This window comes from Vigna umbellata, chromosome 5 (genome assembly GCF_029865625.1).
Source record: "Vigna umbellata cultivar VRB3 chromosome 5, Vumbellata_1.0, whole genome shotgun sequence".
In the NCBI taxonomy this organism is placed as follows: domain Eukaryota; kingdom Viridiplantae; phylum Streptophyta; class Magnoliopsida; order Fabales; family Fabaceae; genus Vigna; species Vigna umbellata.
Window position 1 is genome coordinate 1,702,925 of NC_142169.1, and position 72,089 is coordinate 1,775,013.

The window sequence follows — 72,089 nt, forward strand, 5'->3', positions numbered from 1 at the left end:
CCATATAATTCATTTCTTCATGCACTACAAGAAATAATGGAATTACATACGGAGAATTATATACGGATTTAAATTCGTATATAAGTCAAACATTATATATGGAAGTTATGTACGGATATCAGAAAAGGCTTTATATACGGATATTTATATACGGAAAAATCCGTATATAAATTTCGTATTAAAAGTTTGCGCGTGGTGGCGGGAAAATTATCCAAGGATATATCCGTATACAACCCGTATTATCCGTATGTAGTTAGAACAAAGTTGTTCACTGCGGATATTATATACAGATGTGGGAAATAATTTTTTTTAAAAAATGTTTTTCTGATTAATTGGATGCTCGAGCTGCGTATCACTCTCTGAAGCATTTTCCCCTCTTTCTCGAACCGTAGAACTCTCTTCTCTCTCTCGAACTCTCTTGCTCTCGAACCCTCTTCTTTGTCGAGTCCTGTTCATCAATCCTTCATTAACCACTGTCACCTCTCCTCTCCAACCTTCAGTCAGCTCTCGTCTCGAACCTTCAGTCACCTCTCCTCTCGAACCTCTCTTCTCTGCAGCTGTCGGTGGACTCCACCCCTCTTCTGTCGAACCCTATCGTGTTGTAAATCATTCTTCTCTCGAGCCCTAAATCATTCTTCTATCGAGCCCTAAATCTGGTAAGTGATTCTTCTCTTCCTTCATGTTTCACTACAGGAAAAACAATTATTACCGGCGGAGTATTACCCAAGGCCTTTTGGCCTTCGGTAAATGTAGTTTACCGAAGGCTTTTCCGAAGGCTTGTGTAGTATGACTTTACCGAGGGTAATGGCCGTCTGTAATGGACAGGAGTGATTACCGAAGGCAAACGACCGTCGGTAAGTGAATGATCTATATGAAATTAGAAAGTGACATATTTCCCTCCCCTCATTTCGCGAAAACTCCTTCTTCCCCAATATTCAGATTATGTACCCTAACTCCCTCGACGAACTCACTCTGTGGCTTGTGCATACTGCTTCCCACCCTAACCACAATTGGGATACGCTTCTTCCCCACTCCTCCATTATAGGTGAAGTCTCCCATTCTCCCATCTCATTTTCTTTTCCTGTTACTGTTTTCGATTACGCATCAGTGGTGGAACCTTTTTTCTTGTAGCGTTTTGCAGTGTTCTGAGCTGAGGACGGTGGTGGGTGGTTGAGTTGAAGGCTACCATTGTCGAGGGAGGATATTCGACGAGGCGGCGTAACCAGGGGAGTGTCGTTGCGTGACAAGGTCTTCCACTACCGCTTCAGAGGCTATTGAAGGGGCTACCGTCGAGGTAAGTTGTTATTTTGATTGATGAACTATAAAAGCTAAGAAGAATTTGTTCTGACTTTGTTCAATGTATGCTCTGAATTAGTTTGTGCAATATGATTTTTTATAGAAAATATTGTTCAAAGTTGTCATTTTGATTGCTAATGCAATTTTTAGAAATAGCCATTTTAAAACTAAAGCAAGCTAATATCACTAGATTATGAAAAGTGATAACAATTACTGAATCAGAGTAAAAAGCTACTAGTACACCTAAAAAGCTAATTTCAATAAGCATAACTAGCAAAATACTCAAGATAACATTAAAATAAGTGCAAAGAAGGACTTTATCAACTTTCTTCAAATATTATTTTAATGTATCTTACATTTGAATTGCTACTGGTTTTGTATAATAGGTCTGTCGTGGCTACATGGTTACTGTTCTTTTGTCTTATTTTAATCACTTTTGAATATGAGTAGGCATTGAGAGCTTTACTTTATGGGCTGATAGTTACATATTTTGAATACAAATGCCCATGTGCACACACTATGAGAGATACACAAAGGTGAAAATGATAACAATGTGAGATACTGAACTAATATTATGTGATAGAAAGGTTACATAAGAAAAGATGAGAATGTGATATTGATAACTTAATAAATGTGTCATAAAGAAAGATATAAAAGATATATATACACACACATACCTGTAATCCAGTGGTGTCTTCACACTCTTTGTCATCAAGGCAATACTCATGCATTACCCAATCAGTTCTGATTCCTTTTGGAGCTCTGCCTCTATAGTACACCTTCGTATCTTTTCCAGTGGACTTCCAGTACCCTGCACGAGTTGCTCTATTTGTTCTAAACTCATTCTAGTATTTCCTATCCCGAGGTCCAAAAAAGTACCACTCTAGATCTCTACTGGGTAAAAATGATTTCTCTAACCATGCAAAAACAACAAAAAATGTTCCAAAATCAGTCTATCAGTTGAACAACTATAATTTCTTCCTTTGTGCTGTCCAACATGGTATATAATTCAATTTCAAGTTCCTAACATGTGGAAAATAATGTTTGGAGAACAAGTTCCTGGAACAAATTCAGTGACTACAACATTGTATCTGATGTTAACATCAGCATGATTATCCAAGTGGGGTTGTTACAAAGAAATTGAGCTTTCCATGACTCCAATTTGTATATATATATATATATATATATATATATATATATATATATATATATATGATAAAAAAAATGTTGCAATCATGCTAAACCTATTATTTCAGCACTCAACACTTAAGCCTAAAGATATGGTCATAATGGAGTTTATGTTCTATATGCTACTGATAAATTTCACTACCTTCTGTTAACTTCAAATCTTACACAACAGTGGGAGTTCCTTATTTTAATGGAACAATTCCTTTTCTCATATTTGGGTTGTTAGATGTCACGCTTTGGTGTATAATTGGCCATATCATTAATGTTATTATTGTTAATTTATTTCTTTGTTTAATATTAAAGGTAAAGGGTTGGCACAGTCATAAATTTTCAGTAACAAACATTATCATACACTTAATTTAAGGCCAAAATTGGAGGCATATATATATATATATATATATATATATATATATATATATATATATATATATATATATACTGATTTAAATTCTAAAGGTGTTATATTCCTGTCGAGGTTAATGTATAGACATATAGAAGGTAAGCCTGTCCTACATGGACACTGATATCTCTGTCCTATACCTAATACCCATAACCTTATAAGTAAGTTGCACTGAATATAGTGCATTCAAACTTCATTTCACTCACAACCTTTTTTTTACTCTTAGTTAATTAAAATGTAGATCAATCAAAATAACGATTGATGCTAGACATATTCTCCATCCTTGATGGAGGACTTATTCTCTCTAAAAAATAGTACATTCAGGATATCCTCCATCGAGCAAAGATGGATAATTCTAAGCCTCAACCCACTCGTATGATTTCTGGTTTAAAGCTCGCTACCAAAGGTTTTTGCATCTGTTTTTGATCCTTCGTTTTATAAATCTAATATTGGTTCTTTACAATATATTAGTATTACCAAACCACAATTATCCTTTTCAATTAACAAAATTTGCCAATTTATGCATGATCCTCAAAATCATCCCTGGAAAGTTATAAAAAGGATTTTGAGATATCTTGAAGGAACTATCACTCATGATGGGCTGTACTTTCGAAAACCACCAGATCTCAACCTATTTGCCTTCTGTGATTCTGATTGGGCGTCTGACTTGGATTATAGGAAGTCCATAATTGGGTATTGTGTATATTTTGGGAACAATCTTGTCTCTTGGTCTTCACAGAAACAAAAAGCTATTTATCGGAGCAGTATCGAGGCAAAGTACAAGGGTTTAATTGTTGTTACTACTGACATTCATTGGATTCAATCTTTTCTCAGTGAACTTACCATTCATCCCTCTACACCTACTATATATATTGTGATAATCTCCGAATACTATTTTGGTTGCTTCTAATCCAGTTTTGCAATCTAGATCAAAGCATTTTGAACTTGATCTTTATTTTGTTTGTGACAATAATGTTACTAGTGGTTTTATTAAAGTTGTTCATCTACCAACTGAACATGAAGTTGCTGATTCTCGCACCAAACAAATCAATGGTTTTTCTTTTGTTCAATCTCGAACCAAACTGATGGTCCTTACTCTTGGGGACATCGGCTTGAGAGGGATGTAAAGGAATAAGTAATGTACAACTGTGTGTATAACACTCTTTCATAAATATAGCTTAGTGTGCTAGTGACTTGAATCATATAGGTATTTTTTGTTTTATAAAGCTTTCATCTTTTCTCTCTTTTATACTTTAAACTTTTCAAAATAATATTTTCTTATTATTTGTCTTTGTTTTCTAAGTGTTTAGAGTTTTTCTTCTTTTTTTATGTTTACGTTTCAAGTTACAAATACAAATAGAAACTTTAGTATACAAATCTCAATGATGAAACCAATTGGGTAGAAATACTTCCCATCCATCAGTAAACGAGAAGACTTGTTCAAAAGATACCATCAAATCACCACCATTCACCAAAGATGAAGTCCTAAGTTGGAAGAGCATTTCAACATGTTTTTTCACAAATGAAAATAAGGAGAGAACATGTGGATATGTAATTGAACAATTTGACCTAAATTATCTTGTTTATGTTAGTCCATAAATGATATGATGTAAAATCGTTTTACTTATTTACAAAAGTATCATTACACATTTTTTATGTTTATTGTTTTTATTTATAGATCATTTGATGTCAAAGACAATTTTTTGTGTTAGTGTACGGATAATTCAATTACAAAATATAATTATATATACATCTAAGCTAAAGACTACACACTGTAACTTCTCACACTCAAGGACTTTGTTTTCTTATTTGGATTTAGTGAAACTAGACATATGTATTCGTAAGTAAAAATCTATGCAACCAGAGGAAGAGAAGTGATAACAACTTGTCTGGTTTCATTGCTTTGGCAGAGATTAATTGATGCTTTCTTCATTCTCAAAGAAAGAATGTGACAATCCTTGGTGAAGTGGAGAGTTGGAGCAGAGGAAGAAGAGCTTAAGTTACTCTCTCTACACCAAAGAAATCTGTTTCAACACATTCTTTGGGTAACTGATAATAGATTCTGATTTTTAATTGTCATTAATTATTTGAATTGTATGGTTGTAGAGCTTATGTTATTTTTAATTATTTAAAAGTGTTTATTAGAAATGAAGTTTGATATTGATTGAATGGTTTAAAAGTGTTGTTGAAGTTAACCCAACACCTCACTCTCTTGATACTTCTGATCTGTTAGTAGCACTCTTCAATCTTCCCATTTGAACTTTGTTCACACTTTAGAAAAGTTTAAAAAAGGAAGAAAGAATTAAAAGTAAAGTCTTATGCACCTTATTGGGTCATAGTTTGGTTTATATGAAGATTTTCTTTCTAAACCATCACTTTTTGAGTTAAAATGGAAGTGGAGTAGTGATTTTGAGTTGCAAGTTGTTTATAACTCATTTTAGAGTTTAAACACAAATAAAATCATCAAACAAAGTTGCTTGAACATTGAGGTGTGTGTTTAAATCTCTTCCATACGTGTTTTAGTATCAAACCACCCAACTAGGGACTTTCTCTAGTGCATAATTTTTGTTCAAGCTACTGTTTGATTAATTTCTTTGGCCAAAAGTTGTCAAAATTCAAAGAATTTGGTTTGTTGAATTCTGGTGCAGTATGATAAATTTGTTTGGTGATGTTTTAGTTGGTTATTGTTATTCCTTTTTGGATACTATTAGTTAATGCTTAAACTGTTGCTATGCTTATTAAATTAATGGAACAAAATCTAATGAATAACCTTAAATACACTTGTATTTGATGTCTTAGGTGAGTTTTTAAAGGAATTGTGGCCAGAAGGGGAGGAAGAGAGTCTACAAAGAAGACTTGATCAAGAAAGGATAACAAAGGCGAAGGTATGATCACCTAAACTGAAATTGCATGATTATATGTGATATGTTATTTTCATTCTTGTTTCATGAATTTTATGTTGTTATAAAATGTTGTGAATGTCCAGTTTCAATGTTAAGTTATGTTGAATGGAGTTTATGATACTGTATACATTGAGTTTTGTCAAACTTTGTTTTGAATTGTTTGAATTTAATTGTCAAATATGTAAGAGTTTTTAGACTTAGAACCTAGAACCTAGCTAATTAAAAACTCAAACTACGAAAAGAACCTAGAACTCAAAAATTGACTATAGGAGTTGCCAATTTTGACATTTTTGCTTGATGGACAACCCCTTTGAATTCACTAAGACAATATAGTTATACATAATCCAAATCATACGACATACCTAATTTATATATAAAATCATGATATAGTTATACACTATATAGATTAAAGAAGTTAGTAAAGAAAAAAGAGTTCTCTTTATGTTTACATACAACCAAAATTATTATTTAAAAATAAAAGAATCAACCTTGTTGACTTAACATAATTCATTCTGGTTAGGAAAACAAGATACTAAATTAAACATGTTGCTCACTGTTGAGAGGGTCGCACCTCACACAAAAGTTGATTGCAAAATTAATGCAGTATAAGCTAGGAAGTGACTCCTAGGTCGTCTCTCAAGGACCAAATGTGGTTCGAGTCTTAGGTCAAACACGAAGTGGGGGGGGGGTTTGAAAGTGTTTGTGAATGCAATTGAACTAAATTAAAACTTGAAATTAAACACAACTGAATACAATTGAAGGCATTAAAATGCATGAACAAAGCATTAAACTGATCACTGTAGTAGATAAATACCCAAACACAATTGAAGCTATTAAAAGGCAATGTTGAGCTAACAAATTAAATGCACATTAGAATAAAGCTAGGAAATTGTAAAATAAAAATCACCACCGAATCATTCAATGACTAATGATAACGGTTGAAAAACCGTTATTTTTATGCTTAAATTTGATACCAAAAGCAACCTTTAAGACTTAGAAACTAGCTTGAACTCATATTTTTGCTTTAGTTTTGAGAATAAGAGAGTTGAAAGTGAATTTAATGGTTTTGTGCAAGATTCCCTTGATTTTGTAGGCTAATTGAATGATTTGAAAGAAGAATTGAAATACCGAATGATTGGAGTGCTGAAAAGTCAACCAGAAACCAGAAAAGTCAACCAGTCAACCAGAAAAGTCAACCAGTCAACCAGAAAAGTCAACCAGTCAACTAGAATGCTGAAAAACCAACCAGAACGAAAAAAAGTCTGACCGAGTGGCGCTGAGCGGAAAAATACCGGTGAGCGGCACTTTTCCGGTGCCGAAATCACCGCTGAGGGGCAAAACAGCAGCTAGGGGGCAAAATGGATCATACGCTAGTACCGCTCAACGGTAAAATACCGCTGAGCGCCATTCTAAGTGGGCTTGGACCGGTTTTCTTTTGTTTTTATGGGCTTGGACTTGTTTTATGTTATTTTTATGCCCTATTTAAGGACTTGCACGTCCTAGGGTTTGTATCTTTGGCAGAAACGAAGCAAACACTCTCTCTTCCACTCCTTTGAAGGAGGGTCTTGGATGCTCAGGCTACCTCTTCACCTGTCTAGGGTTTTATCCTTCATTCTTTCATTATTGTTCATCTAGGTTCACCATGAATATGGTGAACTAAACCTTGTATGTTTGTTGGGGAATCAATGTAATCTTTTGAAGCTCTCATATATGGAATTTGTGCTTGCATCTTAATCTAAGATTTATGTTTTCTTTCATCATTAGTTAGGGTTTTTCCTCTTTGCTTAATGCTTGCTTTGTTTAACTCATTCAATGCATGATTATTGATTTTGTCGATACGGGAACGTACGGGGAAGTCTAGATCCGGGGAATCTCTCCCAATATTATATTGGTTGTCGTTAAGCTCCTGCACTTGATGAACTAATTATTAGGAATGCTAGGAATTGTATGAACTCGTAATTAGGGAGAAGCCTTCTTGAAAGGTACTTTAGAGAGTGGCATTAACAATGATGATTTGAATGTTGAATTCCTAAAATATATGAGAGTGGATAAGATGAAATTGACCCCCAACAACATATTCATATATATATTTCATTGAAAGTGTTTGTCTTTTGCTTTTGCCATTGATCAAAACCTCATGCATACATGTTTCTTTTCTGTTTTGCATATTAAACTTCAAATATTTCGTTCTTAAGTCTTAGCTAATCAACGAACCACACAACTAAACTAGGCCGTGAGTCCTTTGGGAGAACGATACTTGGTCTTATCGAGTTTATTACTTGAAACGATTCAGTCATACTTGCCGATTGTTCAACAAGTTTGTGACATCATATTTTGGTGATCATAAATTTGTCCATCAACTAACTAAAAAAATAAAACTTTCTAGCCTTTAACGTGTCACATCACCGTGCACACTATGCTCCACGTTCACGTGCACACACTTTTCTTCTCCAAAGAGTTAATTCTCTTCTTCCAACATTAACCACCTTACATGTATGTATTCATCAAAGAAAAAGCACAAAAGGCAATTCAAGGTACTGGACGGGATAGTGCACTCCATTCTCCAAGAAAACAATTGATGAGCCTTCTCTGTGTGTACCGAATAAAAAATTCATTCAACTCCTGGTCTCCAAAAATAAAAAAATTCTTCCAATATATATATATCTATATGTTATAAAGAAATTCATGAGTGAAGAAAAGAAACCAAAACCCATGAATGCATCTCCAGCTGGCCATTTATTAACGTGTGTTGCTTCCAAAAATCAAAACCCAAGAAATTAAATGCAACCACCGTGTAGCACTCCAATAATGAAGTATGTGCTTTACTTTCTAAAAGAAATAGTGTAATGAAAGATTCCATCTAGACCATAACATTGTGCACGGCTTCCAACTAAATTAAAATGCACTTTTCATTCAATGCAAAATTAAACAAGCATTCATCACCGAACAACACTAAAAAGAATAAATGCTTGGACAGTAGAATAAAAATAAAATGAGTCAATTTGCTTCAACCTCTAACAGCAAAATAAAGTGATTTCAAAAGGTGGGGGAGGGGGGCGTGTGCGCTTTCTTTCAAGCCATGACAATGTGCTTCCTCAGTGTGCTTTCAATTCAGCCTACATGTGTCTTCCAGCTAGCCGTAGCCCTCCATGAATTGATGTTTGTGTCTTCTTTCTCCAGGTCTCTTCCCCCCTTCCGCGTGCTCTCTCGACGTGCTGCTCCCCTCCGTTTCAGCTACTAGGTCAATAAAAAAAAACTCTCTTCTGTGTGGTAGCTCTCCCTGCTATCCCGTGACAACCTCCCAACTCAACTGGTCTCTACCCGTTTCTTTGCTGGCAGCTGGACCGTGCTGAAGTTGGGCTGTCCGTGAGCTCCTCAAGCTTCTGCTGGAACGCCCCTGCAAGCTTGCGGATGAAAGCTGGACTGCTTGCTGGACACACCCCTACGATGGCAGCTGGACTTCTCCGTGTTGTTGCTGCTCTTATGGGCTGCGGTGAAGCTGTCTGGACGAACATCTCCCTCCAAGTTTCTGGACGCGTCAGCTGCTGGACTTCTTCCACTCATGAAAGCATCGTGTGCTTTTTCCCAAGTGGCAGCTGGATCTCCAAAAGTTGTTGGACCGTGAGCTCCTCAAGCTGATGTGTGCACCTCTTCATTAATAGCTTCCCATTCACGTGCTTTTTCTTTGCTTGCTGCCCTCTTTCATTCACGTGTTGTTGCTGCCTCTACTGTCCAAAGTTTCTTCTCATGGGCCCTATGGATGAAGAATGGAATGAGTGTAGGCCTTGTGTTGATGTCTGGACGCTGCTGTTCGCGTGAAGCCCCAGGACGTGCGAATGCCTGCTGTATTCGTGCACCAGCGTGGCAGCCATTCTCCAATACTCACACCACTTCCAAGACCCGTGTGTTGTCCAATTGCTGCTGGACCGTGGCCGTGGACGTGTTGCTTCATTCTTTAAAGCTGCTACTACTTGAAGGCAATAAAGAAACCAAAAACTCTTTCAATTTGTGGGCCGTGACATGCTGTTCCAGCCCTAAAAAAAAACGTGGCAGCCCACTTCTTCCAATTGCACCCCCAAATATGATATTCACACCTCCTCACTCATTTTAGCTTAAAATATAATTGATGTGGCATTTATTTTGACCTCCAAATGTCCCAAATATTATCCAACAATTTTCCCTGCAATTAATAATGCAAATAATAAGCTCAAATAATTCAAATTAATTAAAATAAGAATTTTTGGTCAAATTAAGCACAATTAGCAAAAATGGGAAAATACTAGACAATTAAGCACATTTCCCCGATTAATTCTAGCACAATAAACTAAGTGAAGTGAACAAAATATTGACTCATCACTCACTATGAAACAATTCATTTTCTTGTAAGTTGAAAGTAATACTCACATGAACAATAGTCTTAGAATCTTTCAGTTGTGTCTGTCAATTTAAACTGGTACTTGTTCCAGTGCATTTATTTGGTTTGGAAAGTGATGCCTAATCTTTGTTTAGGGGAAGTAATTTCTGAAAAATATGTTCTAGAAATGAAATGATTGTTTGGAGTTGCATGTTGGTGCTCTTCAGTCCAGCAAACATGTCATAATTATGGATGATTTGGTGGCCACAGGTGGAACTCTATTAACAGCAATTAGACTTGTAGGTGATTTCCTCTTGCAGCCTTTTATGATTGAAATAACTCTTTTGTTCTAAATTCTCTTTTGCAAGAATAAATGTGTTATTAAGTCAATGTATTTCTATGGTGAGTAAGTAAAGATGCATTCATCTTTGATTTCTCATGATTGTAGACCATGGTTCACTTTAAATTAAGGTTTCATACATGTAACTGTCTTGTCACACTCCTAGGTAACTACTAGAAATAAAAAGCATGTTTAAATATATATAAAAAAAGCTTTATGAATTAACCCCCATTTTTTGTTGTTGTTCCTAAAATGGTTAAGTTTGCTTTCAATTGTAGAACTTGCTGGTGCTAAAGTAGTGGACTGTGCTTGTGTGATTGGTCTCTCTGATCTCAAGGTAATGGCTCAACTGAATCAATGTTTTTGTAACGGCACCATTTTGATGAGAGGGTCGCACCTCTCACAAAAGTTGATTGCAAAATTAATGCAGTATAGTTACTAGGAAGTGACTCCTAGGTCGTCTCTCAAGGACCAAATGTGGTTCGGGTCTTAGGACAAACACGTAGTGGGGGGTTTTGAAAGTGTTTTTGTGATTCAAAATTAACTAAATTAAAAACTGGAAATTAAAGACAACCGAAAATAATTGAAAGCATTGAAGTAAATATTAAAATTAAATAAAGGAAAAAAATAAAAAAACTAAAAAATCTAACGGCCGCATTCCTGCTAAAGCAATTGGAGCAGTGAAATAAATCGTTGAAGAAAAGGACATCCATAAACCATCGATTGCAAAGCATTAAATCACGTGCAGCAAGAATGAAAATTCAATGCACGTTTTCATGAACCAATTGAATATGAACTTTTAACTTAACATTAAATGCATTTCATCACAAAATTCAATGAATTAAAAATACGTAAGCAATAAAGTGATTTAAATAAACAAGCTGCTTCTTGAATGCATATATAGAATCTAATTTATACTTGTTGAATTCAAACGTGAAAGTGAAAAAGATGAGAATGAAATGAGCTAGCTGCTTCAACCTAAATCCACTTTAATATATAAGATATGAAAATAAAATTTGGCTCAAGCATGAAAAAATAAAAACCGAACACCTCTTCCTTGCTCCACATCACGGACAACACTCCGTTTCTTCATTCATTCTCGGACACCGTGCACACCAACTCTGGACCATCCATTTGTTGTCCGTGTGCTTCCAAAAATCCTAGACTCTTCTCCTCTAAACGTAACAAGCCTTCCACCGTCTCAAAATTCCAGGCCGAGACACACCCAACACTCTGGAGCCCCAGCAGCAAGTGATAAGAGGGTCGCACCTCCCACAAAAATTGTGCATAAAAGAATGCAGTATAGTGCTAGGAAGTGACTCCTAGGTCGTCTCTCAAGGACCAATTTGGGTTCAGTTTCAGATCAAACACGCAGTGGGGGGGGTTTGTGAGAATGTTTTTGCGATTAGAAATTAACAACATTAAAACTGGAAAGTAAATACAACCAAACATAATTTAAAACACTGAAATAAATAAGCAAACCATGAGGACCGAACTGTCCAACAGATGACCGGACGGTTTTACATTGAGACTAAACTGTTTCTAAAACAAGATGTGTGAACTACTTAAAATTCAGCCGATAATAAAGAAACACTTGGCAAAAAATGAAATGCATATATGAATCTAACTAAATGAAATAAATAATTCAGAAAACTCATGTGCCAATTGAATTGCAATTAGTAAGCTGGAAAGTGAAGTAATGAAATGGGTATAAAAGTAGCACGTGCTGGATGAAGCAAACTTTGCTAAAATGAAATAAAATGAAATGTTCACAAGACCGTCTGCTTGTATCTTTCTCCAATCAATCACCATCTCTCCCTCATTAAAACCACATCCTAATCTCTAAAAACAATGAAAACCAAAAGTTAATTCCCGTGAGCACACCAAACTCCACACGGTCAATCATCTTTTTCTAAAAGAACCCATCAATCACCGTGAGTGCATTTCTCAATGAAAGAAAATAAAGTGTATCCTAAAGCTAATAAATGAAGTGCTAAGTTGGTCTTCTTTCAAGACACCTACATCACGTGAAAAGTATAAATAAAAGGGCACATGAACAGTAATGGAATGGATTAGAATAATGGAAAGTTAATGATGAACAGTAAAAAAAACGTGAATGATGATTCATAGCAAACAACTTTAAAACCGGTCAATGCTTTTGGTATTTCAACCATTGGAATATAAAATTCATTCTCAAGCATAACTACAATAAACCCAAACCCTTTCGGGGCTACTCCCCTCCTGATGTGCCAACTCCACTTTCTTCAAAACTAATAAAATGAACTCCTCTGGCAGCTGGACAACCCACTCTAGCACAGTTGCACCATGACACCACTACTTTCTCTCTCAATCTGCAACACACTTCAGCCCAAAAAAAAGAAAATCTCCCTTGCTCTCCATCCCTGAAAACTTCCAGGCACAAGTCTAAAAGAAAAACAAAGAAGACCGAGAGGGAGAGAGCGAGTGGCGGCTCCCCGTTCCACCCTCCTCCGTTTTCTCTGAATATTATATATATGATGATGGCTGCCACGCACATCCCCTCACTTGCTGCCCTACTCCTGGACCAATTTCCGTGTGCCCTTGTGCCAAGCTGGACCGTGGAGTGATTCTGGACCAGGGACGTTGCTTTGCTGGACGCTTCCAAGTGCACCTCCAAAAGTGCTTACAGCTGCCACTGCACCGTGATGCTTGGATGAAAGCTGGACTGCTGGACTATCGTTGTACTGTTGGGCCGTGTGTACCCCTGTGTGGCTGCTTCTTCCGTGTGTGCTTCCAGATGTGGGCCGTGCTGGACGTAGCTGCTTCGTGTGCACCCCCTCTCCTAGCTGGTTGCTGGTACTGGACGTGGCAGTGTGCGTGATGACTTGGGCGCTGGATTTCTTCCAAAAATTGCTGGACCGTGCGCTTCTGTAGCTGGGCCTTGGAGCTAGTTGGATGCGTGAATGAAGCCAATTGGTATTTGAAGCTCTGTCACGTGGACGTGGCTTCCACTTTCCTTGCTGGACACCACTTTATTCCATCCAGCTTCATGGCTCACTCTTCCAAAGTGAATTGAATCCTTCATATTTTTTTTTTTCTTCACCCATTTAAAAACGTCCCAGCTTCAAGCAAAGCCACGGGTTTTTCTTCACAATCAGCGTGCTCCGAAATCAATTTCCCATGGGCCGTAACATATTGCTTTTTGAAGCTCCTTTTTTGAATGCCAAATGCTTTTCTTGATGTCACTCTCATTTTTCTTCTCCACACTTCTTTTGTGGAGAGCTTGAATTATGTGACAACCCTCCAAATGTTCCAAAATTTATCCAACAATTTCCCTACAATTAATAATGCAAATAATTAGCTCAAATAATTCAAATTAATTAAAATTTGAATTTTCGATCAAATTAAGCACAATTAAGAAAAATGGGAAAATACTGGACATTTAAGCACAATTCCCCGACTAATTCTAGCACATTAAACTAAGTGAACTGAGGAAAATATTGGTTCATCAGCAAGCGTCCGTGGCGGCTCCCACACACGTCCCCCAAAATTTATGGGTCAAATCACGACTCTTATTTCCAGCTTCCAAGACCTATTCCGCGTGTGGGCCGCGGTATGCTTCACTTCCTCAATTTGCTGCCAGCACGTCCTTCACGTCGCTGGATTTGCTCTGTGCTGCCATGGGCCGTGACTCTCTCCAAGCAGCTTTCATTTTGTTGGGTGCATATACAAAGTTGGGCCGAGAACTTTCTTCAAAGCTGCTGGGTGCACCCTACTTGTGTGAAGGCCGTCAGCCTCTTTTTCTTCCAGCACCACTTCTTAGCTTCTCCAACCAAGCCCATCTCCATGTGCACTCCCATAATTTAAATCCACACCTCCTCAGTTTACTTTAAAGTATAATTGATGTGGCATTTTCTTTTGACCTCCAAATGTCCCAAATATTATCCAACAATTTCCCTACAATTAATAATGCAAATAATTAGCTCAAATAATTCAAATTAATTAAAATAAGAATTTTTGGTCAAATTAAACACAATTGGTGAAAACGGGAAAATACCGGACATTTAAGCACAATTCCCTGATTAATTCTAGCACAATAAACTAAGTGAAGTGAATAAAATATCGACTCATCAACATGCTAAAGTAAAGTTTCATTTCCAAATTCATTACCTTTTTGTCATACTTTGAGTGATCCCATAATGGTTAGAAAGAAGTGTTGGAAATCCCATGTATGAACAAATTCTAGTGTATGACTGTGAGTGAAATCTCACATTACTGAACTTAGGATTGATTTAGCGTTAATCTTACTACTTGATGTAGAAGGATAAAAGTATTGATGTAGAAGGATAAAAGTACCTTAAACTATTTATGGTACTACACACATTCTCAATGGTGCATGATGTCTATTGCTACCAAGCAAGAAATTCTTAATCTTCAGCTAATCCAGAGTTTCAACATAGTTTTGAACTCTTTTTAACTTCAAAATTAATTTTTCACTAACATTAGAACTACAAGTGCTTAAACAAATGTAATTTGAGATATAGTGATAAACAAAATTCACTAAAATGCATCTCAGTATTTGGCATGACCTGAATTTTCCTCTTTAATTTCACATCCTTCAACCATTATACCATCTAGTTTAAGCAATTGATTAAGCAATAACTCAATCAGATTAAGCACATCTGTTTGTGCAAATCTTCTATCTTTGTTGATAATTCACTCAAATGTTGATACCTAACCAAATCCAATCACCGATCATTAGCAACCACAACACTATTTTTTCCCTACAAGCCTATCTACTTCCAAGCTGATTTCTGAGATTGATTTTGCAACTTTCTCCATCTTAGCATTCTTCCTTCTCTCTAACAACCTCTTCTCTTGACTAATAGGGTCTTCAACTAGCACTATCTTGGATTTATCCTTCACCCCAAACTTGTGAAGAAAGGCCTTTGAATCCCTTTCCAGCTATTGTTTGATTATTTTGTTTGCCCAAATTCAATTCTGGATTATTAAATTAATGGAATGAAATTTAATGAACAAACCTAACTACAAAAACAATTTAGAACTCAAAATTTGGCTATCGGAGTTGCCAATTTCATCATTTTTCCTTGTTGGACAGCCCCTTTGAATTGACAAATTCTGCTCCTTCTCCACTTCCTAAGATGCCACCTTAGTTGGAAAATGTTTCTAAAACTAGACTGCACCTCAAATTCTTTAGAACACCACTATTTCACACATAAATTAGCACCAAAGAAGATAAAAAACTGGACCACAAATGTACAAGGATAACACCAAAATCTGACTTTAAATGGTCAATTTTAACATGCCAACAAGCTTAAAACTAATAGAAATAGGTGTAGAATAGAAGTAGGCACTCAAATGGATTCTAAGAAAGGTTCTTCAACAGATGATGAAAGCAAGAAAAACTGAAACATGTTTTGCTCCAAGCAAAATGGAATTTTATACCAACTTCATCAAAACAGCACTTAAATTTTTTGAACTCTATACCAAAAACTTGATCCAAGATTGGTGGTTCTAAAAGTGAATTCATGCATAAGTGATAACAGTTGAAAAACTGTTATTTTCATGCTTAAAATTGATACTAAAAGCAACCTTTAACACTTAGAAACTAGATTGAAATCATGCTTTTGGTTATATTTTTAGAAATAAGAGAGCTGGACAGGTTTATGCTTGATTTCAGTGTTTTATGCAGGTTTTAAGGTGAATTTGGAGAAAGAAGTGAAGAAGGATAGAGACGGAATCAGAAAAGACATCAAAAAGTGCAAAAGAAGAAGTCGCAAATACCGCTCAGCGGCAGTTTACCGTTGAGCGACACTCTGAAACCCACGTTGGCTCCGCTAAGGGGTGAAAAGGCCGCTGAGGGGAAGAAACGACTCACGCACTTACCGCTGAGCGACATTATTTTGGGCTTGGGCCTAATTTTCTGTATATTTTAGAATAGTATATAAGCTTTAGAACGTCCTAGGGTTTGTATCTTTGGCTGAGACGAAGCAAACACTCTCTTTTCCACCCCTTGAAGGAAGATCTTGGATGCTCAGGCTACCTCCTCATCTTTCTAGGGTTCTATCTTTCTTTTATTCATTATTGTTCATCTAGTTTCACCATGAATATGGTGAACTAAACCTTGTATTGTTGTTGGGGAATCAATATAGCCTTGTGAAACTCTCTGATGAGTCGTTATTTCTTGAACTATATTTAGTTTATTGCACTTAAATAAACCAGGTAATTGTGTTTAATTGTCTGTTATTTCCCCATTTTCCGAATTCTGCTTAATTTGGTCGAAAATTCGTAATTGTGCTAATTTGGGTTTTCTGAGCTGATTAAGTGCATTTCTGGTTGCAGGGAAGTTGTGGAAACATCATCTGGAGCATTGGGATATGGAGTGACACACTCAAAGGCTCAACATTTAGTCATTTAGATTCTAATTAAAGTTGTAATTTCGTTTTCTGGAAGCCCTTAATTAGAATTAGGTGTTTTGGACCCTTTTAGGGGCAATTTTGTAAAAAGACCTATTTGTAAGACATGTGCCTTTTTGGTTAGGGTTTTTAATTGATTGTGGACCCCATTTGAAAGGAAAATCTCGGCACTTTAGAGAGCCTTAGCCAGCCACACAAAAAAAAACTCTTACACACTTCATTTTTTTATGTTTTGAGCTTTTCTCTCTTAGGGTTTTTTGTATGAACACTCTTATGGAGAGCTTGACTTGGGTGTCTCATTTTTGGCCATTTCAATGAGCAAGATGCAGATTTTCTTCTTCTCTTAATTTACTCTTGGTTGTCTTAGCTTATTGGTGGTGAAAAACTATTCATTTCCACTTCCATTTGCTTGTTCTTGATGCTTGGAGTTTGAGTTTTGGAGCTTGTCTTTGCATTTCCATGGTGGATGTTGGGTTTGAGTAACTTTATATTTCGTTTTCCTCTCCCTTTGCTACTGTTCCTCTCGTTTTTTATCTCATTCTATATGGTTGGATGATAAAAATGAAGTTCTATGTAGTTTTAGGTTGAAGAGAGCTTAAGATGATGTGTGGGTATTGTTTCCTTGCATTTTTCGGTTTATGTGCTTGAGACTAGGTTGGGATCAGATCTTGGTGATGTTATGGAGGCTGGACAGAACTGGAATTGATGGTCTAAGTATTATTTTCGTTTTTGCAAAGAAACTTGAAGAAATGGTAGTGTTGAAGATAGGTTGATGAGTAGAAGTTTGGGTTTATTGTTCTTGTGTTCATTTGCAACTTTAACTTTGGTTTCTTGAAGTTGTTCTCTGTATTGAAGAGTGGAAGAAAGCTTTTGGATGTATAATTCTTGAAGAAAAACCGTTTGGAGTTTGTAGGAGAGAGGAAATTGCTTCATTTAATTTTTACCACTTTTGGACCAACACAAAAGATGCTTGTTTTGACCCAAGGAATGTTTCCACTTTGAGATTTGGCCTTTGCTTGTTCCAGCCTTGAATTGCAATGAGACATGGAGGTTTTTGGAGTTTGTTTTCATTTGATTTAGCTTACTTGGCACATTGGTAGGAGCACCCATGGTATCTTCCATTTGCACATTGGTTTTTGAAGCATTCTTTGGCATTTTTTCCACTTGGTGGTTCACGTAAATTGTGTGCTTTGGTGTATAAAATCATTTCTTTGCTGCATGGAAGGAGAGAGGGGACGGTCTTGGAGAGTGTGGAAGGCACATGCTTAATTTCTTGAAAAATGGTGCACATGGGAGAAGAAGTCAACACATTTTGTGGCTTATTTAAGGTGAAATTGAAGTTTGACTTGGGTGCATGGTGACTCACGACCATGTGCTCTTTCTTTGGCCAATTGGACTTTTAATTCATTTGTTAATTGCCATTATGACAAGTAATTTGCTAGGATTAAATTAGGCTTGTTGGTTTCTTTGGTTTTTAATTAATTTAATTAATAGGTTGAGTTTATGTGTTTGAGTTAGTGTTGCATTTAATTATTTTTAACTGTGTTTGTTAATCAGTTTGTAACAGTGTTTGATGTTTGAATGTTGTCTAAGGCTTTTAATAGTGCTAGTTTAATTACCATGCTAGCTTAAATTAGTTTGTTTGCATATGTGTCTTTATTGAGTTCTTTAATTTTTGCAAAACCTTTTCAAAACCCCCTTTTTTTTGTGTTAGACTCGATTTTCGAACCGCAAAATTGGTCCTTGAGAGACGACCTAGGAGTCAATTCCTAGCTATACTGCATTCCTTATATGCAATCAAATTTGTATGGGTCGCGACAGCCCACATCAAATTTTGGCGCCGTTGCCGGGGACCAACGGTTCAGTTTTGAGTCTTGTGTCTGTGTTGTGTGATTTGTGTTGTGTTGTGTTTGTGATAGTGTCGTTTTGCTATCTTGTGTTGATTTTTGTGGTTTGAATTTTTTGTGCTATTGTTTCATGATTACAGGGTGTTGTGATTTAGTGCATGACTAGAGGAAATCCTGGATTCATACCACCCTTTAATCCTAAGATTGATAGGACGTTTCATAGGTTAATTAGGCATTCTAGGAATTTGTCTTTAGAGTCTGTTTTTGAGTCTGCTCCATTAGATACTGTGCATCCCTCTGTTGAGTACTTTGTGCATAATGCCTCTACTGCATTTGTTGCATCTACACTTGATTCTGATTCTGATTCTGTTGTTTTTCACACTTAGAACAATATGGCACAACCTCCACCTCGTGAGAGGACTTTCAGGGAGATGGCTGCACCTGATTTCGATATTGAAAGCTTGTGCATCCAATATCCTGATGAGGATGTTCCATTTGTTCTCAAGACTGGACTGATCCATTTGTTGCCCAAGTTTCATGGTCTTGCAGGTGAGAGTCCACATAAGCATTTGAAGGAATTCCACATTGTCTGTTCCACTATGAAACCACATGATGTTCCTGAAGAGCACATCTTCTTGAAGGCATTCCTTCATTCATTGTAAAGTGTTGCTAAGGATTGGTTGTATGGTTTGGCGCCTAGATCCGTCACTAGCTGGGATGATTTGAAGAGGCTGTTCTTGGAGAAATGTTTCCCAGCATCCTGGACCACAACTATCAGAAAAGACATAACTGGGATTAGGCAGCTTGGTGGAGAGAGCTTGTATGAGTATTGGGAGAGATTCAAGACACTTTGTGCTAGCTGTCCCCACCATCAGATACCTGAACAACTCCTTATCCAATATTTCTATGAGGGTTTGAACAACATGGATCGAGGTATGATTGATGCTGCCAGTGGTGGAGCTCTTGGAGACACCACACCTGCTGAGGCCAGGCAATTGATTGAGAAGATGACCTCCAACTCCCAACAGTTTAGCACCAGGAATGATGCCATTGTGGTGAGGGGCATACATGATGTTCTTGCCCAGTCTTTATCAGCTGTTGAAACCAAGTTAGAAGGCAAGATTGACTCTCTTGCGAAGTTGGTGACACAGTTGACTACCAACCAGAGATCTACAGCTCCATCTACATCTGTTGCACGACTATGTGCTATTTGTCCTTCCAGTGACTACTATACAGATGCCTGTCCTTCTTTGCAGCACCCTGTTGCCTTTGATGCGCCTCAGGCTTATGCTACGAACATCTACAACAACAGGCAGCCACAATAGCAAAATCATGACTTGTCCAGCAACAGGTACAACCCAGGGTGGAGGAATCACCCCAATCTTAGATGGAACAATACGCTAGAGCATCAGCAGTAGGCGCCACCTTTCCAGAATGCTGGAGCACCTAACAGATATGTGCCTCCACCTATGCAACAACACCAGAGGCAACAACAACAGCAGCAGCAAGAGGCACCTGCCCAACCAGCTACCCACCCTTCCACTTCGTCTGAACCTTCATTAGAAGAGTTAGTGAGACAAATGACTATGCAAAACCTGCAGTTTCAGAAAGATAACATGCAATTTCAGCAGGAGACTAGAGCTTCCATACAGAGTCTCACTAACCAGATGGGTCAGATGGCTACTCAGATAAACCAGGCGCAGTCTTAGAATTCTGATAAGTTGCCATCCCAGACTGTGCAGAATCCAAGGAATGTAAGTGCCATAACCCTCAGATCAGGGAAGCAGATTGTTGTGCCTTCAGAGCCCGCTTCTACACCTACACCCGTGCCTGCCACTTGTCCTAGACAGGACGACCATGATGGTTCACGCAGAGCATTTGAGGTGGGTGGATCTTCTTCTCCAACCGGTGGTTCTTCTTCAGGTGGATCTTCTCCCTTTTCCACCACCACCGCTGCCGCACCTTCTCCATTGGTTGACCGACCTATCCCTCTTCCATTCCCTTCACGGGCACTTTCTAGCAAAAAGATGGAAGAGGTGGATAGGGAAATTCTGGAGACCTTCAGGAAGGTAGAGGTGAACATACCTCTACTCGATGCCATCAAGCAGATACCGAAGTATGCCAAATTCTTGAAGGAGCTGTGCACACACAAGAGGAAGATGAAGGGCAATGAGAGGATTAGCATGGGAAGGAATGTATCTGCGCTTATTGGTAAGTCGGTCCCGCACATTCCTGAAAAGTGCAAGGACCCAGGTATATTTTGCATTCCTTGTGTGATTGGAAACAATAAATTTGAGAATTCCATGCTTGATTTGGGTGCTTCTGTTAATGTCATGCCTTTGTCTATATATGCATCTTTGTCTCTTGGTCCTTTGCAAACCACGGTGTGGTCATTCAGTTGGCCAATAGGAGTGTTACCCACCCAACAGGTTTCATAGAGGATGTCTTGGTTAGGGTTGGTGAATTGATTTTTCCTGCTGACTTTTATGTTTTGGAAATGGAGGAGGGATTCTCTCATGGATCCGCTCCCATTATCTTAGGCAGGCCATTCTTGAAAACTGCCCGAACTAAGATTGATGTGTATGCTGGAACTTTGTCTATGGAATTTGCTGATACTGTTGTTCATTTTAATATCCTTGATGCAATGAAATTTCCAGCTGAGGACCATTCTCTGTTTAGGATCGATGCATTGGATGACATTATTGATGAATTTGATACTAAAAGCAACCTTTATACTTAGAAACTAGCTTCAAATCATGCTTTTCTTCATATTTTCAAAAATAAGAGAGCTGGACAGGTTTATGCTTGATTTCAGTGTTTTTGTGCAGGTTTGAAGGTGAATTTGGTGAAAGAAGTGAAGAAGGAGAGATATGGAATCAGAAAAGACATCAAAAAGTGCAAAAGGAGAAGCTCAAGTCACCGCTCAGCGGCAGTTTACCGCTGAGCGACACTCAGGAGCTCACGGGAGGACCGATGAGGGGCAAAATGGCCGCTGAGGGGAAGAAACGTGACACGCACTTACCGCTGAGCGGTATTTTACCGCTGAGCGGCACTTTAATGGGCTTGGACCTAATTTTCTGTAATTTACGAATAATATATAAGCTTTAGGGTTTCCTAGGGTTTGTATCTTTGGCTGGAACGAAGCAAACACTCTCTCTTCCACCCCTTTGAAGGAGGATCTTGGATGTTGAGGCTTCCTCTTCACCTTTTTAGGGTTTTATCTTTCATTCTTTCATTGTAATTCATCTAGGTTCACCATGAATATGGTGAACTAAACTCTGTATGTTTGTTGGGGAATCAATGTAATCTTTTGAAGCTCTCATATATGGAATCTGTTTTTACATCTTTTAATTAAGACCTATGCTTTCTTTCATCATTAGTTAGGGTTTTTCCTCTTTGCGTAATGCTTGCATTGTTTAACTCATTCGATGCATGATTATTGGTTTTGTCGATACGGGCGCGTACGGGGAAGTCTAGATCCGGGGAAATTCTCCCAATATTATATTGGTTGTCGTTAAGCTCCTGTACTTATGAACTGATCATTAGGAATGCTAGGAATTGTATGAACTCGTGATTAGGGAGAAGCCTTCTTGAAAGGTACTTTAGAGAGTGGCATTAACAATGATGATTTGAATGTTGAATTCCTAAAATATATGAGAGTGGATAAGATGAAATTGACCCCCAACAACATATTCATACATATATTTCATTGAAAGTGTTTATCTTTTGCTTTTTGCCATTGATCAAAACTTCATGCATACATATTTAATTTTCGTCTTTTGCATATAAAAATCTAAATATTTCGTCTTTAAGTCTTAGCTAATCAAGAAACCACACAACTAAACTAGGCCGTGAGTCCTTTGGGAAGAACGATACTTGGTCTTACCAAGTTTATTACTTGAACGATTCGGTCACACTTGCCGATTGAAAAACAAGTTTGTGACATCATAATTTGGTGTTCATAAATTTGTCCATCAAGTTTTTGGCGCCGCTGCCGGGGACTCGTGGTTTAACTGGTTAATTTGTGTGATTATTGATTATCTTTGACTTTAATTTTGAATTTCTGTTTTTATTTTCTGTTTTATTTTTTCGGTTTTTATTTTATTTGATTTTCTGTTTTCTGTTTTTATCTTCTCCTATATCTTTTTGTGCTAACCAAATCTTTTCTAGGGTTTTGTGTTCTTGTGTATGGAGGATGCAATTCGAACTAGGAGCAAGAAAACAACAGAACCTCTGCTTGAAGGATTAGAAGACACTAGACGGAGGAGAAGAATCCGAACATCTAGAGAACTTTTTCCTCCTCCGGAAACTCTGTTGCAACCATCACCACAAGGTTCTGTTCATAGCACAGAAAATATGGAGAACAATAATATCAGAAGAACTCTTGCTGATTACACCAATATAGCTAGACCTCAGCACGTTAACAGCATAGCTAGACCAAGAGTCAATGCAGCTAACATGGAGGTCAAACCAGCACTGATCCAACTGGTGAAAAGTAACCAATTTAATGGTTATCTCATGAAAGCCCATATGAGCACCTTACTACATTCAATGAAATTTGCAACACAGTCAAAATTAATGGGGTGCCAGATGAAGCGATCAAACTTAGTTTGTTTCCTTTCTCATTGGGAGGCAATGCTAAGCTTTGGTTGAATTCTTTCCCAGAAGGAAGTTTCACAGAGTGGGAAGCAGTGGTAACAAAGTTTTTGAACAAGTACTTTCCACAATCAAAGGTGACAAAAGGAAAGCAAGAGATATCTTCATTTAAGCAGGGCATGGAAGAATCACTGGGGCATGCATGGGATAGATACAAAAGTCTGCTAAGAAAAACACCCACGCATGGCTTTGAAGAACAGGAAGTAGTCTTAACTTTCCTTGGAGGTCTTGGTTCACAAACCAAGATGATGCTTGACGCCTCAACAGGAGGAAATATCAAATGGAAAACTCCAGAGGAAGCTATAGAAATCATTGACAACATGGCTACTAGTGATAATGAGCTGTACAGTGAGAGAGGAGCTCCTATGCAACAAAAAGGGGTTCTTCAATTACAAACACATGATGCCTTGCTAGCTCAAAATAAAATTCTAACTCAACAGCTGGAGACTCTGACTAAAACTCTTGCACAATTACCTAAAGAGTTAAAAACTGCTGCACAGGTACAAACCCAGTTGTGCGAATTATGTGGAGGTGACCATATCAATGGTCAATGTGCTTTTCCAGTGGAAGCCGTGGAGGATGTTAATTTCATGGCTAATCAATTTCCATACCGTCAAGGGAATTACAATCAAGGGTGGAAACCACATCCAAGCATTGGTCAAGGACAAACTGGGCAAGCTAATTAATATAATAAGCAGCAGCAGCAACCAACCTTTTGGCAACAGTTATCTATGCTTAATGAAAGATCAACAAGGTTGGAAGAAACTCTTCAGCAAGTCATACAGAAAACTGAGTCTTCTCAAAAGAGCACTGAAGCTGCTATAAAGAATTTGGAGATTCAAATGGGTCAGATTACCAAGCAATTGGAAGAAAGACCAAATAGAAATTTTGGGGCTAAGACTGAGGTTAACCCCAGAGAAGAGTGCAAGGTGGTAAAGAGTGTGATTGAAGAGATAATTGAGTTAGAAGAAGGAGAACCAGAAGAAAGAAGAGAAATAGAGAGCGAAAATATTTTTCCTTTTCCAATAAATCAAGAGAAACAATTGGATTTCACAGAACTATTCAAGATGTTGGATAATGATGCACCTTGGGAGCAGATTCTACAGAAAATCACAGTTTACACAAAATCTGATGAGAATATTACTACAAAGAAAAGACGTAGAGGTGATAAAGCAAAAACATGTATAACTGTTAAAAAAGAGTCATTCCCTCCTAAAGCATTAGATCCAGGTAGTTTTTCTATCCCTTGTACCATAGGGAAGAAAAAGGTAAAGAAAGCTCTCCTTGATTTAGGTTCAAGTGTTAACTTGATACCTTACTCTTTACTGGAGCAAATCGGCAATGTTAAAGTGAAACCTGCAAAGGTTAAAATAGTAATGGCCGATGGATCTTCAAAGGAGCCATGTGGGATTGTAGAGGACATTATAGTTTGTGTTGGCAATCTTCAGTTCTTGGCAGACTTTGTGGTGATGAAGATGGAGACAGAGAAAATACCTATCATACTTGGAAGACCGTTTATGAAAACGGCCAGGGCTATCATTGATGTAAATGAAGGTATAGTGGTGCTCCAGGACAGGGAGGAGAGAGTGGTTATAGACGTCTTCAAAGATGAGACGCAAGCAAAGGAGGAAGAGGCTAGTTATAAAGCTGCATTTCGAGATGCACCCATGACTAGCTGTAAAGATGAAAATCTCAAGGTTGCAGGTAACCATTGTTTGTTGTTTCAGGTACCCAAGGAAGAAGAGACTGGAAGAGGAGAAAAAAATTCCTAGTGACTGGGAGAAAAGAAGACTCAAACTTGGCACACCTGTAAGAATCAAGAACAAGTTGTGGGTTGTGAAAGGCTTTAAAGAGAAGGAGATGATAGAGATAGAGTCTCCATATTCTAGAAGGACCAAGACAGTTCAGAGGAAATAGCTGAGGAGTTGGTGGAATGACAACATCAACTATAAAGAAGATGGAACTTGAATTTTATTGGGTCAAGCTAATGACGTTAAAAGAGCGCTTGCTGGGAGGCAACCCAGTGGATTTAAAGACTTTTGATTTGGTTTTGTAATTTTTAATTTGTGAACATTATTTTTGTAAATATTTTGTTGGAGATAGCATCTACTGAAGGATGCTAGATGGTTAAGTATCTACTGAAGGATACTAGGGTTGTAACACCTACTGATGGGTGTTGGTAAGAAAATTTTGCACCTACTGAAGGGTGTTGGTGGATTTTGGGTCAGGCTCGTGACGTTAAACAAGCGCTACCTGGGAGGCAACCTAGTTGATTGAATATTTCTGTTTGTTTATTTTAGTTAGGGTTTGCATAAGCATTTTAAATATTGAATTGCAGGGAACCAGTGAGGGGCATGTATGGGAGGCACGTAGGTTAAGAAAAGAAGGAGAAGAGCACATCACGAAAGTGCCGCTGAGCGGTACTCTCGCAGATGGGCTTTAGTTTCCCCTTAGCGGGACCCGAGCCCATTAGGGTATTTTTATACCCCAAGCTGCGTTTTAGGTTTTCTATCCAGGCTCTTCTCTGCACAAACACTTCCACATACGTTTTCCAAGGTTTTCCACATCTTTTCATTCTTTCCTCTTGAAAATTTCTCTTCCACTCACTTGCTCGCTAGTGTTCCATTCAAGTTTGGGGTTGGAAGAGAGTATCTTAGCTTGGAAGCATTCTTATTGCATCTAGTATCTCCACCCAAGTAAGTAAAATGCATTTTGTTCATTCTAGGGTTCTTGAATTTGAATGTGATTGTCAAAGCATGAATATTTAGGGGTTTTGATTTCTATGCATGATTTGATGATATATTTGATGTTTGAACCGATTAAACTGCATGATTATGAACTGGAAAACTGAAAGTTGCATTTGGGTGGAGTTAGGACAGCTTTAAAGCAAGATTTTCAAAAATCTGCAGAGTTACCGCTGAGGGGTAAATTGCCGCTGAGCGGCACTCTGCCAGATTTGGCTTTTCTGATTTTTTGTGATCTGGAATGTGGCACTGGTGGCGCTGAGGGGAAATTCTGGCCCTCAGCGGTGGTTTAGCTTCGAAAGGAGTTGTGTTCTGTGTTTTACTAATGATTAACATCATGTTCTGTGGTTTTGTATTTGTGTTTTGAATGTAGGAATGGCATCCTCCTCAGGAAAAAGATTGAAAACCATGGCAACCAAGAGAAAGGAAAAGGAACCAGAGCAACCCCACTCTAGCAGGTTCCTCTCTAGGAAACATGAGAAGCACTTTAAAGTGGTTCAGGACAGGAGACTTCTGATGGAGAGAAAGGTTGGAATGATACCTAACTTTGCTCCTCAATTTGGAGAGTAAGTTTTAGGGAATGACTGGGGAAAGCTAGCCACTTATCCTGCACCTGCCAACATAGTTGTGGTAAAGGAATTTTACACCAATGCAAAGAAGATTGGTGATTATCCAGCTGAGAATTATTTGGGCTATGTCAGAGGCCATGCTATCAGGTATGATCCTGATTCTATTAATAACTTCCTGGACACTGTATGGGCTGGTGAGCAGTGCCAGTTTGCTCTTTGCATGGAGGAAGGTGCTGATTATGAGGATGTGGAGAGAGTATTGTGTATACCTGGAGGACACTTCCAAAGGAATAGATCTGGCTCAGTGGTTAACATTAGGAGGACGGATTTGACTCCTCTTGCAAAGTATTGGATGGCGTTTTCTCATGCCAACATTCAGCCATGTTCACATGTGTCAGATATTACTCTCAGCAGGGCATTCTTCATCTACTGTGCTATCAGAAACTTGAATGTTAATACTGGGCAGGTGATAGCTGATGAGATTAGTGTGTGCGCCAATACTTCAAACAACAAAGCACCACTAGGACATCCTTCTTTGATCACGCACCTTTGCAAGATAGCTAGGGTGGACACTTCTGCTCCAGCATTTGAGAGGCCAAGAAAAGCTATTGATGAGGCCTATTACAGACAGTACTGTGGAGGTGAGGATACAGCTCAGCCAGTTCCACCACGCCGGGCTCGTAGAGAGAGAGGGCCAGCACAGAGCCAGACATCTGCTGATACACATGAAGCAGAACCATTCCAGATGAGGGACATGTATATGTCTCTTATAGGTGCTCAGTTGCAGTCCATTCACAAAGGGCAGGTGGCTACTGCTGAGATGATTGTGGGGATGTATGATACACCTCCAGCTCACAGGTGGACTATGGATGAATTCCATAATGTGGTAGCTTGGCCAGAGGAACCAGTGCATGGAGGAGGAGCTGGAGCAGCTAAAGCTTCAGCTAGAGAGATGGAAGAAGATGAACCTGATGATGATGCATTTGAAGATGCTGAAGATGAGGAAGAAGAAGAAGATACAGAGGACAGCTCAGACTGATGAGGAGCTGAGATAGCATTTACTGATAAATGCTATCATATGATTATGCTTTTGTGGTTTAAGTTTTCTAAACTTATTTGTTTTTGTTTTTAGATTAGGGTTTGATGTACTCTATTGAACACCTGGTTTGTTATGATGGTTTGCTATTAACTGTGATTGTTTGATAAGTAATGCTTGATGATGTTTATTGATTGATTGATGTTGAGATGATGTGCACATTAAAATGCTTATACAAGTGATTCACAAGCTTTGTGAACAAATGCAGGATATCATGATTGTGATTGTGAAATTAAGCAGGATGTGTATGTCAAATGTGAATGAGCTTATATGTGAGGTTTTGAGCTCCAGAGTTGTTATTGTTGAATGCTATTGCTTTGAAAGCATGAATGATTTTGCCCAGGTTTTTCTATGATTGAATCAATTGCTTGTATTGCATCATATGATCAAGGCCGTTTGTTGGAACTTTTTTTTATTGGCCAAATTCATAAAGTTAGCCCACTAAAAGAGAACACTTTGTGTTCCATCCTTTGAACCTTTAGCTTTGAACATACACTGAAAACCCTTGATTGAAAATCTTTACCTTAAGTTAAGTAGAAGATCTTGTGTGGTATTGTTAAATGTTCAAGTTTGGGGTTGTTGGGAAAACATGAAAAAGGAAAAGCATTGAGTTAAGAGCTAAAAAAGATAAGAATATGCAAAGAAAAAGAAAAGAAAAGAAAAAGAAGCAAAGCTCAATGCGAATGCAAAGGCAAGTTGGGAAGAATAAGAAAATTTGTGTTGTTATGATTCTTTTAACTCAAGGATTTTGTGATCCAGAAAAACCAATTTTCTTGTTAGCCCAGCCACATTATAAGCCATTGAAAAGTCCTTGTGATGATGCATGCTTGTGAATGTTTTTGATTATGGTAAAATGAAAGGCAAAGTTGATTCATGTGACATTGTGATAGTAGAGTGAATGAGTGATTACCTCTTATACACTTGTGTGTGAGTGAAATACTTTACCTAGTGAGGAAATATTCCATGAACACATGAACATCCATGCTTAATTGATTGATCATTCATGAAAAAAATAGCATTTGTTGGAATTTAAATGACTTTGTGAACACCAAAGCATGTGCACATCTTGATTGAACTCTTGGTCATAAGTTTGAGTGAAGTTGTTACTTATCTTGAAAAAGAGGATTATTGAATGAGTGAACCATCATAAGAATTGGTTGAAGATTGAGTTACATCTTGTTTGCTTGAGGACAAGCAAAGTTCTAAGTTTGGGGTTGTGATAACAGTTGAAAAACTGTTATTTTCATGCTTAAAATTGATACTAAAAGCAACCTTTATACTTAGAAACTAGCTTGAAATCATGCTTTTCTTCATATTTTTAGAAATAAGAGAGCTGGACAGGTTTATGCTTGATTTCAGTGTTTTTGTGCAGGTTTTAAGGTGAATTTGGTGAAAGAAGTGAAAAGGAGAGAGATGAAATCAGAAAGGACATCAAAAAGTGCAAAAGGAGAAGCCGAAGTTACCGCTCAGCGACAGTTTACCGCTGAGCGGCACTCAGGCACTCACGGGAGATCCGCTGAGGGGCAAAATGGCCGCTGAGGGGAGAAAACAAGACACGCACTTACCGCTGAGCGGTAATTTACCGCTGAGCGGTAATTTACCGCTGAGCGGCACTTTAATGGGCTTGGACCTAAGTTTTTGTAAGTTACGAATGGTATTTAAGCTTTAGGGTTTCCTAGGGTTAGGTATCTTTGGCAGAAAGGAAGCAAACACTCTCTCTTCCACCCCTTGGGGTAGATTGGGAGATGGTGACAGCTCTCCTTTTCTCTTTCTCGGGTTTTTCTATCTCTTTCATTCTTTCATTATTGTTCATCTAGGTTCACCATGAATATGGTGAACTAAACCTTGTATGTTTGTTGGGGAATCAATGTAATCTTTTGAAGCTCTCATATATGGAATCTGTTTTTACATCTTTTAATTAAGACTTATGCTTTCTTTCATCATTAGTTAGGGTTTTTCCTCTTTGCTTAATGCTTGCATTGTTTAACTCATTCGATGCATGATTATTGGTTTTGTCGATACGGGCGCGTACGGGGAAGTCTAGATCCGGGGAATTTCTCCCAATATTATATTGGTTGTCATTAAGCTCCTGCACTTATGAACTGATCATTAGGAATGCTAGGAATTGTATGAACTCGTGATTAGGGAGAAGCCTTCTTGAAAGGTATTTTAGAGAGTGGCATTAACAATGATGATTTGAATGTTGAATTCCTAAAATATATGAGAGTGGATAAGATGAAATTGACCCCCAACAACATATTCATACATATATTTCATTGAAAGTGTTTATCTTTTGCTTTTTGCCATTGATCAAAACTTCATGCATACATATTTAATTTTCGTCTTTTGCATATAAAAATCCAAATATTTCGTTTTTAAGTCTTAGCTAATCAAGAAACCACACAACTAAACTAGGCCGTGAGTCCGTTGGGAAGAACGATACTTGGTCTTACAAAGTTTATTACTTGAACGATTCGGTCATACTTGCCGATTGAAAAACAAGTTTGTGACATCATATTTTGGTGTTCATAAATTTGTCCATCAGGTATCTTTGGCAGAAACGAAGCAGATACTTTCTCTTCCACCCCTTGGGGTAGACTGGGAGATGGTGACAACTCTCCTCTTCTCTTTCTCGGGTTTTTCTATCTCTTTCATTCTTTCATTATTGTTCATCTAGGTTCACCATGAATATGGTGAACTAAACCTTGTATGTTTGTTGGGGAATCAATGTAATCTTTTGAAGCTCTCATATATGGAATTTGTGCTTGCATCTTAATCTAAGATTTATGCTTTCCTTCATCATTAGTTAGGGTTTTTCCTCTTTGCCTAATGCTTGCTTTGTTTAACTCATTCAATGCATGATTATTGGTTTTGTTGATCCGGGGAATTTCTCCCAATAGTATATTGGTTGCCTTAAGCTCCTGTGCTAAAAAAACTAATTATTAGGAATCGTATGAACTCGTAATTAGGGAGAAGCCTTCTTGAAAGGTAATTTAGAGAGTGGCATTAAAATTGATTACTTGAATGTTGAATTCCTAAAATATATGAGAGTGGATAAGATGAAATTGACCCCCAACAACATATTCATCAATATATTTCATTGAAAGTGTCTGTCTTTTGTTTTAGCCATTGATCAACCTCATGCATACATGTTTATTTTCGTCTTTTGCATAGTAAAATCCAATTATTTTGTTATTAAGTCTTAGCTAATCAACAAATCACATAACTAAACTAGGCCGTGAGTCCTTTGGCAGAACGATACTTGGTCTTACCGAGTTTATTACTTGAAACGATTCGGTCATACTTGCCAATTGTTAAACAAGTTTGTGACATCATATTTTGGTGATCATAAATTTGTCCATCAAGTTTTTGGCGCCGTTGCCGGGGACTCGTGGTTTAACTGGTTAATTTGTGTGATTATTCATTATCTTTGACTTTAATTTTGAATTTCTGTTTTTAATTTCTGTTTTTTATTTTTCGGTTTTTATTTGATTTGATTTTATTTTATTTGATTAGATTAGATTTTATTTTATTTTATTTTCTGTTTTTATTTGTATTTTTCTGTTTTCTGTTTTTATCTTCTCTTATATCTTTTTGTACTAACCAAATATTCTAGGGTTTTGTGTTCTTGTGTATGCAGGAGGCAATTCGAACTAGGAGCAAGAAAACAACAGAACCTCTGCTTGAAGGTTTAGACGAGAGTAGACGGAGGAGAAGAATCCGAACATCTAGAGAACTTTTCCCTCCTCCGGAAACTCTGTTGCAACCATCACCACAAGGTTCTGACAATAGCATAGAAAATATGGAGAACAACAATGTTAGAAGAACTCTTGCTGATTACACATATATAGCTGGACCTCAGCACTTTAACAGTATAGCTAGACCTAGAGTCAATGCAGCTAATATGGAGGTCAAACCAGCACTGATCCAACTGGTGAAAAGCAACCAATTTAATGGGTTATCTCATGAAAGCCCATATGAGCACCTCACTACATTCAATGAGATTTGCAATACAGTGAAGATTAATGGGGTGCCAGATGAAGCGATCAAACTTAGTTTGTTTCCTTTCTCATTGGGAGGCAATGCTAAACTTTGGTTGAATTCTTTCCCAGAAGGAAGTTTCACAGAGTAGGAAGCAGTGGTAACAAAGTTTTTAAACAAGTACTTTCCACAATAAAAGGTGACAAAAGGCAAGCAAGAGATTTCTTCATTTAGGCAAGGCATGGAAGAATCACTGGGGCATGCATGGGATAGATACAAAAGCTTGCTAAGAAAAACACCCATTGAAAGAGAACGAACAGCGTGAGGATTACAAGAATACACGTTTCTCCCTTTGTGCCCTAATAAAGGTTCAATGGCTTGGATTCGATGTCAAGTACATGCAATTTCACAAGGATGGTCTCCTGAACCTAGAGGTCAATGGTCACTAGAGCTATGGCTCCCTTCATAGCATCTCCACAACAGTCGAGTAATCAACTAGATGAGGAGACACAAGTGAAGAGAACAAACTCTAGTTGGAGTTCTCACGATAGCCAGACAGGAAGTACATCCCAGAATGACACCGCTACACAACTCCTCTAATTCTAAGCTACGCTCAGACCCGGGTATAGGGCCCCACTCATGATATGCTGAAAGTGTGTGTGTGTGAAGGGAGAATGCAATGCATACCCAAACCCTCACCTGCAAAACAACCAGAAAATATTCCCAGGCAGATGTTTTCTACCCTAGGGTTCCATATTCAACAATTCACATGCAGTTATTCCAACTATCAGACACAGATAAAGAAAAGACAACAGGGGAAGAAAAACACAAAGAAAAATCATGTCAAATTCGCGCATCTAATTAAATGGCCTGACTCTCGAGCTGGAAGACTTTGTAGATTACACTGCTATTGATGTCTTCGTGGCAAAAAAGACGAGATCAGAAAACCCCGTAACAGCAGTCCTCGCAGATGTGTATGGGACTATGAGTTTTTGCCAAGAGAGAAAAGGGAAGAGGATTCTTTGTTGTTTGTCGGCGTTATATGCGTGGATGACGGCACGAGTATTTAAGGGGGTAGTCGATGTTAGAAGTTCACCTGAGAATCTGTCGCATCAAGGAGGTAATGGGTGGGCTCTTTTCTTTGCCGGTTTGAGAGAGGGAAACGTAAAATGGCGCCTTCCTTGGCTTGAGACTAAACCATCTATCCATCACTGTGGCAACTTCCCTAACATACCTCTCATAGGTGCTAGGTATTGTATTAACTACAACCCTATTTTGGTCCAAAGACAGTTCGGATATCCTATGAAGGGAGCGCCTTCACCAGATTATCTCACAGCCTTCTTCATCTACTATGAGGACGGACATTGTACTGAAATGTTGAGGAGAGTCAGAAGTGCCTGGGAAAATGTGGTGCGAACAGAGAAGGACCTGAGGAGTGGAGTGATGGATAGCAGGGTTAGTTATCATACCTGGATTCTGGAGAGGGTAAGAGAAGTCAAGTTGCCTTTCAAGCCCATCAATGATCAATCGGCGAGTGAAGGAACATCCCAAGCCCCAGAAAGTGAAGAGGTGAAACAGCTGAAGGCTGGGGTGGCATTGAACTGGTACACCCACCTGGAGCCATACCGAATTCGTTGTTGGGCGGATCTAGCCGACGCCTTCGTAAAACAATATGTATACAATACTCATGTTGCTCCAGACCGTCTGCAGCTGCAGAATATGACAAAAAAGGACAATGAAACTTTCAAAGAGTATGCCCAACGATGGAGAGAGTTGGCTGCGCAAGTTGAGCCGCCGTTGTTTGACAAAGAGATGGTGTCGATGTTCGTAAACACACTCCAGCCGCCATTTTATGAGCATATGGTTGGGAATGTATCTGTCAATTTTGCTGACACCATCATCATTGGTGAGAGGATAGAAATTGGATTGAAAAACGGGAAGATAGCATATGGCCCACCTGCAGCTACAAACTACAAAAAGCCCAGCTTCAATCAGGGGAAGAAAAAAGAGGGGGAGGTACATGTTGCGTCGGTAATGCCTGCGTGGAGAGGACGAGCTCCCAATCCTAATTATCGACCATACTTAAACCCACCTCCTTATGCTGCTAACACCACGTTTGTTCACCAAGCCAGGCCTCAACAACAACAAGCGTATTATCCACCGCAGCGTATCCCAACCGAAGCTGCAAGACCGGTCGCAAACATGGGCCCAAATCTGAATGTGGGTCACAACAACAACCCAAGGGGAAATCAATTTGTTAGGTTCACCCCAATCCCTATGACCTACACTGAATTGTTACCTAACCTAGTCAAAAAGGGTCTGGTCGCCATTTGTCCGATGAAGCCTGTACAGCCGCCGTATCCTAGGGGTTATGACGCGAATGCCAGGTGTAGTTATCATGCAGGAGGCGTTGGCCACTCGACCGAAGGATGTATGGCTCTCAAATACAAAGTTCAGGCTCTGATAGATTCGGGTTGGTTAAAGTTTCAAGAGGACCAGCCCAACGTCAATACTAATCCATTGTCCGGGCACGGGAGTTCCTCGACGAACGCCGTCGAGGTTGGAAACCATGATCTGATAAGAGATGTGGGCGAAATCCGAAGTTCTAAGAGGTTTATCTTTGAAGCTTTGTTGAAGAAGGGCCTAGTGAAGGGCGATTATGATCTGGGTATAGCGTGCGCACTCCATCCGGAGGCCGGGCACTCTATTGAGGAATGTATGGAATTCGAGATTTTTCTACAAGACTTACTTGATAGAAATCTGATGCAAGTGTGCCGCAAGGTCAGAGAGGAAGAAGTATTTGCACAAATTGGTGGAGAATCTGATGTGACTCTACCCGAACCTTTGGTGATCCATTTTACTAGAACCACCCCTGCACTGGTAACTGAAGGAAATCCGTCTGTGGTCATCCGAGTGCCAACTCCTTTCCCTTATAAGAACGAGAAAGCCGTCCCATGGAGATATGGGGCAACTGCATTAGACGAGGGAGAATATGCAAATCCGACTGTGGAAAACATATCAGGCATTGGTGGAATGACCAGAAGTGGTCGAATCTTTACACCACCAGAATTGGCGAGAGAAAGAACCAATGATAGGGAAGCATCAATGGCTGCAAAAGCAAAGGAGTTCTTGAGGGGGAAGAACGTGGAGGCCGAGGAAACCCCCAACACAGAGGAGAAGAGGGAAATATCTGAAGAAGAAGTTGGTGAATTCCTAAAGTTCATACAACAGAGTGAGTACAAAGTGGTGGAACAGTTGAATCGCATGCCTGCCCGGATCTCCTTGCTAGAATTACTCATGCACTCTGCCTCGCACCGAAAGTTGTTGATGAAGATACTCAGTGAGGCTCATGTGGAACAAGGTATTTCTCTGAACAAGTTCGAGGGCATTGTTGGCAACATCGTCGCTAATAATTACCTCACCTTTACTGATGAGGAGATACCCACTGAGGGGAGAGGGCATAACAAGGCTCTTCATGTCTCTGTGAAATGCCTGGATCACGTTATAGCGCGTGTCTTGGTGGACAATGGCTCCTCTCTGAACGTCATGCCAAAATCGACATTGGAGAAGCTCCCCCGTGATGGAATGCATATGAAGCCGAGCTCTATGATTGTGAGGGCATTTGACGGCAGTAAAAGGGTAGTGATGGGAGAAATTGAATTGCCCGTTCAAGTCGGTCCTTGTGTCTTTCAAGTGACCTTTCAAGTTATGGATATCCTCCCGGCTTATAGCTGTTTGTTGGGTCGCCCGTGGATCCATTCTGCAGGAGTTGTGCCTTCCACACTACACCAAAAGCTGAAATATGTTATGGGAGATAAGCTGGTGATAGTATCAGGAGAGGAGGACCTCCTTGTGAGCGGACCATCATCCTCCCGTTATATTGAAGTAGCCGAGGAAGCTCTCGAGGCAACTTTCCAATCTCTGGAGATCGTGGGAAACACCTACGTGGAGCCATTCGCGATCAGTCCACATCTGTCGCGTGCTTCTATCATGATGGCCAAAGTCATGTTAAAAGAAGGTTACATGCATGGGAAAGGTTTGGGTAGGTATGGACAGGGGCGAGCGTTCCCTCTGGAGGTCGTCGAGAACAAGAATAGGTATGGCCTGGGATACAAGCCCACCAAGGAGGATAGGAGAAGGCTGATAGAAGAAAGGAGGGAGCGCAGTCTGGCTCGGATGGAAAGACGGGAGCCCAAAGTGGGAAGAATTCGTATCTGTGACCTCAAGGAGAGCTTTCGCAGTGCTGGTTGGGTTAACACTGGCCACATAGCAGCTGTGGGAGATGAAGATGGATCGGAAGGTTCCAGTTTCGTGTGGGCCTGCTCCCCGGATGCACGACTCGACAACTGGGAGATGCTGGATTTGCCCGTGATGCTTAATTTGAATAAGATGTAATAACTTTAATTAATCCTATAGCTTTACCCGGGGCTTTAGGATTCATGACTTACGGGTTGACGCTTTTAGTTTGTTATGCTCAGCGCGATAATCAAAGTGTGTTTGTTTGTGTTTTATCATCATTTTGCATTCCTCGTCGTTTTTCGTTTATTTATTTCCTTTTCATAAACTCAAATAATGCAGATATGACAATGAATGTTTTGAAAGTAATTATGTTGATATTCCTGATTTTGGGCGCCCCGTCAATAATACGGAAGATGGTTGTGATGATGACCCGGAACCCCCTCCTGAACTGTTGAGACTAGTGGAACAAGAGTGTAAGGAGATGAAACCTCACCAGGAAGATGTTGAAGTACTCAATTTAGGGAATGGGGATGAGGTAAAGGAGGTGAAGATCGGTACAGCCATGAAAGCAGAAGTGAAAGAAAAATTGTGTGACTTATTGAGGGAGTTCAGGGATGTGTTTGCTTGGTCTTACAATGACATGCCAGGCCTCGATACAGATATTGTACAACACAAGCTCCCACTCAAGCCGGAATGCCCACCGGTAAAGCAAAAGCTAAGAAGGATGAAACCGGAAATGTCCTTGAAGATCAAGGAGGAGGTACAGAAGCAATTCGATGCAGGGTTTCTAGCTGTGGCGAGATACCCAGAATGGGTAGCAAACATTGTACCGGTGCCTAAGAAGGATGGTAAAGTTCGGATGTGTGTCGATTATCGAGATTTGAATCGCGCAAGCCCAAAGGACAATTTCCCATTACCACACATCGACACCCTGGTTGATAATACAGCCAAGTATTCACTGTTTTCGTTCATGGATGGTTTTTCGGGGTATAACCAGATCAAGATGGCGCCAGAAGATATGGAAAAGACTACTTTTATTACATTGTGGGGCACGTTTTGTTATAAAGTGATGTCTTTTGGACTCAAGAATGCTGGGGCAACATATCAAAGGGCGATGGTGGCACTTTTCCATGATATGATGCACAAGGAGATTGAAGTTTATGTGGACGACATGATCGCGAAGTCCGAATCAGAAGAAGAACACGTCCTCAACTTGAGAAAGTTATTCGAGAGATTGAGGAAGTATAAGCTTAGGCTGAATCCCGCCAAATGTACATTTGGAGTGAAATCTGGGAAATTGTTGGGCTTTATTGTCAGCCAGAGGGGGATAGAGGTGGATCCAGACAAAGTGCGAGCGATAATGGAGATGCCTGCGCCTAAAACGGAAAAAGAAGTTCGAGGGTTTTTGGGAAGATTGAATTACATTGCTAGATTCATCTCCCACTTAACTGCTACTTGTGAACCACTGTTCAAGTTGTTACGAAAGAATCAGGCTGTGGTGTGGAATGAGGATTGTCAGGCCGCTTTTGAGAGAGTCAAACAATACTTACAAAACCCTCCTGTATTACGTCCACCAGAACCAGGAAGGCCACTCATTTTGTATTTGACTGTATTGGACAAGTCAATGGGTTGTGTGTTGGGTCAGCATGATGAGGATGGCAAAAGAGAGCACGCTATATATTACTTGAGCAAGAAGTTCACAGACTGCGAACAACGATATTCATCGTTAGAGCGGACTTGCTGCGCATTGGCGTGGGCCGCTCATCGTTTAAGGCAATACATGTTGAGTCATTCCACATGGTTGATATCCAAGATGGATCCTATCAAGTATATTTTTGAAAAGCCTGCTCTTACTGGAAGGATAGCTCGATGGCAGATGCTATTGTCAGAGTATGACATCGTATATGTCACTCAAAAATCTGTCAAGGGTAGCGCACTAGCAGAATACCTGGCTCATCAACCCCTTTGTGATTATCAACCAATGCAACCTGAATTTCCTGATGAGGATATCATGGCTCTATTCGAAGAGAACAAAGAAGACCGAAACGAAAAAGCGTGGACGGTGTTATTCGACGGAGCCTCGAATGTGATGGGGCATGGAATAGGGGCAGTGCTTATCTCCCCAGACCGTCAGTATATACCAATGACGGCAAGGTTGTGTTTTAGCTGCACAAATAACATCGCTGAATATGAAGCCTGTGCTATGGGTATTCGAGCAGCAATTGAGTCTAAGGCAAAAATTCTGGATGTGTATGGAGATTCGGCTTTGGTCATCCATCAACTGAAAGGAGAATGGGAAACTAGGGATACAAAATTAATTCCCTACCAAGCTTACATCAGGGGATTAATGGAGTATTTCGATTCCATCACATTTAACCATATACCTCGAGAAGATAATCAATTAGCAGACTCACTGGCCACCTTGTCGTCAATGTTTGAGGTTGATCAAGATGCAGAATTACCAAAAATCAAAATGAAAAGCCATGCAGAGCCCGCATATTGCCACGTCATCGAGGAGGAGTTAGACGGTAAGCCTTGGTACTTTGATATCAAGCGTTATCTTAAAACCCGAGAATACCCTGAGGATGCGTCTGAAAACGATAAAAGAGCACTAAGAAGGTTGGCCGGCAGTTTCATCTTAAGTGGGGATGTTTTATACAAGAGAAACCATGACATGGTTCTCCTCAGATGTGTGGATGCAAAGGAAGCCGAGTTGATATTGAAAGAAGTGCACGAAGGTACATTTGGTACACACATGAATGGACATTCGATGGCCAGGAAGATCTTAAGAGCTGGTTACTTCTGGTTGACCATGGAAAACGATTGTTGCATACACGTGAGAAAGTGTGAGAAATGTCAGATATATGCAGATAATATCAATGTGCCACCCACTACTCTGAACGTGTTGTCTGCACCATGGCCATTTTCGATGTGGGGAATAGATGTCATCGGAGCTATAGAACCAAAAGCGTCAAATGGACATCGCTTCATACTAGTCGCAATCGACTATTTCACCAAGTGGGTTGAGGCTGCTTCGTATGCCAACGTGACTAGAAAGGTTGTGGTTAGATTCATAAGGAAGGAGTTGATCTGTAGGTATGGGCTACCTAACAAGATCATCACTGATAACGCTACCAACCTGAACAATCAGATGATGGCGGATTTATGTGAGGAATTCAAAATTCACCACCATAATTCCTCTCCTTATCGTCCAAAGATGAATGGGGCAGTAGAGGCTGCTAACAAGAACATCAAGAAGATTGTGCAGAAGATGGTGGTCACCTACAAGGACTGGCACGAAATGCTTCCTTTCGCTCTGCACGGATACCGCACATCAGTACGAACATCAACTGGGGCCACGCCGTTCTCGCTAGTGTATGGGATGGAAGCGGTACTTCCATTTGAGGTCGAAATTCCCTCCTTACGCGTGTTAATGGAAACTAAGTTAGAGGAAGCTGAGTGGGTTCAAACCCGATTCGACCAACTCAACCTTATCGAAGAGAAAAGGTTAACAGCAGTGTGTCATGGACAGCTGTATCAAAGGAGAATGAAAAAAGCGTTTGACAAGAGGGTGCACCCAAGAGAGTTTCATGAGGGCGAACTGGTGTTGAAGAGGATTTTGCCCATCCAAAAAGATCATCGAGGCAAGTGGACCCCAAACTATGAAGGGCCGTTCGTGGTGAAGAAAGCATTCTCTGGTGGGGCACTAATTCTCACAAGGATGGATGGGGAGGAATTACCGTTACCGGTTAATTCTGATGCGGTCAAAAAGTTCTATGTATGATGATTCTGTGATAGGGGTTGTCGTTAGCGAATATTAACATTGTCTTTTAAATTCTTGTAATCTGTGTTATTTCGTTCAATAAATACCGCATATTAAATTTTTGTTCATACTTTCTGAAATTATTGCATGTCGCGCTGAGCTGTTTAGGTAAATAAAGAGGAATGAAAACGAAAATAATTGAACAAATGTCAATAAAAGCATCACGGGTATTCAGTCGGCTTAGCTCGGTCCTGGTGGGTGTCGTAAAAAAGGTAAGAAAAAAAAAAAAAAAAAAAAAAAAAAAAAAGAAAGAAAGCAAAAGAAAAGACACATGTTGAATTCGTTGTCAATGAGGTTGTCAAGGGCGTAGTGTTTTCGAAAAGCAAAAGCAAAATAAATTTTGAAAATACCAAAGTTGGGTCTTCTCCTGATGCAAGGTTTCGGGGGTAACCATCGTTCTTTTCCAGCTAGAGCATCTGCATTCATACTACTTGAACCCTCAACCTTTTCATTTCCCATTAAAACAAAGGGTTGTCATGAATACAATACTGGGGCAGTGTTCATCATGGTACACATCCCCAACGATCTGTTGATTGGGAGATAAAAAAAAAAGAGATAAAAAAAAAATAATAATAAAAAAAAAAAGAAAGAAAAAAACAATGAAGTCAATGTGTCAACCACTACCGAGTTTTATTCCAGGGCTAAGGTCGCGAGAAAGTAAGGTAAGCAAAGATTCAGAGTGACGTGTGGCCATCTTTTCTTTATCCAAACGTTAAAAGAAGTTTATCCAATTGCACCCCTTTTGAGCCATAAATTATATTTGTTTTCATCACCCCCGACAAGAATCATTATTAGCACATCGATGTCAACCTAAAGGGTACATCAAGGGCATCCGAAATCAAGGAGGGGATTTCTAAAAAAAAATGAAGAAGGAAAAAGAACTAAAAAATATATAAAGTCTCAAAGAAGTACACAACAGAGACAACGAAGCAAGCGACCCAAAAGGGGAAGAAAAGAAAGAAAAAAACAGCAATGAAAATAAAAGGATGCCCGAAGTTTCAGATCTTTAAGGATAGTTGACTCGATACCTTGCAAATGATTCTTGTTGAAACAATTTAACCGCCAAACACTTATTTGAGCCTTCATCATCCATTTCTTTCAAAACCCTTTGACCTTTGGCCACGGTACAAGCCAATAAAAGTCCACGCTGACTGAAGACTGTTTGTCCTAATCTTTCTCACGATTTTAACCCTGAAACGAAATGATGTGGTGAATGACACAATCACTCAAAAGAAAAGAAAAAAAAAAGAAGGAAAGAAAATAAAAACATCGAAAAAGAAAAGAGAGCAAAGACAAAAAAATGTGAAGTCTCCCCGTCAATCAAGAATCGCCAAATTGGGGCAATCCTTCCTACCCGAACCTTTCCCCCTCTCCAAATCAAGTTTACTATACGCAACAAAGTTGGGGCAACCCTTCAAATGCTAACGTTACCCACAAGTAATCATTCAACCATCCACCTTTCATACTCATCTCCCGCACCTTTTCAGGTTCAAGCTAGTGCTAGAGGGAATTTGAACCCCTAGTTACGTTCTCTTCCTTTCATCAAAGAACCCACTGCTTCTTGACATTATTTTGATTGAATGCATTTCGAACGTACATCGCGTTTGACGTCAACATTGACAACGAATTCCAAGCATAGAATTTTCACAAAAAAAAAAAGAAGAAAAAGGTGCAAGATAGAGAAAGCGAGAGCAAAAGAAGGGAACGAAACCACTGGCTCATATGCATTCATGCACCATCATAACATAACATCATTTCATAGAAAGCAAAGAAAATTGTTCAAAAATCCGTAAAGGGAAAATGAAGTGGTGAAAAAGGTTAGCAGACCTTTATATCTAAATCTCTCTAATGTTTTGCTCAGTATTTACCAATGTTTCTTCAAAAAAAATCTGAATCCCAGAGTTGTTTCTTCGATAGCACACCTCAAGGCCTTTGTCGAGCCTATTGATCCTCATTTCATTCATTCATAGGGTTTGTACACCCTCCACGAGGTTAGTACACCTCATATCATTCATCCACAGGGTTTGTACACCCTCCAAGAGGTTAGTACACCTCACACACAGTCATCCATAGGGTTTGTACACCCTCCACGAGGTTAGTACACCTCATAGCATTCATCCACAGGGTTTGTACACTCTCCAAGAGGTTAGTACACCTCACATCATTCATCCACAGGGTTTGTACACCCTCCAAGAGGTTAGTACACCCCACATCGTTTGTTCAGGGTTTGTACACCCTCCGCGAGGTTAGTACACCTCATATCATTCATCCACAGGGTTTGTACACCCTCCACGAGGTTAGTACACCTCACATCATTCGTTCAGGGTTTGTACACCCTCCACGAGGTTTGTACACCTCATTCCCCTCAAGCATGGTTTTGGTTCAACGTTTTAAGCCCAGTCTTGTCTGGCGCCTCTAGTTTTTCTTTGATTTTGGGCCCCTCTGCTCGGCAATGATCGTTTATGTTGCAATCTCACATTCTTCATCGATTTGTTTAACTTATGTTTTGTATTCATTTTGCTTCCTTAGAAATCCAGACGAAATTAGTATTTCTATCTTTACTTATCTTTTACTAAATAATATGAAGACATTACATTGTCATATTATCTAGTAAAATCTAAGTAAAGAGGGGCAGCTGTCAATACCCAATTTCGTCCGGATTATTTTTATAGTTTCATTGCATTTTGGTTGTCACATATTTAACCTTTTTATTATTCATTTACCTATTTCTTTTTTAGTTCTATTTATTTTATCTTATTGTTTTTATTACCCTTTTTCTTTATTGCTTATTTTGTTTTTATTCTATCTCTTTTATTTATTTTACTTTTTTTTCCTTTTATTTATTTATTTATTATTTATTTTTATTTTCTTTTAATTCTTCGTTTTAATTTTAATTCTTATTTTTCTTAAATTTTTATCTTTTCATAATTATTATTAGTTAAAAGGTTTTAAAATAAAATTAAATTAAAAAAATATATATATATATAAATAAATAAAAAATGAAAACTGAAATGAATCAAAAAAAATGAGAAAAGGACAAATTAGCAAAAAGGAGGGGACACGATGGAGGAAAACGGTTTTCTGCTGCGAGGGGACAAACTGGTTTTGGGTCAGTCAAGGACAAGGCAAGTTTTGGTAGAGAGCAGGGTGGCAGACGCGATTTGGGTGCGTAGGAAGTCAGTACAAGGATTTTTGGCACAGAGAAATGATCAAAAACAGATGGAGAGAGAGAGGGGGGACGGATGATTCTGGTTTTGGAGAGAAAGGAGAGGAGGATTGGACACTGTCTCGGAGACCTTCATCTTCGATCATCATTGGTGAGGGCTTCTAGAGGGCACTCACCACTTTTGGCACCTGCAAAAAAGACGCGGAAACCAGCTTGGAAGAAGAGGAGAAGTCACCGGATTCACGTAGCTAACAGCGGCCAGTGGAGCTCCTAGAGGTAAGCACGCCTTGTTTCCCCGTTCACTTGCGTAGTCATACTGCATTATATTGTGATGTTGCTCTGTTTAAGTGGTTGGGATGTATGAATATTCCCGTCCGTCGTCATCCTTCCACGCACAATCACCCTCCCATATTCACCATGTGACCTCCCATGTACGACTTTGCCACTAATATCTTCAGTTTCATCCTCCTGATTGCCTTGTTCCTGATCCTCCTTGTACTAAAAAAAAAATAATAAGCAAACAAAAGAGACCAAATCAATATCCAGCCAAACCCCTCGGCCTTCCCCAGTGATTTCAACACCATCCCCAATTTCTTTCACCTGCAAAACGCTAATCCACCACTGGACCTTTGCATTGTCATCCCCTTTCATATCCTCTCAAGCATTCTAACCAAACCACAACCAAAAGCAATTATCAGCAAAGCCGCTCATTGCCAAACCACCAGCAAAGCAAAGGATTTGAATAGGCATATACAGAAAAAAAAAACCAAAAGCATAAGCACATTACAATATCAGATTAAAAACTCAAAACCCCCCCAGCACGGTCTCGGTAAGCTTCCATGGTTGCCTTCACTGATAACTCATCTTCATCTCCAAACACCCGCATAAAGTCGAGCCTTTAAACCGCTTTCTTCTCACCAGCTCCATGCCTTCATCTTCTTCCTCACCATAAAGCCCACCACAACAGCAGATCAAAACTTCTAAAATCCCAAACGTTTTTCGGCATAACCTCCGGTAGTGGTAGGTCCGACCGTGGTGACGGTGGAAAAAGAGGGAGAGATCGGGGTGGTCACCGGCAACGACCTTGACGGCGACGCCCTGGCTCGTGGCTTGCGGCGGCCAACTTCGGTGGAGGCAACGGTGTCGACGTTGCAGTGCGTGGAGGAGCAACTCCTTTTGGTCAGAGAGAAGGAGACATTGGTCTCATCTGAGAGAAACGGCGTGAGTGAGTGAATGAGAATGGGAAGGTAGAACCCCTAAGGGAATTCTAGGTTAGAAATCACCCGGGTGGGCCAAGCCCATAATGAACGCACGTTTTTGGCCTTTTTCGAGCGTGCGTCACCAATTTCTCTCATCTTCACAACGAACGCTCGTCCATAACGAGCGTTCGTTATCAATTTGCCACATCTTCCCAACGAACGCTCGTCCATAACGAACGTTCGTCATCCAGCCTCATTTTCTCAACGTACGTTCACCATCTCCCTAACGAACGCTCGTCCACAACGAACGCTCGTCTTTCAGCCTCGTTTCCCAGCGTCCGTTCACCAATTCCCCAACGAACGCTCGTTCCCCAACGAGCGCTCGTCCTTCAGCCTCGTTTCCCAGCGTCCGCTCGTCCCCCTACGAGCGCTCGTCCTTCAGCCTCGTTTCTCAACGCGTTCACCATCTCCCTAACGAACGCTCGTCCACAACGAGCGCTCGTCTTTCAGCCTCGTTTCCCAGCGTCCGTTCACCAATTCCCCAACGAACGCTCGTCCATAACGAGCGTTCGTCATCAACTTGCCACATCTTCCCAACGAACGCTCGTCCATAACGAACGTTCGTCATCCAGCCTCATTTTCTCAACGTACGTTCACCATCTCCCTAACGAACGCTCGTCCACAACGAGCGCTCGTCTTTCAGCCTCGTTTCCCAGCGTCCGTTCACCAATTCCCCAACGAACGCTCGTTCCCCAACGAGCGCTCGTCCTTCAGCCTCGTTTCCCAGCGTCCGCTCGTCCCCCTACGAGCGCTCGTCCTTCAGCCTCGTTTCTCAACGCGTTCACCATCTCCCTAACGAACGCTCGTCCACAACGAGCGCTCGTTTTTCAGCCTCGTTTCCCAGCGTCCGTTCACCAATTCCCCAATGAACGCTCGTCCCCCAACGAGCGCTCGTACTTCAACCTCGTTTCCCAGCGTACGTTCACCATCTCCCCAACGAACGCTCGCCCACAACGAGCGCTCGTCCTTCAGCCTCGTTTCCCAGCGTCCGCTTGGCCCCCAACGAGCGCTCGTCCTTCAGCCTCGTTTCTCAACGTACGTTCGTCAACTTTCCCCAACGAGCGCTCGTGACACTGATTCCCCCCAACGCTCGTTCCTCCTCATTCTCAACTAACGCTCGTTAATCCACCCAACGCTCGTTATTTTTATTTGTTTGTTTTTCTTATTTTATTTTATTCTATTTCATTTATTTTTGTCTATCTTATTTCATTTGTCTTATTTATTTCTTTTATTTTTATTTTTATTTTTTATTTATTATTTTATTTTGTTCTATCTACTTATTCTAGATATTTACTTATCCTAAAATATATGTTTAATAATGCAATATTTACAATTTAAATAAATAAAATTACAAAAAATACGTTTTAAGGGTTTAGGCACATGTGTGATCGCACGCATCGTCCTTGTGCTGAAAACCTTTTCTCTTTCTTAATTAAAATTACAAAAAATACGTTTTAAGGGTTTAGGCACATGTGTGATCGCACGCATCGTCCTTGTGCTGAAAACCTTTTCTCTTTCTTAATTAAAATTACAAAAAATACGTTTTAAGGGTTTAGGCACATGTGTGATCGCACGCATCGTCCTTGTGCTGAAAACCTTTTCTCTTTCTTAATTAAAATTACAAAAAATACGTTTTAAGGGTTTAGGCACATGTGTGATCGCACGCATCGTCCTTGTGCTAAAAACCTTTTCGCTTTCTTAATTAAAATTACAAAAAATATGTTTTAAAGGTTTAGGCACATATGCGATCGCACGCATCGTCCTTGTGCTAAAAACCTTTTCTTTTCCTTAAGTAAAATTAACCAAAAAATATGTTTTAAAGGTTTATGCACATGTGTGATCGCACGCATCGTCCTTGTGCTAACAACCTTTTCTCTTTCTTAAACAAAATACAAAAAAGGTATAAAATCTTCAAAAAACCCGAAAACATCAACAATTTTAAACAACAAATAGTCTTGCTACCCAGAACTACGTGATCCTTGATTCTCCATCAAAAGTGGAGATACGTAGGAGCAAGGCTAGTCCTTGTCAGGTTCACTTCATAAAAATCCAAAAATCATTTCAAAACAAATTTTCAAACAATTTCCAAACGAATTTCTCAAACAGTTTCAAAAGAACTACGTAACCCTGATTTCTCATTCCGAATGAGAATACGTAGGAGCGAGGTCAATCCTCGTCGGGCCCAAAAAACTAAAAATATATTTTGTTTCTTTAAAATTTTATTTTAGGGGATAGAAACATTTTGAAAACCACATCACATTCGCGCATTTAGTTAAAGGTACTGCCTTAGGGCAGGCGTTGTGGGGTGCTAACACCTTCCCCACGCGTAACCGACTCCCGAACCCAGAATCTGGTTTTCGTGGACCGTGCTTTATCGTTTTATGGTTTTTCCGTAGTTTTCCATAATAAACTATGGTGGCGACTCCAAAATCTCTTTTCAAAACCCGCGTTTCTTTTTGGATCGTCGTCCCGTCGCGATTCCGGTTGCGACACCCACGCATGGCTTTGAAGAACAGGAAGTAGTCTTAACTTTCCTTGGAGGGCTTGGTTCACAAACCAAGATGATGCTTGATGCCTCAGCAGGAGGCAATATTAAATAGAAAACTCCAAAGGAAGCCATAGAAATTATAGAAAACATGGCTACTAGTGATAATGAGCTGCACAGTGAGAGAGGAGCTCTTATGCAACAAAAAGGGGTTCTCCAATTACAGACACATGATGCCTTGCTAGCTCAAAATAAAATTCTAACTCAACAGCTGGAGACTCTGACTAAAACTCTTGCACAATTACCCAAAGAGTTGAAAACTGCTGCACAGGTAAAAACCCAGTTGTGCGAATTGTGTGTAGGCGACCATATCAATGGTCAATGTGCTTTTCCAGTTGAAGCCGTAGAGGATGTTAATTTCATGGCCAATCAATTTCCATACCGTCAAAGGAACTACAATCAAGGGTGGAAACCACACCCAAGCATTGGTCAAGGACAAACGGGGCAAGCTAGTCAATATAATAAGCAGCAGCAACAACCAACCTTATGGCAACAATTATCTATGCTTAATGAAAGATCAACAAGGTTGGAAGAAACTCTTCAGCAATTCATACAGAAAACTGAATCTTCTCAAAAGAGCACTGAAGCCGCTATAAAGAACTTGGAGATTCAAATGGGTCAGATTACCAAGCAATTGGAAGAAAGGCCAAATAGAATTTTTGGGGCTAATACTGAGGTTAACCCCAGAGAAGAGTGCAAGGTGGTAAAGAGTGTTGATGATGAGAAAGTTGAGTTAGATACAGAAGAGAGAAGAGATATAGAGAGCAAAAGTACTTTTCCTTTTCCAATCCATCAAGGGAAACAACTGGACTTCACAGAATTATTCAGAATGGTGGATAATGAAGCACCTTGGGAACAGATTCTACAGCAAATCACAGTTTACACAAATCTGATGAAGAAATCTCTACAAAGAAGAGACGTAGAGATGATGAGGCAAAAGAGTGTATAACTGTTAAAAAAGAGCCATTCCCTCCTAAAGCAACAAATCCAGGCAGTTTTTCTATCCCTTGTACCATAGGGAAGAAAAAGGTGAAGAAAGCTCTCCTTGATTTAGGTTCAAGTGTTAACTTGATACCTTACTCTTTACTGGAGCAAATCGGCAATGTTAACGTGAAACCTGTAAAGGTTAATCTAGTAATGGTCGATGGATCTTCAAAGGAGCCATGTGGGATTGCAGAGGACATTATAGTTTGTGTTGGCAAACTCCAATTCTTGGCAGACTTTGTGGTGATGAAGATGGAAACAGAGAAGATACCTATTGATGAGTCGATATTTTATTCACTTCACTTAGTTTATTGTGCTAGAATTAATCAAGGAATTGTGCTTAAATGTCCGGTATTTTCCCGTTTTCACCAATTGTGCTTAATTGACTAGTAATTCTAATTTTGATTAATTTGAATTATCTAAGCTAATTATTTGCACTATAAATTACAGGGAAAATTTGGAAATACAATTTGGGATATTTGTAGGTTTAATAAAAAAAAAATGACAACTGGACCGAGAAAAATCTGGCAGCATCCAAAAATGCAAATGGGTTTGGACGTGAAAATGGTCTTGAATGTGAAACGGGTAGTCATTCATCTTAAAGCAAAATTATTGGTGCAAAGCCACGAAAGAGGGTCACGGCCCATGAGCACATTGGAGGTGCTTGGACAGCAGACGTGGTGCATAGAGCAAACCTCGGCCCAAAGAAAAAAAGGGGGCTGCACGTTAAGAAGAAGGTGGTGTCACGGAGTGGGCTGGACGGATGGAAGCAACTGCCACGTCCTTGGTCCAGCACCCAGCAGCCTTCACAAGCGGAAGCAAGAAGCACATGGTCCAGCACGTTTCTTCATTTTCCATCCACGGTCCAGCAGTAAGCGGTGCACACAGCAAAAAAAGAAGCCATCCGGCAATTAGAAGTCCAGCTGGCAGGAGAAGAAAGGAGATCATGCGTCCAAGTTCAACTCGCTCCAACATTTTCCAGCAGCACCCACGGTCCCATTTGTTTGGCACGGTCCAGCAATTTTTGGAGATCCAGCTGCCACTTGGGAAAAAGCACACGATGGTTTCTTGAGTGGAAGAAGTCCAGCAGCTTGTGGTGGCAGAGGGAGAAGCACACCGGGCCACACTTGGCTGCACACGTCCAGCAAGCACGGAGTTGAGGGAAGCCCAGCTCACGGTCTTGCATGGGAGAAGAGAGCCCAATGATGATTAGAAGTGAAGGTGTTGAACGTCCATGTGCACAAGAAACATCCAGCAATGGAAGGGAGGTGCACAACACAGCAGAAAACGGCCCAGCAGACAGCTTGGCACTAGGGCACTTATACTTTTGAGTTTTACGAGTTCCAGTGGCCGCAACAATAGAAAGAGAGGGAGAACCACCGAGAGGAGTGTGGAGATTGAGAGATGGAAGGTTACGGGATGGAGAATGGTTGAGTGGTGATTTCCATTTTCTTGGCTGGAGAAGACGGTGCACACGGGAGAGAGCTGGGACGTGTGGAAGCAGCCAGCCGCCAACCTCACTCGGTTTTCTTCCTTAAACGTTTTTTTTTATTTTTTTTTAGTTTTCATTTCAATAAAAGAGGGGCTGGAATGATGTGCACGGTGATAAAAAAAAGGGAAGTTTTAATTTTGTTGAATGTACTGCTTTCAATTTGGTTTACGCACCTTTTATTGATGTTGGATTCCAGCTAGGACAACAAGTAAAAGTGGTGATTCATTTTTCTTTCCTATTGCTTTGGAGTGCTGAATTTACTTTGTGTTATTGAAAAGAGTGTTCATTCATTGTTGAAAAGAGAGCATTGTCACGTCCGGATGGACTTTGGGTGGTGCTGGCATTTTTTTTATTTTTTTATTTCAACTCCTTTAGAAGAAGTAGTTGTATGCCGCCACCTACAAGGCTGAATTTAGAGAATAAGTTGTTATTTTAATGAGGAAGAAAAGGTGAGAATAGGTTGTTATTTTAATGAGGAAGAAAAGGTGAAGCAAGGGCACGTGATTCATTGCATGTGGAAGCACATGGGTTCAATTAAGGGTTGTTGCAAAAAAAAAAATTAAAAAAATAAAAAGCAATGGGATTTTCTTTAGGTTTTCACGCATGAAGGTTTCATTTTTATATTTTAATTTGCATTCAGCATTTTTTTTCTACATTATGCCTTTTACTATTTATGCTTTCTCTCCTTTTGTACTGTTAATGCGTTCCAATCCTATTTAGTTTCTTTTCTTTTATGTTTAATACAATGAGCATTTCATTTTTAGCTTTATCGTTGCATCCTAATTGATCCAAACAATTAAGCATTGAATGTGTTTTTCTTATTTATTTATTGCATTGAAATTAGTTCACGCATCTTGGCATTGAATGTTTTATTCCAGAGTTTTCCTTCACTTTAATGTTGTCAATTACGTTCGGTTGTATTTAATTTTCAATTTTAATTTAGTTTATTTCAAATCACAAAGATCTTTCACCAAAACCCCCCCTACGTGTTTGATTTGAGACTGAACCCAATTTGGTCCTTGAGAGACGACCTAGGAGTCACTTCCTAGTACTGTACTGCATTCTTTTATGCACAATTTTTGTGGGAGGTGCGACCCTTTCATCACCTATCATACTTGGAAGACCGTTTATGAAAACGGCCAGAGCTATCATTGATGTAAATGAAGGTATAGTAGTGCTCCAGGACAGAGAGGAGAGAGTGGTGGTAGACGTCTTCAAAGATGAGACGCAAGCACAGGAGGAAGAAGCTAGTTATAAAGCTGCATTTCAAGATGCACCCATGACTAGCCATAAAGATGAAAATCTCAAGGTTGCAGGTAACCATTGTTTGTTGTTTCAGGTACCCAAGGAAGAAAAGATTGGAAGAGGAGGAGAAATTCCTAGTGACTGGGAGAAAAGAAGACTCCAACTTGGCACACCTGTAAGAATCAAGAACAAGTTGTGGGTTGTGAAGGGCTTTAAAGAGAAGGAGATGATAGAGATAGAGTCTCCATATTCTAGAAGGACCAAAACAGTTCACAGGAAATAGCTGAGGAGTTGGTGGAATGACAACATCAACTATAAAGAAGATGGAACTTGAACTTTATTGGGTCAAGCTAATGACGTTAAAAGAGCACTTGCCGGGAGGCAACCCAGTGGATTTAAAAACTTTTGATTTGGCTTTGTAATTTTTAATTTGTGGACTCTATTTTTGTAACTATTCTGTTGGAGATAGCATCTACTGAAGGATGCTAGGTGGTTAAGTATCTACTAAAGGATACTATGTTTGTAATACCTACTGATGGGTGTTGGTAAGAAAATTTTGCACCTATTGATGGGTGTTGGTGGATTTTGGGTCAGGCTCGTGACGTTAAACAAGCGCTACCTGGGAGGCAACCCAATTGATTGAATATTTCTGTTTGATTATTTTAGTTAGGGTTTGCATAAGCATTTTCAACATTGAATTGCAGGGAACCAGTGAGGGGCACGTATGGGAGGCACGTAGGTTAAGAAAAGAAGGAGAAGAGCACATCACGAAAGTGCCGCTGAGCGGTAACTTACCGCTGAGCGGTACTCTCGCAGATGGGCTTTAGTTCCCCTTAGCGGGACCCGAGCCCATTAGGGTATTTTTAAACCCTAAGCTGCGCAATTTCTCATTCTTTCAGGCTCTTCTCTGCACAAACACTCCCACATACCTTCTCCAAGATTTTCCACATCTTTTCACTCCTCCCTCTTAAGAAAATTTCTCTTCCACTCACTTTTTCACTAGTGTGCCATCAAAGTTTGGGGTTGGAAGAGAGCATTCTAGCTTGGAAGCATTCTCATTGCATCTAGTATCTCTACCCAAGTAAGTAAAATGCATTTTGTTCATTCTAGGGTTCTTGAATTTGAATGTGATTGTCAAAGCATGAATATTTAGGGGTTTTGATTTCTATGCATGATTTGATGTTATATTTGATGTTTGAACCGATTAAACTGCATGATTATGAACTGGAAAACTGAAAATTGCATTTGGGTGGAGTTAGGACAGCTTTAAAACAAGATTTTTCTTTTTAAAAAAAAAAAAAAAATCTGCAGAGTTACCGCTGAGGGGTAAACTGCCGCTGAGCGGCACTCTGCCAGATTTGGTTTTTTTGATTTTTTGTGATTTGGAATGTGGCACTGGTGGCGCTGAGGGGAAATTCTGGCCCTCAGCGGTGGTTTAGCTTCGAAAGGAGTTGTGTTTTGTGTTTTACTAATGATTAACATCATGTTCTGTGGTTTTGTATTTATGTTTGAATGCAGGAATGACATCCTCTTCAGGAAAGAGATTGAAAACCATGGCAACCAAGAGAAAGGAAAAGGAACCAGAGCAACCTCACTCTAGCAGGTTCCTCTCTAGGAAACATGAGAAGCACTTTAGGGTGGTTCAGGACAGGAGACTTCTGATGGAGAGAAAGGTTGGAATGATACCTAACTTTCCTCCTCAATTTGGAGAGCAAGAGTTAGGGAATGACTGGGGAAAGCTAGCCACCTATCCTGCACCTGCCAACATAGCTGTGGTAAAGGAATTTTACACCAATGCAAAGAAGATTGGTGATTATCCAGCTGAGAATTATTTGGGCTATGTCAGAGGCCATGCTATCAGGTATGATCCTGATTCTATCAATAACTTCCTGGACACTGTGTGGGCTGGTGAGCAATGCCAGTTTGCTCTTTGCATGGAGGAAGGTGCTGATTATGAGGATGTGGACAGAGTATTATGCATCCCTAGAGGACACTTCCAAAGGAATCGATCTGGCTCAGTGGTTAACATTAGGAGGACGGATTTGACTCCTCTTGCAAAGTATTGGATGGCGTTTTCTCATGCCAACATTCAGCCATGTTCACATGTGTCAGATATTACTCTCAGCAGGGCACTATTCATCTACTGTGCTATCAGAAACTTAAATGTTAATATTGGGCAGGTGGTAGCTGATGAGATTAGTGTGTGCGCCAATACCTCAAACAACAAAGCACCACTAGGACATCCCTCCTTGATCACTCACCTTTGCAAGATAGCTGGGGTGGACACTTCTGCTCCACCATTTGAGAGGCCAAGAAAAGCTATTGATGAGGCTTATTACAGACAGTATTGTGGAGGTGAGGAAGCAGCTCAGCCAGTTCCACCACGTCGTGCTTGTAGAGAGAGAGGGCCAACACAGAGCCAGACATCTGCTGAGACACATGAAGCAGAACCATTCCAGATGAGGGACATGTATATGTCTCTTATAGGTGCTCAGTTGCAGTCCATTCACAGAGGACAGGTGGCCATTGCTGAGATGATTGTAGGGATGTATGGTACACCTCCAGCCCACAGGTGGACTATGGATGAATTCCATAATGTGGTAGCTTGGCCAAAGGAACCAGTGTATGGAGGAGGAGCTGAAGCAGCTGAAGCTTCAGTTAGAGAGATGGAAGAAGATGAAGCTGATGATGATGATGCATTTGAAGATGATGAAGATGAGGAAGAAGAGGAAGATACAGAGGACAGCTCAGACTGATGAGGAGCTGAGATAGCATTTACTGATAAATGCTATCATATGATTATGCTTTTGTGGTTTAAGTTTTCTGAACTTATTTGTTTTTGTTTTTAGATTAGGGTTTGATGTACTCTATTGAACACCTGGTTTGTTATGATGGTTTGCTATTAACTGTGATTGTTTGATAAGTAATGCTTGATGATGTTTATTGATTGATTGATGTTGAGATGATGTGCACATTAAAATGCTTATACAAGTGATTCACAAGCTTTGTGAACAAATGCAGGATATCATGATTGTGATTGTGAAATTAAGCAGGATGTGTATGTCAAATGTGAATGAGCTTATATGTGAGGTTTTGAGCTCCAGAGTTGTTATTGTTGAATGCTATTACTTTGAAAGCATGAATGATTTTGCCCAGGTTTTTCTATGATTGAATCAATTGCTTGTATTGCATCATATGATCAAGGCCGTTTGTTGGAACTTTTTTTTATTGGCCAAATTCATAAAGTTAGCCCACTAAAAGAGAACACTTTGTGTTCCATCCTTTGAACCTTTAGCTTTGAACATACACTGAAAACCCTTGATTGAAAATCTTTACCTTGAGTTAAGTAGAAGATCTTGTGTGGTATTGTTAAATGTTCAAGTTTGGGGTTGTTGGGAAAACATGAAAAAGGAAAAGCATTGAGTTAAGAGCTAAAAAAGATAAGAATATGCAAAGAAAAAGAAAAGAAAAGAAAAAGAAGCAAAGCTCAATGCGAATGCAAAGGCAAGTTGGGAAGAATAAGAAAATTTGTGTTGTTATGATTCTTTTAACTCAAGGATTTTGTGATCCAGAAAAACCAATTTTCTTGTTAGCCCAGCCACATTATAAGCCATTGAAAAGTCCTTGTGATGATGCATGCTTGTGAATGTTTTTGATTATGGTAAAATGAAAGGCAAAGTTGATTCATGTGACATTGTGATAGTAGAGTGAATGAGTGATTACCTCTTATACACTTGTGTGTGAGTGAAATACTTTACCTAGTGAGGAAATATTCCATGAACACATGAACATCCATGCTTAATTGATTGATCATTCATGAAAAAAATAGCATTTGTTGGAATTTAAATGACTTTGTGAACACCAAAGCATGTGCACATCTTGATTGAACTCTTGGTCATAAGTTTGAGTGAAGTTGTTACTTATCTTGAAAAAGAGGATTATTGAATGAGTGAACCATCATAAGAATTGGTTGAAGATTGAGTTACATCTGCTTTGCTTGAGGACAAGCAAATTTCTAAGTTTGGGGTTGTGATAACAGTTGAAAAACTGTTATTTTCATGCTTAAAATTGATACTAAAAGCAACCTTTATACTTAGAAACTAGCTTGAAATCATGCTTTTCTTCATATTTTCAAAATAAGAGAGCTGGACAGGTTTATGCTTGATTTCAGTGTTTTTGTGCAGCTTTTAAGGTGAATTTGGTGAAAGAAGTGAAGAAGGAGAGAGATGAAATCAGAAAAGACATCAAAAAGTGCAAAAGGAGAAGCCAAAGTCACTGCTCAGCGGCAGTTTACCGGTGAGCGATAATCAGGAGCTTACGGGAGATCCGCTGAGGGGCAAAATCGCCGCTGAGGGGAAGAAACGAGACACACTTACCGCTGAGCGGTACTTTACCGCTGAGCGGCACTTTTATGGGCTTGGACCTGATTTTCTGTAATTTTTGAATAATATATAAGCTTTAGGGTTTCCTAGGGTTAGGTATCTTTGGCAGAAACGAAGCAGACACTCTCTCTTCCACCCCTTGGGGTAGATTGGGAGATGGTGACAGCTCTCCTCTTCTCTTTCTCGGCTTTTTCTATCTCTTTCATTCTTTCATTATTGTTCATCTAGGTTCACTAAGAATATGGTGAACTAAACCTTGTATGTTTGTTGGGGAATCAATGTAATCTTTTGAAGCTCTCATATATGGAATTTGTGCTTGCATCTTAATCTAAGATTTATGCTTTCCTTCATCATTAGTTAGGGTTTTTCCTCTTTGCCTAATGCTTGCTTTGTTTAACTCATTCAATGCATGATTATTGGTTTTGTCGATACGGGAACGTACGAGGAAGTCTAGATCCGGGGAATTTCTCCCAATAGTATATTGGTTGCCTTAAGCTCCTGTGCTAAAAAAACTAATTATTAGGAATGCTAGGAATCGTATGAACTCGTAATTAGGGAGAAGCCTTCTTGAAAGGTAATTTAGAGAGTGGCATTAACAATGATGACTTGAATGTTGAATTCCTAAAATATATGAGAGTGGATAAGATGAAATTGACCCCCAACAACATATTCATCAATATATTTCATTGAAAGTGTCTGTCTTTTGTTTTAGCCATTGATCAACCTCATGCATACATGTTTATTTTCGTCTTTTGCATAGTAAAATCCAATTATTTTGTTCTTAAGTCTTAGCTAATCAACAAATCACATAACTAAACTAGGCCGTGAGTCCTTTGGGTGAACGATACTTGGTCTTACCGAGTTTATTACTTGAAACGATTCGGTCATACTTGCCGATTGTTAAACAAGTTTGTGACATCATATTTTGGTGATCATAAATTTTCCATCAATGAATTAAAGAACCAATTCAATACATGAGAGTTTCAAAGGATTGCATTGATTTCCCAACAACAATGAAGGTTTAGTTCACCATAATCATGGTGAAACTAGATGAAAAATAATGAAAAGATGAAAGATAGAACCCTAGAATTTGATGATCGGAGCTTCCGCATACAAAATCCTCCTCCAAGGGGTGAAGTTTTGCCTCTGTCTGCCAAAAGATGTCTAACCTAAGTCAACTAAACCCCTTTTATAATTTCTAAAAATTACACAAAATAAGCCCAAGCCCATAAAAATTACGCTTAGCGGTAATTATCGCTGAGCGGTAAGTGCGTGTCTTCTATTTTTTCCCCTCAACTGCAGTTTTGCCCCTCAGCGGTAATTTCAACACTTCAAAACTGGCGCTCAGCGCTAATTTCCGCTCCGCACAACTTTTTCTCCACTCTAGTTGACTTTTCTGCATTCTAGTTGATTGATTGACTTTTCTGGTTGACGGGTTGACTTTTTTGGTTTTTGTTGACTTTTCTGCATTCCAACCATTCGGTACTTTAACTCTTATTTCAAATCATTCCAATAACCTACAAAATCAAAGGAATATAGCATAAAACCATTAAATTCACCTTCAACTCTCTTATTCACAAAACTAAAGCAAAAACATGAGTTAAAAGAAAGTTTCTAAGTAAAAAAGGGTTGATTGATTATCAAAATTAAGTATAAAAATAACAGTTTTTCAACCGTTATCACAACCCAAAACTTAGAACTTTGCTTGTCTTCAAGCAAACAAGATGTAACTTAGCTTTCAACCAATCAATGCAATGACTCAACACATTTCAAAATCTTTTCTTTTAAGAGAAGTAATTGCTCAAATCACCTTATCATAAAGAATATCAATCAAGATGAATACATGCCTTGATTCAATTAAGCTCATTGTGGTGCTCAGATAATCACATAATATTCAACAGATGCTATGTTCTTGAATGATCAATTAACCAAGCAAAGATGTAATCATGGAATGTTTGCTCATCAGATAAAGTGTTTCACTCAAACACACAAGTGTATAAGAGGTCATTCATTCACTCCACTATCACAATGTCACATGAATTAACTTTGCCTTTCATTTAACCATAATTAAATATACTCACAAGCAATTATCATCACAAGGGCTTTTCTATGGCTTGTAATATGGTTGGCCTAAGAAGAAAAATTGGTTTTTCTGGATCATAAAATCCTTGAGTTAAGAAAGTCATTCATACTTTCCTTATTTAAACACAACCATTCTTACTTATTCCCAACTTTCCCTTTCATTGAGCTTTTCTTTTCTTTCTATTCTTTCTTTTCTTTCCTTTTTCTTTTGCTTTTCAAGTGCTTAGCTCTTAGCTCAATGCGTGTTATTTTCCCTTTCTAGACTTCTGATGACAAATTTATGAACACCGAAAAATGGTGCCAAAAACTTGTTTAACCTTCGGCAAGTGTGACCGAATCGTATCCAGTAATAACCTCAGTAAGACCAAGTATCGTTCTCCCAAATGACTCACGGCCTATTTAGTTATATGATTTCTTGATTATTTAAGAGTTGTGAACAAATTCTTGAGGTTTCAAATGCAAAAGACAATAAGTAAACATGTGTGCACGAGTTTGATCAATGGAAAAGAGGAACACAAACACTGAACAAATTAGATGGATGAATATGTTATTGGGGTAATCAATTTCATCTTATCGACTGTCATATATTTTAGGAATTCATCATTCTTTTCATCAATGTTAATGCCACTCTGTAAATCACCTTGCGAAAAAAGCCTATCCTTAATTACGAGTTCATACAATTCCTAGCATCCCTAATAATTAATTCTGAAGCACAAAAGCTTAAAAGCAACCAACCCTCATATCCCTATGTCTAGGCAATATGCTATTGGGAGAATTTCCCCGGATCTAGATTTCCCCGTATGTGTCCATATTGACAAAATCAATAATCATGACATTGAATGAGTTAAACAATGCATGCTTTGAGCAAAGAGGAAAAACCCTAACTATTAATGAAAGAAAGCATATATCTCAAATAAGATGTTTAAACACAAATTCCATATATGAGAGCTTCAAAAGATTACATTGATTCCCCAACAACAAGAAGAGTTTAGTTCACCATATTCATGGTGAAACTAGATGAAATAAAATGAAAGAGTGAAAAATAGAACCCTAGAAAGTTGAGTAGGTAGCCTTAGCATCCACGATCTTCCTCCAAAGGGTGGAAAGGTGAGTGTTTGCTTCATACTCTGCCAAAGATACAAACCCTAGGAAGTCCTAAAGCTTATATACTATTCGAAATATTACAGAAAAGTGGGCCTAAGCCCAAAATCATGCCGCTCAGCGATAAACTACCGCTCAGCTCTAAGTGCGTGTGTTGATTCTTCCCCTCAGCGGAGCCAACGGGTGTTCATTAGTGCCGCTCAGCGGTAAACTGACTTTGAGCGGTACTTGCGACTTCTCTTCCTTTGCACTTTTTGAGTTCTTTTCTGATTCCATCTATATCCTTCTTCACTTCTTTCATCAAATTCACCTTAAAACGTGCATAAAACACTAAAATCAAGCATAAACCTGTCCAACTCTCTTATATCCAAAAATATAAGCAAAAGCATGATTTCAAGCTAGTTTTTAAGTGTTAAAGGTTGCTTTTAGTATCAATTTTAAGCATGAAAATACCAGTTTTTCAACTGTTGTCACAACCCCAAACTTAGAACTTTGCTTGTCCTCAAGCAAACAAGATGTAACTCAATCTTCTACCAATCAATACAATGGTTCACCCCATTCAAAAATCCTCTTTTCAAGATAAGTAAGTACTCAATTAAGCTCATGACAAAGACTTCAATCAAGAGATGCACATGCTTTAGTGTTCACACAATCACCTAATATCCAACAAATGCTACTTTTCATGAATGATCAATCAACTAAGTAAGGATGTTCATGTGCTCATGGAATCTTTCCTAACTATATAAAGTGTTTCACTCAAACACAAATGTATAAGAGGTAATCACTCATTCACTCTACTATCACAATGTCACATGAATTGACTTTGCCTTTCATTTAACCACAATCAAATACATTCACAAGCATGCATCATCACAAGGACTTTTCAATGGCTTATAATGTGACTGGGTGATGACAAATTTATGAACACCGAAAAACGGTGCCACAAACTTGTTTTAACAATCGGCAAGTGTGACCAAATCGTATCAAGTAATAAACTCGGTAAGACCAAGTATCGTTCTCCCAAAGGACTCACGGCCTAGTTTAGCTATATGATTTGTTGATTATTTAAGACTTAAGAACAAATTGATTGTAGGTTTAAATGCAAGAGACAGTAATTAAATATGTATGCATGAATTTGATCAATAGAGAAAAACAGAATACAAACACTTCAATGAATTAGATGGATGAGTATATTGTTGGGGTTATCAATTTCATCTTATCCACTCTCATATATTTTTAGGAATTCATCATTCTTTTCATCAATGCTAATGCCACTCTCTAAATCAACTTGCAAGAAGGCCTATCCTTAATTACGAGTTCATACAATTCCTAGAATTCCTAGTAATTAGTTCTAAAGTGCAGGAGCTTAAAGGCAACCAATATGCTATTGGGAGAAATTCCCCGAATCTAGATTTCCCTGTACGTTCCCGTCTCGAAAAAATCAATAATCATGGCAATGAATGAGTTAAACAAAGCAAGCAATAAGCAAAGAGGAGAAACCCTAACTAAAGATGAAAGAAAGCATATATCTTAATATAAGACGTTAAAACACAAATTCCATATATGAGAGTTTCACAAGACTACATTGATTCCCCAACAACAATACAAGGTTTAGTTCACATAATTCATGGTGAAACTAGATGAACAATAATGAAAGAATGAAAGATAGAACCCTAGAAAGAGGAGGAGGTAGCATGAGCATCCAAGATCTTCCTTCAAGGGGTGGAAAAGTGAGTGTTTGCTTCATCTCAGCCAAAGATACAAACCCTAGGACGTCCTAAAGCTTATATACTATTCTAAAATTACAGAAAATTAGTCCCAAGCCCAAGCCCAAAATAGTGCCGCTCAGCGGTAAACTGCTGCTCAACGGTAAGTGCGTGAGTTGTTTTTCTCCCCTCAGCGGCCTTTTCAGCCCTCAGCGGAGCCAACGTGACTGCCTGAGTGCCGCTGAGCGGTAAACTGCCGCTGAGCGGTAGTTGCGGCTTCTCCTTTTGCACTTTTTTTGATGTCTTTTCTGATTCCATCTCTATCCTTCTTCACTTCTTTCACCAAATTCACCTTAAAACCTGCATCAAACACTGAAATCAAGCATAAACCTGTTCAGCTCTCTTATTTCTAAAAATATGACCAAAAGCATGATTTCAAGCTAGTTTCTAAATGGTAAACTGCCGCTGAGCGGCACTCAGGAACTCACGTTGGATCCGTTGAGGGGAAGAATCAACTCACGCACTTACCGCTGAGCGACACTATTTTGGGCTTGGGACTAATTTTCTGTAATGTTACGAACAATATATAAGCTTTAGGTCTTCCTAGGTGATAACAGTTGAAAAACTGTTATTTTTATGATTAAAATTGACACTAAAAGCAACCTTTACACTTAGAAACTAGCTTGAAATCATGCTTTTCTTCATATTTGTAGAAATAAGAGAGCTGGACAGGTTTATGCTTGATTTCAGTGTTTTTGTGCAGGTTTTAAGGTGAATTTGGTGAAAGAAGTGAAGAAGGAGAGAGATGAAATCAGAAAAGACATCAAAAAGTGCAAAAGGAGAAGCCGAAGTCACCGCTCAGCGGCACTCAGGCACTCACGGGAGATCCGTTGAGGGGCAAAATGGCCGCTGAGGGGAGAAAACAAGACACGCACTTACCGCTGAGCGGCACTTTAATGGGCTTGGACCTAAGTTTTTGTAATTTACGAATGGTATTTAAGCTTTAGGGTTTCCTAGGGTTAGGTATCTTTGGCTGGAACGAAGAAAACACTCTCTCTTCCACCCCTTTGAAGGAGGATCTTGGATGCTGAGGCTTCCTCTTCACCTTTTTAGGGTTTATTCTTTCATTCTTTCATTGTAATTCATCTAGGTTCACCATGAATATGGTGAACTAAACTCTGTATGTTTGTTGGGGAATCAATGTAATCTTGTGAAACTCTCATATATGGAATCTGTTTTTACATCTTTTAATTAAGACTTATGCTTTCTTTTCATCATTAGTTAGGGTTTTTCCTCTTTGCTTAATGCTTGCATTGTTTAACTCATTCGATGCATGATTATTGGTTTTGTCGATACGGGCACGTACGGGGAAGTCTAGATCCGGGGAATTTCTCCCAATATGATATTGGTTGTCGTTAAGCTCCTGCACTTATGAACTGATCATTAGGAATGCTAGGAATTGTATGAACTCGTGATTAGGGAGAAGCCTTCTAGAAAGGTACTTTAGAGAGTGGCATTAACAATGATGATTTGAATGTTGAATTCCTAAAATATATGAGAGTGGATAAGATGAAATTGACCCCCAACAACATATTCATACATAAATTTCATTGAAAGTGTTTATCTTTTGCTTTTTGCCATTGATCAAAACTTCATGCATACATGTTTATTTTCTGTCTTGCATATTAAACTCCAAATATTTCTTCTTTAAGTCTTAGCTAATCAAGAAACCACATAACTAAACTAGGCCGTGAGTCCTTTGGGAAGAACGATACTTGGTCTTACCAAGTTTATTACTTGAACGATTCGGTCATACTTGCCGATTGAAAAACAAGTTTGTGACATCATATTTTGGTGTTCATAAATTTGTCCATCACTAGGGTTTGTATCTTTGGCTGAGACGAAGCAAACACTCACTTTTCCACCCCTTGGAGGAAGATCTTGGATGCTCAGGCTACCTACTTATCTTTCTAGGGTTTTATCTTTCACTCTTTCATTATTGTTCATCTAGTTTCACCATGAATATGGTGAACTAAACCTTGTATTGTTGTTGGGGAATCAATGTAGTCTTGTGAAACTCTCATATATGGAATTTGTGTTTTAACATCTTATTTTAAGATATATGCTTTCTTTCATCATTAGTTAGGGTTTTTCCTCTTTGCTTAAAGCTTGCATTGTTTATGAGAGTGGCATTAACATTAATGAAAAGAATGATGAATTCCTAAAGTATATGAGAGTGGATAAGATGAAATTGATAACCCCAACAACATACTCATCCATCTAATTCATTAAAGTGTTTGTATTCCTCTTTTCCATATATCAAATTCATGCATACATGTTTAATTCTTGTCCTTTGCATTTAAAACCTACAATCAATTGTTCAGAAGTCTTAAATCATCAACAAATCATATAACTAACTAGGCCGTGAGTCCTTTGGGAGAACGATACTTGGTCGTACCGAGTTTTATTACTTGATACGATTCGGTCACACTTGCCGAGGGTTAAACAAGTTTGTGGCGCCGTTTTTCGGTGTTCATAAATTTGTCATCACTCTTCACCTCCACAGTATTGTCTGTAATAGGCCTCATCAATTGCTTTCCTTGGCCTCTCAAATGGTGGAGCAGAAGTATCCACCCCAGCTATCTTGCACAGGTGTATGATCAAAGAAGGATGTCCTAAGGGTGCTTTGCTATTTGTTGTGTTAGCACACACCCTTATCTCATTAGTTATTACCTGTCCAATATTGACATTCAAATTCCTGATCGCATAGTAAAGGAGGAATGCCCTGCTAAGAGTGATGTTTGAAACATGAGAACATGGCTGAATGTTGGCATGAGAAAATGCCATCCAAGTCAGTCCTCCTAATTTTCACCACAGAACCAGTTCTGTTCCTCTGAAAATGTCCTCCAGGTACACAAAGAACACTCTCCACATCATCAAAATCAATGCCTTCTTCCATACATAGAGCAAACTGGCACTGCTCACCAGCCTATACAATACCCAAGAAGTTGTTGATAGAGTCAGGATCATACCTAATAGTGTGGCCTCTGACATAGCCTAGGTAATCCTCAGCCGGATAATCACCAATCTTCCTTGCTGATACAAGAAGGTCTAGCACCATAGGACCCATCACAAGAGGGATGGCCAAAAAGCTCCAAGATGAGTATTCTCCCCAAGGTCAAATACTATTTGCTATTTTTGGATGGAAAATTGGAGAACAAGAAGATGTTACAAATTTGCCAAAACATGGAGAAGGGTAAAATGGACATTTTCACACAAGAAGGGGTGTGCTTATCCTTCTAAGGGGTGGCATTAGTAAAGTTTTTCTCTCCACATGTAAAACTCACGTGTTTCATAAGGCTTTCTAGAAGCCACACATTTAGCACATGGTTAGCATTTCAGATCTAAAAAGAAACGTGTAAAGGCTTGCTTAAGCTTTGAGATTGATCTATAAAAATCTCATAAGCAAAGCTTGTAGCTCACTTTTGAATACATGGAGTTTTACTATGCTGATGCATTTTTCCAGCAACCAGAACTCTGCCAAAAGTCACCTCTTATTGAGCTTTCCTTCTCCTTCTAGCTTCCTTCCAGTGAAGGCTTTCTGAGTTAGATAATCCACTCACCATAGAGCTCTGCATCCATCTCTACATCCATCTCTGCATCCAGATCTGCCTCCACTGCATTGACTATACTGCTGCTGCTAAATCACGTCTTCGTCCGCTGCCACTGCTTCTCGTGAGCCATATTCAACATTGCTCATGATTCCATTCATCATTCCACTGCCTTCAATCCTCACTTCTGCTGGAGCAACTTCATCAAGTGGTATTCAGAGCCTAGGTTCTGCATCACGCTCCAGCTAAGTCAATTTTTTATGTCATCAACATTCCTTTCGTGTCTTCATTCTGTGCACACTGTTTCATTGCAATTTTAATTCCAGTAGATTCCAATGTTTGATTTCTTTGTTCCAGCTTTTAATTGCTTTATTGTTAATCATTTTAATCGGTTCATTCCATTGCTTTGAGTCTTTTAATTTAGAAATCCAATTCTGTCATGTCTAGTACTGTGTTGTGGTTTATTTTGTCAAATTTCTGAGTTGAAACTGGTTTGGGATAAATCTGCTGTGTTGATTGGATTTTCAATAGAAGCACATGAGATGAGCAATGATGAATGAGCTTGTGCATCTTGAATTCCATCACAGTGCAGTTCCCGTTAATGCAGAATTTAAATCTGGTTTGAATCTGATTTAAAATGTGTTTTCTGAAATGCACCGTGTGAAGTTAAACATTGGTGATAATGGAATTACTGTAATGTGATGTGTGCATACCATATAAACAAGGAATTGTCCAAGACAATCAATCTGGTTGCACCATTCTGCAGAATCCATAACTCATTCAAGCAGCTTGACCGAACTGCACCTATCTTTGATTGATGTTTCTGAATTTTTTTTTGATTTTGAATCTGTCCAGATTAGAATTCATATTTGGATATCTTTTCAGTCATTCCTAGAGTCTTGTTTAAGTTTGATTTGCTGTCCTAGAGTCATTTTAATTGATTACATATCAGTTTGATTCTTTTGCTAAAAAATTGGATGGTGAATTGGCCAAATTTGGTGTGAAATAGCAACTGCAATAGTCAAATTTTGATTTAAAAGCATTTAGCCTCTGCTGGCAGTTTGCACAAGTCATATTTGGTAAAACAAATTTGCTCAAATCATAAAATTAAGAGTCCAGATTTGTTTGTGCAAAATGACCATTCAAACCACCAATTTTTTAAGTATCTTTTTCTGGTATAGTTGCAGAATTTTAATTTGAAAGCTTGATTGAATTACTGCATCAAATTTAGTTCAGAATTGGTAGCAAAAGCTTGGTTCAATTGAATTAAAAGAAGTACACAATTCAAATCTTACCATAAACTGCATTGTAAAAAGCTGTGTGAACCAGTGCCAAGCAAAATTTAAAATCTGATGCACATTTTTTTTCAGCTTTCTTCTAGGCATTTTATCAAACACTTTGCCTAGTTTACATTTGGTTTCGAAATTGATCAAAGCTGCAACTTATCTTTGTTTCTTGCTTTTCAAATCTACTCTAGATCCTTTCCTAAGTTCATTTTGAGTGCCACCATTCATGGGAAACCGATTAATTGATTGATTTAAGTTGTTTGAAAATCCTGCACATAAGCTGTTTGATAAAACTACAGTTGTGCATTCTGGTTTAACAGTTTTATGGCAGCAGCAGTGTTGTTTTTCTGGCTTAATAATTGATCATTGGTGGTCTGTATGAGCTCTTTGTTGGGTGCAGAATTATCTCAGGTGGTCCTACAACACTGGTAGCATTTTAGGGAGTGGATTGGAGCAAGGAAAGATCAACCTTGAGGCTGATTTTTTTGGTGCAGCAGACCCAAATTCTTCACTGGTCTGCATCAAACTGGTTGCTGCAACAGCAGCATAATTCACTTGCAGCTGAGAGAATTGCATGAATCCAAGCTGATTCATTACTTGTTTGAGAGCAACCAAAGCTGCCACATTCAACCACATCCTTGTTTTCCCAAATTTTGTGTTTCCTTTGTATTTTTGGTGTTTACTTTCTTTTTCAATTTTGTAAGTTGGCCATTTCAAGCAAGTGAAGTGGAAGAGCTCATAAGTGTTCTTCCCTCATTTGCTAACTTGACTAAAAGTCTCATCACTTTAAATTTGGTAGACGGTGAGTGTGTCTTAGATCCAAAGTCTAAGCCTCACCTAGGAGACCTCACTTTAATTGCTTGTCCCATTCTCAACTAGATAGCATATATCTTGTGCGAATAGGAAGCTCTCTTAGGGGTCCGAATTTAGAGTTAGGCTGTGTCTTTTCTTGGCTTTGTGTTTTCTTTGTTGTCTTTAAGACTTAAGTGGATTTAAGAGTGATTTTGATCTAAGGACTCTAGTAAGTAACTAGAAGCATATTTGGCAAGGATAAGGCCTGGTACTTAAGCATTCCTAGTGAATCACCTCCCTTACCTGGAATATTGCTTTCAAGTGAAAAGCTCTAGTCTTTACTTCAAGAATAACATTTAAGTCCATCATAATGTCTAGAAGGCATTCTCCTAGGATTAGTGATAGTGAAAAAGAACATTTTTCTCTTCAAACTTTAGTTAATGAATTCAAGGAAATAAGAAGAGAAATGAATGAAGAGAAAGCCAATAGAGAGCTTCAAAATGTTGTTATTCAAGATGAGTTGAGAATGATAAGGAAAAGTAAGTCTAGGGGAAGCCAGAGTGAAAACTCTCAAGAGGGAGGGATGTCTATGAGTTTGGGTGATTATTACCCTCATCAGCCTTCTACTTCTAGAAGGCATAGGAGAAATTCTCATGCACCCCCACCCCCTAAAGAAGTCAATGTGGTGTTGCCTCACTTCCATGGGAAGGACAATGTAGAGGCTTATCTTGATTGGGAGATGAAGGTAGAACAATTGTTTGAATGCCATCAAGTGAGTGAAGAGAGGAAGGTCTCTCTAGCTACCCTAAGTTTTCAAGGGTATGCAATGTATTGGTGGACCGCCTTGGTCCAAGAGAGGCTTAGACATCAAGCCCCTCCCATCCACTATTGGAATGATCTCAAGTCTGCCCTTAGGAGGAGACACATTCCCTCCTACTACAATAGAGAACTCATGGATAAACTCCAAAGGTTACAACAAAGGTCTATGACAGTTGAGGAATATAGACAAAAGATGGAGTTGTATATGATGAGGGCAGGCATAGTAGAAGGTCCAGAAACTACTTTAGCTAGATTTTTAAGTGGGCTCAATTTTGACATAAGAGATAGGGTTGAACTTCTACCTTATAGAGATTTGAATGATCTTGTTCAAATGTGTATAAAGGTAGAACAACAAAACTTGAGAAAATCTTCTTCTAAAAGAATTCAAGTTCAACCTACTTTTGAAAAGAAAATTTTTAAAGAAAAAGAGCCATTTAAACCTCTAGCCAAAATAGAAGAGAGACCCAAGAAAGAGACACCCTCACACACAAGAACAAGTGAAATCAAATGCTTCAAATGTCTAGGAAGGGGTCATGTAGCTACTCAATGTCCTACAAAAAGAAACATTATTTTGAAAGGCAAGGACATTTATAGTAGTGAAAGTGACACCCCAACTAGTACAAGTGAGAGTGAGGAAGAAGAGAGGGAAGAGGAAATATATGCTGATGATGGACAACTTCTCATGGTGAGAAGGATACTTAGCAACCAACCAAGTCTTGAACATATATCACAAAGAGAGAACATCTTTCACACAAGATGTAAAATTCAGGAAAATCATTGTTCTCTCATTGTTGATAGTGGGTCTTGTTGCAATTGTTGTAGCACAAGGTTGGTTGAGAAGTTGAAACTTGATATTATACCCCATCCAAAACCTTATAAACTTCATTGGCTAAATGAAGATGGGGATATAATAGTCAAGAATCAAGTGAAGTTGGCATTTTCCATTGGGAACTTCAAAGATGAAGTTTTATGTGATATAGTTCCCATGGAAGCATGTCATGTGTTATTGGGGAGACCATGGCAATTTGATCATCAAACTATCCATCATGGTCTAACCAATACCATCACTATCCATCAAAAGGACAAAAAGTTTGTGCTTCATCCTTTGACTCCTACCCAAGTGGCTAAGGATCAAGCACAAATGAAGATTTTAAGAAAGCAAGAACATGATCAAAAGAAAAAGTCAAAAAGAAAGGGAGGTATAGAAACAAGTGTGCCACCTAAGGTCACTCAACATGAAGTCCTTTTAAACAAAAAGACTTTAATCAATACACTTCAAGTTGAGCAACCTTCATATCTTCTTCTTTGTCAAGGGACACTTACATGCACATCTAGTGATTCAAAGACTTCAACTCTTTCTCCATCCATTCAAAAACTTTTGAAAGAATTTGATGATCTATTCCCACAAGAAATTCCAAAAGGGCTTCCACCCATAAGAGGAATTGAACATCAAATTGATTTCATTCCAGGGGCAGTTCTTCCTAATAGGCCAGCCTATAGGACAAATCCCCAAGAAACTAAGGAGATTGAGACACAAGTCCAAGAGTTGCTAGATAAAGGCTTAGTTCAAAAGAGTCTAAGTCCCTGTGCTGTACCAGTGTTACTTGTACCAAAAAAAGATGGGAAGTGGCGCATGTGTTGTGATTGTAGAGCTATCAACAACATCACAATCAAGTATAGACATCCCATTCCTAGGCTTGATGATATGTTGGATGAATTGCATGGAGCACAAATATTTTCAAAGGTAGATTTAAAAAGTGGCTATCACCAAATAAGAATTAAAGAAGGTGATGAATGGAAAACTGCCTTTAAGACCAAGTTTGGATTATATGAATGGCTAGTTATGCCTTTTGGTCTTACAAATGCTCCAAGCACATTCATGAGACTTATGAATCATGTCCTTAGGGATTGCATTGGGAAGTTTGTAGTTGTTTACTTTGATGACATCTTGGTATATAGTCAAAATTTGCAAACTCATGAAAATCATTTAAGAGTTGTTTTAACAATTCTTAGAACACACAAATTGTTTGCAAACTTTGACAAGTGTACCTTTTGTGTTGATAGTGTCATATTTCTTGGATTTGTGGTCACCAAAAATGGGGTTCATGTGGACCCAGAAAAAATAAAGGCCATCCAAGATTGGCCTCCTCCAAAGAATGTAGGAGAAGTAAGGAGCTTCCATGGGTTGGCAAGCTTTTACAGAAGATTTGTTCCTAACTTCTCTAGTCTTGCTTCACCCCTCAATGAGTTGGTGAAAAAAGATGTTACATTCCATTGGGGGGATAAACAACAAAAAGCTTTTGAGCTACTCAAAGAGAAGCTCACACAAGCACCCATTCTAGCTTTGCCAAATTTTTCCAAAACTTTTGAGCTAGAATGTGATGCTTCAGGATTTGGCATAGGTGCAGTATTATTACAAGAAGGACACCCAATTGCATACTTTAGTGAAAAACTTCATGGTGCCTCTTGTAATTATCCCACCTATGACAAAGAACTCTATGCACTTGTGAGGGCTCTTCAAACTTGGGAACATTACCTTGTTGCCAAGGAGTTTATCATTCATAGTGATCATGAATCACTTAAGTATTTGAAGAGTCAACACAAGTTACAAAAGAGGCATGCTAAGTGGTTGGAATTCATTGAACAATTCACTTATGTTATTAAATACAAGAAAGGAAAATCCAATGTGGTGGCTGATGCTTTGTCAAGAAAAATTAATCTATTAGCCACATTGGGAGCTCAAATTCTTGGATTTAATAACATTCTTGAATTATATTCACAAGATCTTGATTTTGCTCATATCTATGAGGAATGTCTCAATAAACCTCAAGGAGGATTCTATGTGAAAGAAGGATATCTTTTTAAAGAAGGAAAAATTTGCATTCCTCAAGGTTCACATAGAAAACTCCTTGTTAAAGAGACACATGAGGGAGGATTAATGGGACATTTTGGGGTAGAAAAGACCCTTGGCATGTTGAAAGAAAAATTCTTTTGGCCTCACATGAGAAGGGATGTTCAAAGGCATTGCTTTAAGTGTATAACTTGTTTAGAATCTAAATCTAAATCAATGCCTCATGGACTGTATACTCCTTTGAATGTTGCTTCCACCCCTTGGGAAGAGATAAGTATGGATTTTGTGTTAGGTCTTCCCAAAACTTCTAGGGGTTTTGATTCTATCTTTGTGGTGGTAGATAGATTTAGCAAAATGGCTCATTTTATACCTTGCCACAAAGTAGATGATGCAAGCAACATTGCAAAGTTATTCTTTAGAGATGTGGTTAAACTTCATGGGTTACCTAAGGTAATAGTTTCGGATAGAGATACAAAATTTCTTAGTCACTTTTGGCGGACCTTATGGTCTAGATTAGGGACTAAGTTATCTTTTTCTACTACTTGCCATCCTCAAACAGATGGTCAAACTGAAGTAGTCAATAGATCTCTTTCCACTTTACTAAGGGTAGTTCTTAAAGGAAATCACAAATCTTAGGATGAGTACCTGCCTCATGTTGAGTTTGCCTACAATAGAGTAGTTCATGGAACTACTAAATTGTCTCCTTTTGAAGTTGTTTATGGTTTTAATCCTTTGACACCCATGGATTTAATACCCCTTCCAAATTCTATTGATTTTGTTCATCAAGATGGGGTATCTAAATCTAAGTTTATCAAAGAATTACATCACAAGGTTAAAAATCAAATTCAACAACAAAATGAGAAATATGCCAAGCAACACAACAAGGGCAAGAAAGAGTTAATCTTCAATGAAGGTGATCTAGTTTGGGTTCATCTTAGAAAGGAAAGATTTCCTCAACTAAGAAAATCCAAACTCAATCCTAGAGGAGATGGCCCTTTTAGAGTGATAAGGAGGATTAATAACAATGCCTATCAACTTGATCTTCCTCCTGAATATGGTGTTCATGCTACTTTCAATGTATCTGATCTTAAACCTTTTTCAGGATTTGATAGTGAAGATGAAGACCTTTTGGATTTGAGGACAAATCCTTCTCAAGAGGGAGGGGATGATACAAGAAGGTCTAGCACCATAGGACCCATCACAAGAGGGATGGCCAAAAAGCTCCAAGATGAGTATTCTCCCCAAGGTCAAATACTATTTGCTATTTTTGGATGGAAAATTGGAGAACAAGAAGATGTTACAAATTTGCCAAAACATGGAGAAGGGTAAAATGGACATTTTCACACAAGAAGGGGTGTGCTTATCCTTCTAAGGGGTGGCATTAGTAAAGTTTTTCTCTCCACATGTAAAACTCACGTGTTTCATAAGGCTTTCTAGAAGCCACACATTTAGCACATGGTTAGCATTTCAGATCTAAAAAGAAACGTGTAAAGGCTTGCTTAAGCTTTGAGATTGATCTATAAAAATCTCATAAGCAAAGCTTGTAGCTCACTTTTGAATACATGGAGTTTTACTATGCTGATGCATTTTTCCAGCAACCAGAACTCTGCCAAAAGTCACCTCTTATTGAGCTTTCCTTCTCCTTCTAGCTTCCTTCCAGTGAAGGCTTTCTGAGTTAGATAATCCACTCACCATAGAGCTCTGCATCCATCTCTACATCCATCTCTGCATCTAGATCTGCCTCCACTGCATTGACTATACTGCTGCTGCTAAATCACGTCTTCGTCCGCTGCCACTGCTTCTCGTGAGCCATATTCAACATTGCTCATGATTCCATTCATCATTCCACTGCCTTCAATCCTCACTTCTGCTGGAGCAACTTCATCACTTGCATTGGTGTAAAATTCTTTCACCACAACTATATTGGCTGGTGCAGGGTATGTATGTGGCTAGCTTCCCCCAATTCCTTCCCAGCAGTTGCTCTCCAAACTGAACCGCAAAGTTAGGTATCATTCCAACTTTCCTCTCCATAAGGAGCCTCCTATCTTGGACCACCTTAAAATGCTTCTCATGTTTGTGAGATAGGAACCTACTAGAGTGGGGTTGTTCTGGTTCCTTTTCTTTCCTTTTGGATGCCATGGTCTTCACTCTTTTGCCTAAAGAGGATGCCATTCCTACATCAAACACAGGTTACAAAACCACAAGACATTTGTTAATCATTAATAAACCAAAAACAACATCCTAAATCCATGCTAAACCACCGCTGAGGGTCAAAATCACCCCTCAGCGCCACCAATGCATCAATCCATCACAAAATTCAGCCAAAAACCAAAGTCTGTCAGAGTGCCGCTCAGTGGAAATTTACCCCTAAGCGGTGATTCTGCAGATTTTTGAAAAAACTCTTTTGACCTTTCCTAACTCCACCCACATACAATTTTCATGCTTCTAGATCAAAATCAATCAGTTCAATTGGTTCAAACATCAATTCATTCATCAAATCATGCATAGGAATCAAAACGCCTAAAAATTCATGCTTCAACAATCAAATTTATGCTCAAAAACCCTAGAATGAAAAATGCTTGACTTACTTGGGTGGAGATGCCTAATGAGTAGAGAATGCTTTCAAACTGTGAAGAACAATGATGCTCTTTCCCAACCCCAAACTTAGATGGAAAACTAGTTAGAAAGTGAGTGGAAAGGAGATTTTCTCAAGAGGAATGAAAGGAAAAATGTAGAAAACCTTTGGAAAAGTGTTTAGGAATTTGTGTGCAGAGAAGAATCTGAAAATAGAGGCCAAGGCGTGACTTAGGGTATAAAAATACCCTAATGGGCTTGGGTTCCGCTAAGGGGCAACCTAAGCCCAATCTGCGATACCACCGCTCAGCGGCACTTTCGTGTTGTGCTTTTCTTCTTCCT

General features: G+C 39.0%; 1 non-coding gene and 1 pseudogene across 1 annotated transcript; one reads left to right on the forward strand and one right to left on the reverse strand.

Moving 5' to 3' along the window:
* Positions 1–18,749: 18,749 nt before the first annotated feature.
* Positions 18,750–44,251, forward strand: LOC148197505 (uncharacterized; annotated as a pseudogene).
* Positions 19,514–19,621, reverse strand: LOC148197506 (small nucleolar RNA R71). The gene has a single exon (XR_015780014.1). It is a non-coding gene; the product is annotated as a small nucleolar RNA R71 (small nucleolar RNA).
* Positions 44,252–72,089: the final 27,838 nt, after the last annotated feature.